This window comes from Hordeum vulgare, chromosome 2H (genome assembly GCF_904849725.1).
Source record: "Hordeum vulgare subsp. vulgare chromosome 2H, MorexV3_pseudomolecules_assembly, whole genome shotgun sequence".
Taxonomy (NCBI): Eukaryota; Viridiplantae; Streptophyta; class Magnoliopsida; order Poales; family Poaceae; genus Hordeum; species Hordeum vulgare.
In genome coordinates, this window is record NC_058519.1 from 213,439,411 (window position 1) to 213,511,499 (window position 72,089).

Consider the following 72,089-nt stretch of genomic DNA (forward strand, 5'->3'; position numbering starts at 1 on the left):
AGATGTAGCACTACACCCTAGCCTTGGTCTATGGCACTTGGAAGGTGGAGACGCGTGCGAGAAGAGAGGAACTAGTGGCAGCAACTCTCGCTGCGTCCGTGACAGTGCGCATGCAGGCAGCCTAGCTCGAGCACATGGCATGCACAGTAGGCTTCGGTATCATGGCGGCACACGTGATCGGTATGACCTAGAGTTTAATTGCCATGCTGGATTGATGTTGCGGTGGTCACAGGATGAGCCGGTTTGAACTGTGAATCGATCGAGGAGGCGACAGACGCTACGTCCCGTGGCGGCTCACCGGAAGGCTGCATCTGTGGCGGGGCGTATCGATGCATGCTGGCAGGCAGGCAGGCGGTTCTTGTCGCGCATGCATAGCAGGCTTATCGTGGCGGCTAGCATGCAGAAATCATGGCGGCTTGCCACTTTAATTGCCACGTCGAATAGATGCGAGTGGATCGGGGAGACAAGCGTGTGACATGAGACGAACCAGCAGTAGTGACCGTCCCTGCGTCCGTGGCGGCTAGCATGCAGAAAGAGGTCGGTCAGCGTACGTGGCGGCTCGTGTGCAGAAAGAGGGGAGGTCAGCGCATCATGGCGGCGGGCATCAGCGCATGGAGGCAGGCTAGCTACGTGCATGCATATCAGGCTCATGTCATTATGGCGCGCGCAGGGCCCATCAGCGACCGTCCCTGCGTCCGTGGCGGCTAGCATGCACAAAGAGGCCGGTCAACGTACGTGGCGGCTCGTGTTCAGAAAGAGGGGAGGTCAGCTCATCGTGGCGGCGGGCATCGGCGCATGGAGGTAGGCTAGCTATGTGCATGCATAGCATACTCATGTCGTTACAGCGTGTGCAGGGCCCAACAATCTAACCACGGCCCAACGAGCGAATAGCGACATCGTTCGATGTGGCCCCACTTGTCAAGTCCAACGGGCGACATAGTCCAGCGTGGCCCCACTAGTAAGAGTTAACGGTCAAAGCATTGACCAACGAAAACGTCCGCTGTGACCAGTTCTGAGGGTTTTGGGCCAAGGAGTGGGGAAAAGTGAGTGGAAGTTAAGAGCGTGGGGATGAATGAGTAGAGCTAACGAACCAGGGGCACATAAATAAAAAACTCAAAGAATTATGCCTTGGATACCTATCAAAATTGTGCTTAGAAATTTTTATCATGGTCTTTTTATATCGTGTAAACACTCTGTCGATATTATAGCTGAAGGAGATTTTTTAGAGTGTGATGAGGCTAGAGCTCTTGATATTATACATGGTCTATCTAAATACCCGGTTTATGGTCGTGGATTTGACACTATTATAGATAGACTTGCTACCATGAAAGAAGAATAGATGCTCTAGACTTAAGAGAAAGAGACAAACCCATGGTTGATAATAAAAAGATTTTGAAAATAGATGATGATTGGGATCCTTTTGTTAGAATTAGCATTTCTTACCAAGACTTCCTTTCTTATTGTGATATTGAATCCATGGTTTCTACAATGCCAAAAGTTGTTTATGATCCTCTAAGCTTTTTAACATGGAATTTTTCTCATCTTATCATGAACATGCTAATGGGGATATTTCTGAAGTCCAGGGAAAGGTAAGAGATGTCGAGTTAACATTCTTTAAAAGGAATGCAGTGGTTTATTTCTTCATAATGAAGCCAAACCAAGGAAACATAGTGCTTGGAAGGGACTCCCTCCGAGCCATGAAAGTATTCATTGATATAGGTAAAGGACACATACGCTTACATGGGAAAGCGAAAGGTACGTACCTATTCCGTTGGAAAAATAAGGATGAACTAGTTGAGGATCCGTTTGAAGGTTTTGATGATTCCAATGACTTTGGAGAATTTTGATCCTTCTTTTTGCATCATGCCTAGCTCAAAGGCATGAAAGAAAGCGCTTGTTGGGAGGCAACCCAATTTGTTTGTACTTTCAGTTTTAGTGGTCTTGATGCTTGTCACTACTGTAGCTACATCATTGTATCTTTATTAGCAAGCTTTGTGCTAAGTTTTAGCCTCCGATTGCAAGAAAGTTCAAAAGTTGTGACATGCTGTCCAGAAACAGATTATGTCTGCTTGACGGAAAAATTCGCCAAAACTCACCAGATCATCTTTTTGGTCTGAAGTTTTTTGAAAGCATCCTCTATATAATTGTGTTTATGGCGTATGATCTGAGTTTTTTATTTGAGTTGCAAAAGTGGCCCGAATAAATTATTTACTACCTGCTGTTTTGTTTTTCACATATTCTGCCACGTTTTGCGTTTTCATCATTTTGCAAATCTTAAGCTTGCTTTTTCTTTGAAAAAACCTTTTGGCAATCTTGAGAAACAGTATCTCTTCGTGAAAATCTTTATTTCCAGTAGATAATAAATTATTTTACTATGGGCACTAACCACTCTAATCAGCTTATGATGAGTTACATATGAAGGGAGTTTTCAAGTATGAGATGGAAGATGATGAAAGAAGATTGAGGAGTGTCAAGCGCTCAAGCGTGGGGATTCCCCCATGCACCCCTAAGAAAAATTCAAGGAGACTCAAGCGTCTAAGCTTGGGGATGCCCCCGTGCATCCCCTTCTCCATCAACAATCATCAGTTCGTCCTTCTCCATGCTATATTTTTACCACTTCATATGTTATGTGCTATGCTTGGAGCATCCCGCTCTTTACTTTTTAGTTTTTTTAGTTTTCCTTCTTGTTCATAACAAGTTGGAACCTAGCCTTCTTTTTTTGGGAGAGAAACACGCTCCACTTCACCCTAGAACACAATATAGGTGTTCATGCTTATCTTTTTGTGTGTTCTTTATCTTTTCATAGCTGTTGTCATGCTTAGCTCTTAGCTTTCATGCTATATCTTTTTAAGAGCTTTTATTTAGGTTTATTTTGGAAATCTCTTGAGTTATCATGCTTATCTAGTTTATAGAGTTGGCTTGTTGCACTGAGTTGTATGTCTTGCATAAGTAGGTAACTGAGGTTGCTGTTTAAATATAGTAGTAACTTATAATAGTTTTGAGGTATTGATTTGAGTAATGTTTGGACTATTGGTATCAAGATCTTGAGCCTATTAGTGATAGGTGTCGTATTTTGGAAAATCCATGTTTTTTTCAAACTAAAAAAATTGTTGAGAACTCTAGCTACTAGATTGATCGCTAACCTCTGGAGGGGTTGGAATATATAGAGTACCCTCACGTTACCATGGGTCGAGGATGCGCAAGGGTAACCAAACCCCCAAACACTCCTCCTCGGGGTACTTGTCTCTTTGTGAATCTCCTAACTAGATAGAGAGTTACCGATAATAAGTGCATGAGTTCTTCGGACTAATGTGAGTATTCGATTGTTAGCACTTCCACCATCCATATTTTGCTAGCCTCTTCGGTACCGTGCATTGCCCTTTGTCATCTTGAGAGTTGGTGCAAACTTCGCCGGTGCATCCAAACCCTTGGCATGACACGCTCTGTCATCATAAGCCTCATTATAACTTTGCTCAAAACAACCACCATACCTACCTATTAAGGCATTTCCATAGCCTTTCCGAGATACATTTCCATGCAACATCCACCATCGCATGACTTGATATTCATGTCATACATGCTTTTGCTTGATAGAGGAGCCGCATGCTAGCTGGGCCTTGACCTTATTATTGCTACATGACGCGCTAGTTTCATTGCATATCCTACTACACTGGCAGAGGAATACATTTGCATACATCATGATAGTTTTCATTTGTCTTTTTGTTGAGTACTTCTTATAAAGTGTGAATATCTTCTTTTTACTCTTGTAAAATATAGAGTGTTGCCCTTAAGTGAGGAAAAGATCCCAAAGAGGACAAATTAAAAGATCCCAAGTAGGACAAATGAGAGATAAATAAAAAGGGCAAAAGAGGACACAAAAAAGAGAAAAGGGGGCAACACTGCTATTCATTTTGAAAGATGCACACTCGTACTCCATTGTTATATTTGTACTCCATAGAGATTATCATTCATGCATAGCTATGTGGCGACCCTTACACTATAGATCTTGGCTTGTAAATTCCAATGATGAGCCTCCTCAAATGAGTTCTAGGTCTTCATGAGCAAGCAAGTTGGATGCACCCCCACTAGTTCCATTGGAGAGCTTACCTTAGCTCATATGTGCATCCGTTGCATGGCAATCCCTACTCCTCACATCATATCTATCATTTGGCTTTTTATCGCCTATGGTTGTCTTCATTTATGTGTGCCTTTCACACCTTTTTGTCTTCCTTCCCCATCATTGTTCTCTGTGCCATCCTAAGTGCCAACATATCTTGCTTGCTCTCATCCATTGCATGAGTGCTCAAAGTCGAAAGGGAGAGTATCATTTTGACTTTTGCTTGACTAGTGGTCTGGGGATGAGTTAAAATAAGATTACGAAGGACACCAAGTGTGAAGTTTTAGTAGATTGAGTTCTCAATTAAACTATAAACTATTTTTATGCTCTAAACCCATCTCCCACTTCTTGCATGCAAACACCATTTGGAGACATTCGAGTCATGGACAGCGAGAGCTCTTGCAGCATTATGTTCTTACTTTGCTATTTTCAATACTAGATATAGACTCTTGCTTGTTATTGTCTTGACTTGAATTGCATATCTTATTTTCTTTACTTTGAAGTTCTTATATGTGTGTTAGCATGTAACCACAGAAATTATTTTTGTTATCATTTACCTACACGAGGACGAGCAGGAATTAACCTTGGGGATGTTGATGCGTCCCAAACGTATCTATAATTTCAGCGTTCCATGATCTTTTGGGTGACATTGTTATATGTTTTGCTACACTTTTATACCTTTTTACACATATTTTGACTAACCTACTAACTCAGTGCATCCAGTGCCAGTTTTTGTCTGATGATGTATTTTTCGCAGGGACTTTTACCCCAAATTAGAGAGTCCCAAGAAATCCCGAGAAAATATATAAAAATCAGCGTGATGGAAGCTTCACGAGGACCAAAGGTGGGCTAGAGGGAACCCAGGGCCTGCCCAGGGGCCTCCCTATGCGCCCCCCTCCTGACCACGCCACCAGGTCGCCTGGGTGGGGCCCACCTCCTCCGGTGCCCTCCTTGTGCCTATATTTACCTCTCCGATAGGAAACCCTTCCGTGATATCCAGAATCCCGAATTTCTCCATCATTCCACCGCTGCAGCGCTTCCAAGATCGGGAGTGGTAGAAGACCTCTTCCCGGCACCCTGTCGGAGGGAGGATTGACCTCCGGGAGCTTCTCCACCACCATAGACGCTTCCCGGACGTGTCGTGAATAGTCCTCCTTGGACCATGAGTCCATGACCAGTAGCTATGTGATGTCTTCTCTCCAATCTTGTGCTTCAATGTTTAGCCCTTGTGAGCTGCCCTACATGATCAAGGCATCTATGTAATTGACCTGCTCTTGCTATGCTTGGTTTGTAGGAATCATATGGATTATGAGGTTATGTTCAGATTGTGATGAGTTATATATTTGATTATCCTTTTATATTATGTTCTTGAGTAATTCATGCATGTTCTCCGTTGCTTTTTATTGCTTTGGCCGAGTAGTAGATTGTAACTCCAAGAGGGAGCGTTATGCATGATTGTGGGTTCATGCCCCCTAATGTCTAGCTTGAGTGACACAAACATGAGACTAGGGGATGTGATGTTGCCACGAGGGAGAAAACAACTGTGCATGTGACCACGGTTGCAAGGATTGTTTATGTGATGCAAAGTTTGTTAATGCAGTTGCCCATTGCTTTGAGTTTACACTTTGGGTGGGGCTCACAACTTAATACCAGCGAGATATTCTGGATAGATATCTCAAGGTGGATGATTAGTTAGTAGATGCTGATGGATAAATGGTCTACTTGTCTTTGCATACTGCCCATTACTTTTGAGCCTCTAACTTTCTAGTAGCATGATTAGCATTGCGGTGCATTTTTAATTCTGCCAATTGCCCAGCTGTAATTTGTTTAACCATGCATAGTTGTTTATCGTCTTTTGGGAGAGAGACATCACTAGTGAACATGATGTGACTCTTGTCCATATTACCACCGTTTTTTACACCTCCATCATTTACTTCTTTTTTTACTTTTCCGCTGCAATCACTATCACTATTCCCGCTTGTGTTTTGATCGTTTGCAAACTACAAGGCCGGAGAGAATGTCAACCTCTGTGTACTCGTTCATAGCAAAGTTATTTGTTGTGTGTGCAGGCCCATGTCTTATGCTAGCGCTAGAGCAGCGGACACCTACTAGTTGATACTCAGAGTCCTCCTGGTTCGATAAACCTTAAAATCCTCGTGTAAGGGAAATCTGCTACTGACTACATCTCCACCTTCCACTTGGGGTAACCAACGAGGGGCGAGAGGTATATCCACCAACTCGTCATCACCCATGATACATCTCCATCGTATCTACTTTTCGAAACTCTTTTGCCCTTATTTTGGACTCTAATTTGCATGATTTGAATGGAACTAACTCGGACTAACGCTGTTTTCAGCAGAATTGCCATGGTGTTGTTTTTTGCGTAGAAATAAAAGTTCTCGGAATGACCTGGAAACTTACAAGGATTTTTTGTGGAATATATAAAAAATACTGGCGCAAGAATCACCTGGAGACACGGAGCAAGGAGCCCACAAGCCCAGTAGGCGCGCCCCCAAGGTCGCGCTTGGCACGCTTGTGAGCCCCTCGTGGCTCCGTAGCCTCCAACTCCAGCTCTATATATTCTCTCTCGCCCAGAAAAAATTAAGACAGAAGAGTTCATCGCGTTTCACGACACGGAGCCGCCGCCACCTGTTCTTCCTCTGGAGGGCAGATCTGGAGTCCGTTCTGGGCTCCGGAGAGGGGAAATCGACGCCGTCGTCATCACCAACCATCCTTCATCGCCAATTCCATGATGCTCTTCATCGTTCCTGAGTAATCTCATCGTAGGCTTGCTGGACGGTGATGGGTTGGATGAGATCTATCATGTAATCGAGTTAGTTTTGATGGGGTTTGATCCCTAGTATCCACTATGGTCTAAGATTAATGTTGCTACTACATTGTTATGCTTAATGCTTGTCACTAGGGCCCGAGTGCCATGATTTCAGATCTGAACCTATTATGTTTTAATCGATATATGTGTGTTCTTGATCCTATCTTGCAAGTTGTAGTCACCTACTATGTGTTATGACCCGGCATCCCCGGAGTGACAATAGCCGGAACCACTCCCGGAGATGACTATTGTATGAGGAGTTCATGTATTCACTTTGTGCTAATGCTTTGTTCCGGTTCTCTATTAAAAGGAGACCTTAATATCACTTAGTTTCCATTAGGACCCCGCTACCACGGGAGGGATGGACAATAGATGACATGCAAGTTCTTTTCCTTAAGCATGTATGACTAAATACGGAATACATGCCTACATTACATTGACGAACTGGAGCTAGTTACATATCACGCTATGTTATAACTATTACATGATGAATGTCATCCGACAAAATTATCCATCACCGATCCAATGCCTACGAGTTTTTCCCTACTGGTCCTTGCTAAGTTACTTTACCGGTACTGCTGTCACAATTGCTATACAAGTCACTACTGCTACTGTTACTGCTGCTATCGTTACTATCACACTACTTTGCTACTGAAACTTTTCTGCAGATACTATGTCTTTCAGGTGTGGTTGAATTGACAACTCAACTGCTAATACTCGAGAATATTCTTTGCCTCCCCTTGTGTCGAACCAACAAATTTGGTTTGAATACTCTACCCTCGAAAACTGTTGCGATCTCCTATACTTGTGGGTTATCAAGACCTTTTTCTGGCGCCGTTGCCGGGGAGGCATAGCTCTATTCTCTGAGTCACTTGGGATTTACGTCTGTTGATCACTATGAGGAATCCGAGAGATCCAAAAACTAAAGTCTTGCCCTCAACTACGAGGACAGGTAAGGAACTGCCATCTAGCTCTGCACTTGATTCACCTTCAGTTATGAGTAAATTTGCGACACCACCACCTACTGGTAATTCTGATATGTCGCCTATGCTTGATGATGCTACTTATTCTATCCACGATGCTTATGATGATGCTTTTCTTGATAATGATTTTCCACTGGGTGCATTTCTTGATGCACAAATTGCTAGAGTTACTGTTGAATGTGATGATACTTCTGAAACTGATGAAATTATTGAAGTAGAACCTACTGTTACACCTGTTAGACCTAGCTCTCCTAGATATGAATTGCCTGATATACCTAAGTGTTATGTTATGGAGGGAGAGGTAGCTGAAGACTTTCTTGCTTGTAAGGATAGCTATGATCTTGAGAATTTATTACGTAAGTGGAAAGAAAAATCTCTGAATGCTAGAATGAAATACGATCCTAAGTTTGCTACTTCACCCATATTTGTTACTGATAAGGATTTTGAAATCTTTGTCGATCCGGAGTTAATCACTTTGGTTGAATCTGATCCTTTTCATGGTTATGAATGTGAAACGGTTGTAGCACATCTTACTAAACTGAAGGATATAGCCACCCTATTCACGAATGAGGAGAAAAAATCGCCATTACTATATCCTTAAGTTGTTTCCTTTGTCACTAAAGGGTGATGCTAATACTTGGTTTACTTCTCTTGCTCCTGGTTGTGTGCGTAGCCCCTAGGATATGATTTACTACTTCTCTGAGAAATATTTCCCTGCCCATAAGAAACGAGCTGCCTTGCAGGATATATATAACTTTGTGCAAGTTGAAGAAGAGAGTCTCCCACCAGCTTGGGGGAGGCTTGTCCAGCTACGTAATTCTTTGCCTGATCACCCTCTTGAGAAGAATGAAATACTTGATATCTTTTATAATGGACTAACCAATGCTTCTAGGGACCACCTAGATAGTTGTGTTGGTTGTGTTTTCAGGGAACGAACTGTGCAACAAGATGAAATTCTATTGAATAATATCTTGAGAAATGATAATGCTTGGACTATTCTCGAACCACCTCTGAAGCCAACTCCAAAGAAAAGAGGTATTCTATTCGTCAGTCCTGAAGATATGCAAGAAGCCAAGAAATCTATGCAAGAGAAAGGTACTAAATATGAAGATGTTAAGAATCTACCACCTATCGAAGAAATACATGGTCTTGATGACCCAACACAGGTAGTAGAGGTAAATTCTCTTCGTTTATTCAATGAGAGTGATATTCCTTATGAAAAACCTGCTAGCTTATGCTTAGATGAATTTGATAACTTTGTTTCCAAACAACAAATTTCAATGATTATGTTAGCAGACAATTGAGACAAAATGCTCGTATGATTAATCATATAAGTGCTTGTGTGGATAGAAATGTCAATGATCTTTAGCTTTTGAGTAAACATGCCTCTATGGTCACTACTCAAGTAGAACAAGTACTTAAGGCTCAAAATGACTTGCTGAATGAGTTGAATGAAAATTCTGTTAGAGTTGTCACTAGAGGTGGTAGAATGACTCAGGAACCTTTGTATCCCGAGGGCCATCCTAAGAGAATTGAACAACATTCTCAAGGAGTTAACACTGATGCACCTAGTTATCCTGGTAATAGGAAGAAAAAGAAAGATGATAGGAACTTGCATGCTAGCAAACCTGTTGCTGTTACACCCGAGAATCCAAATGATGTCTCTGTTTCTGATGCCAAAACACAATCTGGTGATGAACATGAGCCTAGTGATAATATGATAGTGGTACTCATGTTGATGCTCAACCTAGTAATGATAAGGATGTGGAGATTGAACCTGTTGTTGATCTTGATAACCCACAACCTAAGAATAGGAGATATGATAAGAACGACTTTATTGCTAGGAAGCATGGTAAAGTAAGAGAACCATAGGTTCAGAAACCCAAGCCCTTTCCTCCCAAACCATCCAAGAAAAAAGATGATGATGATTTTGAGCGCTTTGTTGAAATGATTAGATCTGTCTTTTTGCAAATGCATTTGACAGATATGCTCAAAATGTCTCCTTATGCTAAGTACATGAAATATATTGTGACTAACAAAAGGAAGATACCTGAGCTTGAGATTTCCACGATGCTCGCTAATTACACCTTCAAGGGTCGGACTCCTAAGAAACTAGGTGATCCCGGAGTGCCCACTATACCTTGCTCCATTAAACGAAATTATGTTAGAACTGCTTTATGCGATCTTCGAGCCGGTGTTAGTGTTATGACTCTCTCTTTATATCGTAGAATCGAATTGGATAAGTTGACACCTACTGAAATGTCTTTGCAAATGGCCGAAAATCAACTGCTTTTCCTATCGGCATTTGCGAGGATGTGCTTGTTGTGGATGCTAACGTTACTATCTTAACGTACTTTGTTATTCTGGATATTCCCGAGTATGATGCCATGGCGGTCATCCTTGGAAGACCCTTTTTAAACACTGCAGGGGCTGTTATTGATTGCAACAAAGGCAATGTCACTTTCCAAGTTAATGGTAATGAGCATACGGTGCACTTTCTGAAGAAACAATATCGAGTTCATTGCATCAATGCTATTGAAAAAACTTCATCAATTATTAATGGAGGCTTTGAATGCCCTATACCCACTGTCAAGATGAAGTATGATTTACTTTTTGGGGATATGCACATCCCCGTTGAGGTAACCTAGTGATTATTCGAAAATTCTCTGGTTTTATGTGATTCGAAAAAAGTTTGTCAAGGAGACTTGATCAACCTCATTGACGGATTTATTTTGATGACCATGAGATGGATGAATCTAGGAGTCACAACCTTCTACTCCCAACTTTTACTTTCTGTTGTTCAGAAGAAAATGATAAATTTAGCTTTATTTTCCTGTTTTCTGCTTTTTCCATCCCTTAGAAAAGTGACCCGAAAATAAAAGTTCTCCAAATGCCTTGAAATTCAAGTATTATTTTTTCTAGAATATTTGAAAATTTCTGAGATAGAGAGTTACTCAGGGGGATGCACGAGTGGGCCACAAGCCCATGAGGTGCGGGCACCCCCCTGGCCGCGCCTGGCAGGCTTGTGGGTCCCACGTGGCCCCCCTCCACTTATTCCAGCTCCCATCTCCTTCTCCTACCTCCATAAAAAATCATTCCATAGCTCAAACCCGTGTTCTTGCTCTTCTCGCTGCATTTTTCGATCTCCTTGTGCAAAGCCCCATTCACCAAACTGTTTTGGGGAATTGTTCCTTGGTATGTGACTCCTCCATTGGTCCAATTAGTTTTTGCTCTAGTGCTTTATTCGTTGCGTATTTTTGCTGCCTTGGTGATCCTATTCTTGAGCTTTGTATGTTAATTTTAGTTGGTCCCAAGTAGTTTTCATGCATGATATGGCCTCTAGGAACATGTAGGAGTAGTTGCTATGAGTTTTGTTGAGCCTTGTTCACTTCTCTTTTGAGTCACTAAAAATTTCAGAATTTTTCAGAGAAAGAAAAAGGAAAAGATGAGGAGGTTCCTAAGAGGCTCTTCAAGCCGTGACCCCAAGGAAGATGAAAATGAGAAGAAGAAACCCAAGTATCCGGTCCCCCGAGTTGCAGAAGTTCGAGCGTGTGAGTGGCCAAGCGATGTGTTCTTACGTGCCGCCGGTCTTTATGAGGATTTTTATTACTTGGTGGAGAACGCAGGCCTTACCGCATTTGTTGAAGATAAGTGTCCACAATACCTCGTCCTCACTAATATTTTCGTGCAAAGCTCTAATTTTTATCCAAGGAAGAGTCCTACTATGGTTGAGTTCAAATTATATGATATCCCCCAGCGCATGTCACTTCAGGATTTCTGCAATGTTTGCAATTTGCCTTATGTTGGGGATATTCATGAACATCGTCCACGAGACTTGGGGTCTTTCATTGATAATATTGTTGTAGGAGAGGAGATAGGAGTATCTTGCGCTAGAGTTGCTAGCGTACATTTTCCCGTGCTTCAGTATCTCTCATTATTCGTTGGAAAATGTTTGATTGGCCGTGGGAAAGCTGGGGCTCTTAGCTCCCCAGATCTTGCGGTTTTGCATGAAGCTATTTATAATGATAAAACTTATAGCTTGGGTGCTATAGTGGCTCAACGGTTGAACACGAACCATACTAAAGGCGTTGTTTATGGAGGTATCTATGCTACCCCTCTTGCTAAAATTTTTGAGATACCTATTAGACTGTACGAGGAAGAAGAGATGCTTCTTCCTGAGAGATATTTAGATTATGATAGCATGGTCCGCCATGACTTCCTTGATAAAGATATTAATAAGAGGATGATTTATAACTTGGTATTTAGCCAGGGTACTCGTGAGACTATTACTTTGCATGCTCCTTCTTTGTTCAATCTTCATCTAGGCAGGTACATTACTATGCCCTCGGACATCTACGCATATTGGGGCATAGCGCCAACGCACGCGACCATGCCCGAGCTACCAGTCGAGTACGAGACGCCAGTTTACCAGTGGGAGCTAGAGGAGCTCACCCAGATGTGGCACCCTGAGTACACTCCGGAGTACCCCGGAGACGGTTACTTCCCTCCTTGGGAGTAGACCAACTTAGGCCAAAAGCCTAAGCTTGGGGGAGTACGTGTTTCTCACCGACTTTACGTTCTTGCTCTCACATTCACTTTGATACTCGGTGTTCACACTTTGCCATAGTATCATCCATGCTAGTTTATTTCTTTTTCTCGATTTCTTCGCGTGTGTTTGTCTAAATTGAGAAAAAAAAATAGTTGTAAGTTTACTTTCCAGCTTGCTTAGTGGTTTTAAAAAAACAAAACCCAAAAAGATTTCCCGTTCTTCTTTTGCTTGTTGAGAGCTTTCCCGTGTAAATAGTTTTCTTTTTCTTTGGGTCTAGGTAGAAGACCAATATTAAAATGTTTAGTGGCTCTCACATGCATTATTGTTTATCCGTGAAAGATCCATATTACTTTGTCTTCTCCTCTGAGTTTGCTTGCAGATTCCATCTTAGTCCAATGCATGAACACTCTCATTATTATTCACATCATTCGGTCGTGCAAGTGAAAGGCAATAATGACGATATATGATGAAGTGACTGAGCCTCGAAAAGCTGGTATAAACTCGACCTGTTTTGTTTTTGTAAATATGACTAGCTCATCGTTCCTAATTTAGCATTGTTATGAGAGAAACATGTTTGCAATGACAACTTAGAGATCATAGTTTCTGATGCCATGCTTAATTAGCTAGGAGCTTATAATGGTTTGTCTTGGATGCCAACATGAATTTCAAGATGATTATGTTGTAGTATGATAGGATGGTATCATCCTTTGAATGATTCAAGTGGCTTGACTTGGCACATGTTCACGCATGTAGTTGAAACAAAATCAACGCAACCTCTATGATATTCATGTTTATGGTGATTTATATCCTACTCATGTTGCACTCGACGTTGGTGAATTTCAATGCTTATTGATGACTGTTGTCGCTTTCTAGTTGGTTGCTTCCCAGTCTTTTGCTAGCCTTCACTTGTTCTAAGAGGGAATATTGCTTGTGCATCCACTTCCATAAACACAAAGATGTTCCATATGAGTCCACCATAGCTACCTATATGCGATATCTACCTGCCGTTCCAAGTAAATTTGCATGTGCCACTCTCTAAATCTTCAGGTAATAATCTATTTTGTATGCCCGAACCGCTCATGTGGTGACAAGGGGCGGTCAGTATCTTCCATGATAGGCGTGTTATCCTCGATACGTGTTTATTCACTATCACTCACGAGAAAGGGGTCGGTAATCGGAATGCCCAGTTCCATAATCAAATCAAAAATATAATTGCAAACAAAACTCCCCCTGGATTGTTGTTGGTATGGACGGCACCCGAGGATTCGGTTAGTCGTGGAGTGTGATTGATCGGTGGTGGGGGAGTCAAAACTTTACTTTTCTATTTGGGAACCGCCTATAATATGTGTAGCATGGAAGATGGTGAAAACTCTTGGTCATCGCGTTGACAATGAAAGCATGTCACCCAAAATTATTTATCTATGTTTTAAAAAGCTTGAGCTCTGGCACCTCTACAAATCAATGCTTCCCACTGCGAAGGGCCTATCTATTTACGTTTCTATTGAGTCATCCTCTTCTTATAATAGCACTAGTTATAGAGCACCTCCATCATTTTTATGCTTTGCTATTAATTGACAATGAGGATGACTGTGACTGGATCTTCTTTGCCATGAATTACAATGTTCAATCAACCCTTGGTCTTTGAAGGTGCTCTACATTTATGTTTTGCGGTCTCAGAAAGGGCTAGCGAGATACCATGTGTTCATATTGTGTTATGATTGTTTTGATTAAAGTGTTGACGTTTGAAACTTATTATTATTGCTCACTAGTTGATTATGCCACTGATATGAGTACATCATGAGACCTAAATGTTATTGCTTATGTGGTTAGCTTATGATCTTGCTGAAAATCTGAATATGAGTTAGACATAATTACAACAACAAGATCAAACAGAGTTCGTAAAAGTTTTTCTTTTGTCTCTTTTAGTTTGTCAACTCAATTGCTTGAGGACAAGCAAGGCTTTAAGCTTGGGGGAGTTGATACGTGTCCATCGTATCTACTTTTCCAAACTCTTTTGCTCTTTTTTTGGACTCTAATTTGCATGATTTGAATGGAACTAACCCGGACTGACACTATTTTCAGCAGAATTGCCATGGTGTTGTTTTTTCGCAGAAATAAAAGTTTTCGAAATGACCTGGAAACTTACGAGGATTTTTTGTGGAATATATAAAAAATACTGGCGCAAGAATCACCTGGAGACACGGAGCCAGGAGCCCACAAGCCCAGGAGGTGCGCCCCCCTAGGTCGCGCCTGGCAGGGTTGTGAGGCCCTCGTGGCTCCGCAGCCTCCAACTCCATCTCTATATATTCTCTCTCGCCTATAGAAAATTAAGAGAGAAGAGTTCATCGCGTTTCACGACACGGAGCCGCCACCACCACTTCTTCTTCCTCTGGAGGGCAGATCTGGAGTCCGTTCCAGGCTCCGGAGAGGGGAAATCGACACCGTCGTCATCACCAACCATCCTTCATTGCCAATTCCATGATGCTCTTCATAGTTCATGAGTAATCTCATCGTAGGCATGCTGGACGGTGATGGGTTGGATGAGATCTATCATGTAATCGAGTTAGTTTTGATGCGGTTTGATACCTAGTATCCACTATGTTCTAAGATTGATGTTGCTACTACTTTACTATGCTTAATGTTTGTCACTAGGGCCTGAGTGCCACGATTTCAGATCTGAACCTATTATGTTTTCATTGATGTATGTGTGTTCTTGATCCTATCTTGCAAGTTATAGTCACCTACTATGAGTTATGACCCGGCAACCCCGGAGTGACAATAGCCGGAACCACTCCCGGAGATGACCATAGTATAAGGAGTTCATGTATTCACTTTGTACTAATGCTTTGTTCCGGTTCTCTATTAAAAGGAGACCTTAATATCCATTAGTTTCCATTAGGACCCCGCTGCCATGGGAGGGATGGACAATATATGTCATGCAAGTTCTTTTCCTTAAGCACGTATGACTAAATACGGAATACATGCCTACATTACATTGACGAACTGGAGCTAGTTACATATCACCCTATGTTATAACTGTTAAATGATGAATGTCATCCGACATAATTATCCATCACCGATCCAATGCCTACGAGTTTTTCCCTACTGGTCCTTGCTAAGTTACTTTACCACTACTGCTGTCACAATTGCTATACAAGTCACTACTGCTACTGTTACTGCTGCTATCGTTACTATCACACTACTTTGCTACTGAAACTTTGCTACAGATACTAAGTCTTTCAGGTGTGGTTGAATTGACAACTCAACTGCTAATACTCGAGAATATTCTTTGCATCCCCTTGTGTCGAACCAACAAATTTGGGTTGAATACTCTACCCTCAAAAACTGTTGCGATCCCCTATAGTTGTGGGTTATCAACCCACCACCGCGGTGAGACGTGCGTCCCAAGCCCAAATAGGAAGCGTGTCCCCGCGACCAACCCGTGAGCCCATGGCCGAGGGACCACCTACGGTGCTCGTAGCCGAGCCTGAGGTGAAGTACGGCTGAGGACGAGAGCGTCCATCAGGAGGGGGCTAATGTGAATCTTCCATGGCACGAACGGCCATGACACCACTGAGTTCCACGAGTTCCGACTGGTCCGTGCCGAGCATTTTAGCATGCGCCCTGGACGGGGAGAGAGAAGGCGGAGGCCGCGGCGGAGGACGCTGGGACATTCGAGAGTCGCTCTAGGGGTGGCGCGAGCAACCTCATGAAGACAGTTGGCGTGGTCAGCCTCAGGAGGACCACTGGGGCGACAAGGCTCAGGAGGACCGCTGGCGCGACGACCCTCAAGAGGGGCAACGACGCGGTCAACCTCGTGATGTCCTCCCTCATGAGGGTAGACTGCCTCCTTTGCCTCCGCTACCCAGGAGAAGGGATGGAGACAGGCAGGGCTATGGCGCTGGGGGCTTCCACGAGATCAGGGTGGTAGACTCCATCTTGGGCGGCGCCCAGACCCCAACCTCCAACCACGCCTTCAAGAAGTTTGTGCGGGAGGTAAATGCCGCTCTCCCGGTGCCTGAAGCGATGTGCCCCCTCAATTGGTCCTAGACCACCATCGCCTTTGACCCAAGTGATCAGCTCAGGTGCTAGTTCATGGCCGGCAAGCTCCCCATGATGTGCACCCCGACAATCAGCAACGTCCTCGTCACCAAAACCCTTATCGACAGTGGAGCGGGGCTCAATTTTCTCTCGGTCAAGACCTTCAAGAAACTCAAGCTGCCGTAGGCACAGCTCCTACCGACCAAGCCCTTCTCAAGAGTCACGAAGTGGTCCACCGTGCCCATCGGGCAGGTGCATCTGCTAGTTAACTTCGGCGAGCACAAGAACTACCACACTGAGGTCATCGTCTTTGACGTCGCGCACATCCACCTGCCGTACAATGCGATCCTTCGGTACCCTGCACTCGCCAAGGTCATGGCAGTGACCCACCATGGCTACAACATCCTCAAGATTCCAGGGAGCGGTGGCATCATCACCATCGCCTGCGATGAGAAGGATGCCGTTTGCACCCTCGAGAGCGCCTACCGGGGAGCGATAGCCGAATACTCGAACGACGAAGGAGTTGAGGCACCTCGCAAGGACCCACACAAGAAGAAGAAGCAGTTCCTCCTCGTAGAGCGCCCTGAGACTTCAGGCCCTGAGCCCGGGGACGGGGCCATGCCTCCAATCACAAAGGAAGGCGCGCTCGGCACCCCCCTCGGGTCAGGCCTGGGGGCTCCTGTTGGGGAACGTTGCATGGGAAACAAAAAATTTCCTACGCACACACAAACCTATCATGATGATGTCCATCTACGAGTGGAGATTTGGATATACGTACCCATGTAGATCGCACAACAGGAAGCGTTAAGAAACACGGATGATGTAGTGGAATGTCTTCACGTCCCTCGAACCGTCCCACGAACCGTCTTGCGATCCGTCCCACGATCCATTCCGATCTAGTGCCGAACGAACGGCACCTCCGTGTTCAGCACACCTACAACTCGACGATGATCTCGGCCTTCTTGATCCAGAAAGCAAGACAGAGAAGTAGATGAGTTCTCCAGCAGCGTGACGGCGCTCCGGTGGTCGTGATGATCTACTCCTGCAGGGCTCCACCCGAGCTCCGCAGAAATCCGATCTAGAGGTGAAACCGTGTGGTTTAGGCTAGAGTTTCATGTGGCAAAGTTGTGTCTTGCAACGTCGACAGAAACCTTCAGTCGTCTCTTGAGCTTGCGTTGGGTTTCCCTTGAAGAGGAAAGGGTGATGCAACACAAGAGCAGTAAGTATTTTGCTCAGCTTGAGAATCGAGGTATCAATCGAGTAGGAGAATCTCGTCAAGTCCAGAGTACCTTTACAAACACAAAGAGCATGCACCCAACGCTATAAAGGGGTTATCAATCCCTTCAAGATTGATTGCAAAGTGAGATCTGAAGGCGGCAAGTGCAACGAAGAAAAAGTGTAAGGCTGAAAATATGGTGTGGAGTAGACCCGGGGGTCATAGTGTTCAATAGAGGCCTCTCTCAAAATAGCAAATATTATGGTGGGTGAACAGATTACTGCCGAGCAATTGATAGAACCGCGCAAGGTCATGACGATATCTAAGTCAATGATCATACATATAGGCATAATGTCCGAGACAAGTAGACCGATACTTTCTGCATCTACTACTATTACTCCACACATTGACCGCTATCCAGCATGCATCTAGTGTATTGAGTTCATGACGAACAGAGTAACGTCTTAAGCAAGATGACATGATGTAGAGGGATAAACTCAAACCAATGATGAAAACCCCATCTTTTTACCCTTGATGGCAACAACACGATGCGTGCCTCGCTACCCCTTCTGTGACTGGGTGAGGTCACCGCACGGTATGAACCCAAAACCAAGCACTTCTCCCATTGCAAGAACCATAGATCTAGTTGGCCAAACAAAACCCACAACTCGAAGAGAATTACAAGGATATGAAATCATGCATAAGAGAGATCAATAGAAACTCAAATAAGATTCATAGATAATTTGATCATAAATCCACAATTCATCGGATCTCGACAAACACACCGCAAAAGAAAATTACATCGGATAGATCTGCATGAAGATCATGGAGAACTTTGTATTGAAGATCCAAGAGGGAGAAGAAGCCATCTAGCTACTAGCTATGGACCCGTAGGTCTATGGTGAACTACTCATGCATCATCGGAGAGGTCATGGTGTTGATGAAGAAGCCCTCCGTATTCAAATCCCCCTCTGGCAAGGCACCAGAACAGGCCCCAGATGGGATCTTGCGGAGACAGAAGCTTGCGGCGGTGGAAAAGTAGTTTCGATGATCTCCTGATTTTTTCTGCGACTTTAGGGAATTTATAGGCGAAAGATCTAGGGCAGAGATGGCCCAAGGAGCCCACAAGCCTGGGACGCGCAGCCCCCCTCACCGAGGCTAGGGGTCTTGTGGGGTCCCTGGTGCCCCCTGCCCTGATGCTCAGGCTTCCCGATCTTTTTCTGTTTCGGAAAAAATCTTTTTGGCAGTTTCGTTTCGTTTGGACTCCGTTTAAAATCCTCCTCTCAAAGGGGTCAAAAACATGTAAAAAACATGAACTAGCACTTGGCACTGAGTTAATAAGCTAGTCCCAAAAAAATATAAAAGGCATACAAAACATCCAAAGTTCGACAAGATAATAACATGAAACCATCAAAAATTATAGATATGTTGGAGACGTATCAATCATCCCCAAGCTTAACTCCTGCTCGTCCTCGGCTAGGGAAGTGATAAAGAATGAATTTTTGATGTGGAATGCTACCTAGCATTGTTGTCCTTTGGAACTTCTTTCGTGTGACATGAATGTTCATATCCGTAAGATTCAAAACATTAGTTTGCTATTGACATGAAAACAATAATACTTCAAGCAAACTAGCAAGGTAATCATGAACTTTCAAAATAACAAGGCCAAGGAAAGTTATCCATACAAAATCATATAGTCACGCTATGCTCCATCATCCTCACACAACTAATGTAAATCATGCACAACCCCGGTATTGGCCAAGTAATTGTTTTCACACTCTTACTTTCTCAAACTTTTTATAACTATCACGCAATACATGAGCGTGAGCCATGGATATAGCACTATAGGTGGAATAGAGTGTGGTGGTGGTTGTGAGACAAAAAGGAGGAGATGGTCACATTGACTCGACATATCAAAGTGCTATGGAGATGCCCATTAATAGATATCAATGTCAATGTGTAGGGATTGCCATACAAAGGATTTATAAGTATGTGAAAGCCCAAAAAGGAGAACTAGTGGGTGTGCATCCAACTTGCTTGCTCACCAAAACCTAGGGCAATTTGAGGAAGCCCATCATTGGAATATACAAGCCAAGTTATATAATGAAGATTCCCACTAGCATATGGTAGTGACGAAACGAGAGGCTCTCAAACATGAAGAACATGGTGCTATTACGAAGCACAAGTGTGGAAAAAGATAGTAGCATTGTCCCTTCTCTCTTTTTCTCTCTTTTTTTATTTGGGCTCTTAGGCCTCTTTTTTTTATTTGGGCTCTTTGGCCTCTCTTTTTTTATTTCCTCACATGGGACAATGCTCTAATAATGATGATCATCACACTTTTATTTACTCACAACTCAAAGCTTAGAAATGATTCTATAGGAAATGCCTCCGGCAGTGTACCGGGATGTGCAAAGATCTAGCTTGGTGTATGACGTTGAAACATCTCGCTAGCTATCTTACGATCATGCAATGGCAATTTGAGAGTGATGGCTCAAGTCATGAGATGGAACAGTGGGAGTTGCATGGCAATATATCTCGGAATGGGTATGAAAATGCCATAGTAGGTAGGTATGGTGGCTGTTTTGAGGAAGGCATATGGTGGGTTTATGTACCGGCTAAAATTGTGCGGCACTAGAGAGGTTAGCAATGGTGGAAGGTGAAAGTGCATCTATACCAAGGACTCACATTAGTCATGAAGAACTCGCATACTTGTTGCGAAAGTTTTTATTAGTAATCAAAATAAAGTGCTAAACGCATACTCTTAGGGGAAGGGTTGGTAGGTGTTAACCATCGCGCGATCCCAACCGCAACACAAAGGATGACAATCAATAGATCAATTATGCTCCGACTTCCTAACATAATGGTTCACCATACGTGCATGCTACGGGAATGACTAACTTCAACACAAGTATTTCTAGATTGACAACACCCTACTAACATAGCTCTTAATATTACCAAATCCACGTCTCAAAACTAATTGAGAGGAATCAAGACGTCTCTTTCTACTCAATGCACATGAAGATGGAGGTTTTTGTATCCTCTTTGGGTACCTATCACCTTTGGGACTACTTTAATAGCCTAAGCGAACTACCAAGTCAGGCACCGCCGTGCTCTAAAAGATCTAAGAGAAGCACAAAGAGAAAAATTATCTAGCTCAAAAGATATAAGTGAAGCACTATGAGCATTCTAGCAAAATCATGATGAGTGCATGTCTCTCTCTAAAGGTGTGCGGCAAGGATGATTGTGACCCAACAAAAAGAAAATACACCTAAGATACTAAACGCTCCAAGCAAAACACATATCATGCGGTGAATAAAAATATAGCTCCAAGTAACGTTACCGATGGATTGAAGACGAAAGAGGGGATGCCTTCCCGGGGCATCCCCAAGCTTAGGATTTTTGGTGTCCTTGAATTTGGCTTGGGATGCCTTGGGAATACCAAAGCTTGAGCTCTTTACACTACTTATCTCTTTGTCCATGAGAACATCACCCAAAACTTGAAAACTTCACAACACAAAACTTAAACAGAAACTCGTGATAACATTAGCACAAGAAAACAAACTACCACCACTTTAGGTACTGTAGCAATCTTGATTTCTATTTATATTGGTGTTGGGCTACTGTATTCTCACTTTTCCATGGCAAGTACCCCCGATACTATCCATAGTTTCATCAAAACAAGCAACCAACTCAACAAAAACAGAATCTGTCAAAAACAGACCAGTGTGTAGAAATCTGTATACTTCGTATACTTATGATACCTCAAAAATTCTGCAAAATTACGAATACCTGGCCAAAAGGCATATAAACAACACCAAAAAGAATCAACTCAAAAGATCTTTTTGAATAAAAATGAAAAATCATCTTGTGAGCGAAACGTTTCTGTCTTTTTCCAGCAGGATCAAAGAACCATTACCAAGACTAGTCATAAAGGTTTTGCTTGTCTCAAACACAAAAATAAACACAAAAAACACAATCATAAAATAATTACGATGGTGTGGACGCAACAAAACAGAAATAAAAAGAAATAAATTCATTGGGTTGCCTCCCAACAAGCGCTATTGTTTAACGCCCTTAGCTAGGCATAAGGCGATAGAATCACGTATCGCCGTCTTTGGTGCTCAAACCATAAGTGGCCCTCATCATGGATTCATAAGGCAATCTTATTTTCTTTCTAGGGAAGTGCTCCATTCCCGTATTTAAAGGAAATTGAAATCTAATATTCCCTTCCTTCATCTCGATGATAGCACCGATAGTCCTTAGGAAAGGTCTACCAAGAATAATAGGGCATGTAGGATTGCAATCAATGTCAAGCACAATGAAATCCATGGGTACATAGTTCCTATTTGCAATAATAAGAACATCATTAATCCTTCCCATGGGTTTCTTGACAGTAGAATCCACAAGATGCAAATTAAGAGAACACTCTTCAATCTCATTAAAACCCATAACATCACATAAAGACTTTGGAATTGCGGAAACACTAGCACCCAAATCACAGAAAGCATTGCATTCACAGTTTTTGATTTTGATAGTAGGTTCCCACTCATCATGAAGCTTTCTAGGGATAGAGACTTCCAATTCAAGTTTCTCTTCAAGATATTTTATCGTGGCTTCGACGATATGATCGGTAAAGGCCTTGTTTTGGCTATAAGCGTGTGGAGAGTTTAGCATGGATTGCGTCAACGAAATGCATTCAATCAATGAGCAACTATCATAATTAAATTCCTTGAAATCCAAGGTAGTAATTTCATTACTACTCAAAGTTTTAGTATCTTCTACTCCACTTTCAATGCTTTTAGCATCAAGATAGATGGACTCCGAATCATTGGGGCGTTTTTCAACCAAACTGGATTCATATCCAGCCCCATCATCTTTGGGTTTGACACAAGAAAACAAAGATTCAATGGGAGTCACACCAAGCACTTTAAGATCTTCATGATTCTCATCACGAGTTTCAGGTTTAGCAGCCATTTTATTGACTAAGGTAGCCTGCTTATCAGAAATCTGGCCTACCAACTTTTCAAGATGAGCAAACTGGGAATTTAGTGCAAGGAATTCTTTGGCCATATCATCAACTTCTCTACTCATAAAAGCCAGAAAAGAATTTTGCTCCTTCAGTTCTCTACGAAAGTAACTGTTGTATTCAAACTGTGTAGACATGAAGCCTTTAACACTAGTTTCAATCTCTTCCAACCTTGCATAGTGAGCATCAAAATCCCTTGGTTGGGCCATACGAGTTTTAGCAGGCAGACAAGCGGGCAAAGAGCAAGCGAGAAAAAGGGCGAACGCATAGGCGAACGAAAAAGGCAAATATTTTTTTGTAATTTTTTTTCACAAGTGGGGGAGAGGAAAACGAGACGCAAAAAAGTTAATGCAAGAGATGAGTTTACGACACTTACTTGGATGAGTTCGTGACTTGATCCTCCCCGGCAACGGCGTGAGAAATCCTTCTGCTACGTCGACAGAAACCTTTTGTCGTCTCTTGAGCTTGCGTTGGTTTTCCCTTGAAGAGGAAAGGGTGATGCACCACAGGAGCAGTAAGTATTTCCCTCAGTTTGAGAACCAAGGTATCAATCCAGTAGGAGAATCTCGTCAAGTCCAGAGTACCTTCACAAACACAAAGAGCTTGCACCCAACGCAATAAAGGGTTGTTAATCCCTTCAAGATTGGTTGCAAAGTGAGATCTGAAGGCGGAAAGTGCAACAAAGAAAAAGTTTAAGGCTGAAAATATGGTGTGTAGTAGACCCGGGGCCATAGTGTTCACTAGAGGCTTCTCTCAAAATAGCAAATATTACGATGGGTGAACTAATTACTGTCGAGCAATTGATAGAACCGCGCAAAGTCATGACGATATCTAAGGCAATGATGATACATATAGGCATCACGTCCGAGACAAGTAGACTGATACTTTCTGCATCTACTACTATTACTCCACTCCACACATCGACCGCTATCCAGCATGCATCTAGTGTATTGAGTTCATGACGAACAGAGTAACGCCTTAAGCAAGATGACATGTTGTAGAGGGATAAACTCAAACCAATGATGAAAACCCCATATTTTACCCTTGATGGCAACAACACGATGCGTGCCTCGCTACCCCTTCTGTCATTAGGTGAGGTCACCGCACGGTATGAACCCAAAACCAAGCACTTCTCCCATTGCAAGAATCATAGATCTAGTTGGCCAAACAAAACCCACAACTCGAAGAGAATTACAAGGATATGAAATCATGCATAAGAGAGATCAGAAGAAACTCAAATAAGATTCATAGATAATCTGATTATAAAAACACAATTCATCGGATCTCGACAAACACACCGCAAAAGAAGATTACATCGGATAGATCTCCATGAAGATCATGGAGAACATTGTATTGATGATCCAAGAGATAGAAGAAGCCATCTAGCTACTAGCTATGGACCCGTAGGTCTATGGTGAACTACTCACGCATCATCGGAGAGGTCATGGTGTTGATGAAGAAGCCCTTAATATCCAAACCCCCCCTCCGGCAGGGCACCAGAATGTGCCCCAGATGGGATCTTGCGGAGACAAAAGCTTGCGGCGATAGAAAAGTACTTTCGATGATCTCCTGATTTTTTCTGGGATTTTAGGGAATTTATAGGCAAAAGACCTAGGGCAGAGGTGGCCCAGGGAGCCCACAAGCCTGGGAGGCGCGGGCCCCCCTAGCCGCGGCTAGGGGGCTTGTGGGGTCCCTGGTGGACTCCTTCCCTGATTCTCAGGCTTCCCGATCTTTTTCTGTTTCGGAAAAAAAATCTTTTTGGCAGTTTCGTTCCGTTTGGACTCTGTTTAAAATCCTCCTCTGAAAGGGGTAAAATACATGGAAAAAACAGGAACTGGCACTTGGCAGTGAGTTAATAAGTTAGTCCCAAAAAAATATAAAAGGCATACAAAACATCCAAAGTTTGACAAGATAATAGCATGAAACCATAAAAAATTATAGATTCGTTGGAGACGTATCATGTCTCAAAAAGCCCTAAACCACCATTATATATAGGAGGGAGGGGGAGGGTCTAGCCTTGAGGCACAAGTTCTCAAGGGTGCGCCGGCGCTAGTGAGGAGGAGGACTCCTCCTCCAATTCGGTTTGGGAAGGAGGAGTCCTCCTCTTCCTTGCCACCTCCCTCTTTCCCTTTTCTTTTTCTTTTCTTTTTGGTATTTTCTTATGTGGCGCCAAGGGCTCCTTGGGATGACTCCACCAGCCCTCTAAGGACTTGTGGCGCCACCCTAGGGCCTTGGGATCACTCCCGGGTGGGTGGGAAACCCATTCGTCACTCCTGGTACACTGCCGAAATTGCCCAAAACTTTCCGGTGACCAAATGAAACCATCCTATATATCAATCTTCATTTCCGGACCATTCTGAAAACCCGGTGATGTCCGTGATCTCCTAACAACATTCGGTAACCACACATATAACTCAACTATATTAAACATCATCGAACCTTAAGTGTGCAGACCCTACGGGTTCGAGAACTATGTAGACATGACCCGAGGCACTCCTCGGTCAATATCAAATAGCGGGACCTGGATGCCCATATTGGATCCTACATATTTTCCGAAGATCTTATCTGTTGAACCTTAGTGTCAAGGATTCATACAATCCCGTATGTCATTCCCTTTGTCCTTCGTATGTTACTTTCCCGAGATTCGATCGTCGGTATCCGCATACCTATTTCAATCTCGTTACCGGCAAGTATCTTTACTCGTTCCGTAATACAAGATCCCGTGACTTACACTTAGTCAAATTGCTTGCAAGGCTTGTGTGTGATGTTCTATTACCGAGTGGGCCCCGAGATACCTCTCCGTCACACGGAGTGAAAAATCCCAGTCTCTATCCATACTAACTCAACGGACACCTTCGGAGATACCTGTAGAGCACCTTTATAGTCATCCAGTTACGTTGCGACGTTTGATGGACGCAAGGTATTCCTCCGGTGCCAGTGAGTTATATGATCTCATGGTCATAGGAACAAATACTTGACACGCAGAAAACAATAGCAATAAAACAACACGATCAATATGCTACGTTCATAGTTTGGGTCTAATCCATCACATGATTCTCCTAATGATGTGATCCAGTTATCAAGTGACAACACTTGTATATAGTCAGAAAACCTTGACTATCATTGATCAACTAGCTAGCCAACTAGAGGCTTGCTAGGGACATTGTTTTGTCTATGTATCCGCACATGTATCTATGTTTTCATTCAATACAATTATAGCATGGATAATAAATGATTATGTTTAAACAGGAAATATAATAATAACTATTTATCATTGCCTCTAGGGCATATTTCCAATAGCTCCCACCAGGGAGATCCTTGGCCTGATCAGTGAGGCAAGCGGGGCCCTCGAGCGCAACTTGAGGGCAAGCTCCAGCGTGCGCTTGCTAAGCTCTCGTGAGTCCGTCATCAGAGCAATCCGAGAACTTCGAGAGGCCCAAGCCGTGCGAGGTGGGGGCTGCCCCGCAGCGCCAATCGCAGCCGTCGTCGGTGGCACTGTCGACCGTCCTCGCATCTGCATCAACGCGTTCACAATCGACAGAGCCGTGGTCCAAGGCCCTTTATGGCCCGCGCCAACTGAGCACTGGTGGATGTACCCACGGCCCGGTGCCCACATGCCCTTCGGGATGGGGAACGTGGCTGCCACCAATCAGCGGGTCCAGCGGGACATACTCATGCCCGACCTGCTGGTGCGTGGAGAGGAAGAGGATGAGATTGTCGGGCCGAGCGAAGGCCCTGAGCCTTGGGAGACGGCGGACCCATAAGGGACGTGACCACGGAGGCAGGAGAGTTCAGGTGCATTTTTGTTAGCTGTTGCCAGGTAACTTTTTGGCTCACCTTGTCCGAGGGCACTCCCAGACGTTACTTTCGTTTAAGCATTTCTAAGTTGTTTCTACTTCACCCGTTTCGGACCCTAATGTTCTACCTTGCTTGCGTTTTTGGGTGGTCGACCCCCGCTTGAGGGCTCCGGTCGAAGCTTATCCTTGTAGGCCGCCTGAGACGGCAAACACCCAATCTCACTCCCAAAGACAAAGAAGTCAACAGGGTTTACCAATGACCCAAAAGAAGCTCAGTCCACAAATGACTCAGGGGTAGGGACACTCGCGAGGCCAAGGCATCCTCGTGACCTCCCATAGACACCCCCGCCATGACACTCTCACATAATAACGAGTCGAGGCTGTATACGCCCAGCGCCCCCAAGGACACGGAGGGGTCCATCCCACGACTAGTGGCAGCCCTATGCTCCGCGCTGGGGAGAAGCTCAGTCCACCAATGACTCGGGGGTAGGGACATTCGCGAGGCAAAAACGTCCTCACGACCTCCCATATACATCCCCACCGTGACACTCTCACGTAATAATGAGCCGAGCCTGTATACGCCCAAGGCCCCCCGAGGACGCGGAGGGGTCCACCCAACCCCACGCCTATGTTGTGCGCTGGGTACAGATGGAGGCAATCAACATAGTCCGCCAATGATTATGCCCGCATCTGGCACCAACACAGTCCACCAATGACTATGCCCACAGCTGGCACCAACACAACGCGCCAATGGCTAAGCTCGCAGTTGGCAAGGAAATCAACACAGTCCACCCGCGGCTACGCCCATGCCTAGTGCGTGGGACAAATAACTCGAGGTACGGGGCCGATCCTACGTCAAGGGGGACCCCTGAGCATCGCGACTCAGAGGCCTAACTACGCTCGCAGCCCCTTCTCCCTTTGGCCGTCCTTGGTTTCCGGTCAGTTCAATCGCGGGGAGGGCCCTGCCGACGCAGAGCCTAGTGCGCTCAACAAGCCACCTCAGATCTCCTAGGGAGAATGCTGGAGTCACTCGTATGTCAAGGGGGACTCGTGAGCATCACGGCTCAGGAGCCTGAACTGCGCCCGTAGCTCCTTCCCCCTTTGGGCCGTCCTTGGTTTCCGATCGGACCAATGACGGGGAGGTACACGTGGGGTGGGCCCTGCAGACGTAGAGTGCTGAAGGTGTTCTGAAGTTTTGCAATCCTTGTCGCGTTCTCCTCATGAGGGCAGCTCGGGCGTCAAGGGGGACCCGTGAGCATCGCGACCCAGGGGCCTAACTGCGCTCGTAGCACCTTCCCCCTTTGGGTCGTCCTTGGTTTCTGGTCAGTCCAATCGCGGTGAGGTATGCGCGGGGCGGGCCCTGCCGACGGAGAGTAACACAAAAAACATGGCAGGAACGAGGCGAAGAAAACATTCAAGCATTTAGTTATTACAAGCCTTGACAAGTTCACGAAAATGCAAATAAGTTTAACTCCTCCATGAGGCACGATGTGCATTATAGGAAAAAGACAGGGACAAGAAATCAGGAGGAGCCGCTGCTGGTCGGCACCTCCGTGGGGGGCTGGTGGTCGACGTCAGAAGCGTCGTCTTCCCTGTCGTCGGCTTCAGCGGCACCTGGAGACGAAGGAGCTGCGACGTGGGCGAACCTCCTCACCAAAGCCTCCATGGGGCCCTTCACCGCCTCCGCGGTGCGGTCGCGGGCCTCTACAGGGACCGGCAGGATCACGGAGCCGAGATCAAATCCCGGCTCGCAAATATGAAGGTGGCTGTAGACGCGAGTCGCAACCGCGAAGAAGAGGTCGCGACACTCGCTGTCCAAGATCTTGTCCACCTGCACAGCAGCGCCCTCCAGTGCCATGACGAGCTCCTTCGCGAGTGCGGCAAAGCCATCCTCCAGGGTAGCCAGAGGCTCGTCGAATCCGTCGCAGCAGAGTGGGTGGAGAGCCATGCGAAGCTTGAGCCCAACGTCAGGGAACCAGGCGAGCTCTCCAACCTTCTTCTCCTCGTCCGCGCCGAGGGCTTTCTCCTGGGCATCAAGGAGGGCCTTCCTCGAGGCAGCCTCCTTCTCCCACTCTTCCAAGCGCGCCTGCTTCTCACCCAAGCGACTCGCCTCCTGGTATAGCTCTCCCTCCCGGGTCGCGAGCTTGGCCTCGCGGGCCTTAAGCTCCTCCTCCTGCACGCGACGTTGTTCCGCTAGCTTGGCCTGCTCCCCTCGAAGGGCCTGCAGGAGGGCATCCACCTTTTCGCAGCGTTTGGCAGTCGCCTTGGCTTCCTGCAGCGCCTCCTCACGCACAGTGCGGGCAGCTTTGGCCTCCCTCTTGGCCTTCCCCATCTCGACTGCGACATTGCCCACGGTGGTGAAGGCCGCGTTCAGGACACCCTGGATGAATACCGAAGTCCTCCCGACCTATTCCTGAAGAGAGTCAAATATTGTCGCGGGCGGTTCCGTCATGGAGGCAGCGTCACAAGGAATAGGGGGCTCCGAAGGCTGCCTGGAGGTTGCAGGAGTTGGTGCATCGGCCGGCCGAGGGCCCTGCAGAGCATGCCCCTCGGGAAACGGCATCACCACGGCCGGCATAGGGCGCTTTGGGGGCTCGGGGGGCGCGATGATAAAGGACTGGGAGGTTGCCTTGCGAGCTTCCTCCTCTCCATCGGCAGGCGACGACATGTTGAAGAGAACTGGCGTTGCGTCAGGAGTCGCCTTCGGCTTGTAGCCAGACTTCTTCCTCCTCGCCTTCGGTGAGACAACGTCCCTGGGCATCAGACAAAACAAGGAATCAGCCAAGCGCGGACTTCAAACGCACACGACGTGCCAAGACAAGTGACTTACTCCTCGGGGTCAATCCACCTATTCCTCTTCGCCGCCCCCGAGCCGGCGGGAGCAACAGGACTCCCCACGGAGGCGGGCGAGCCCCGGCGCCTCAGGTTTTCCACCGGCGGAGGCGGGATGCGCCAAGGATGACCCAGCCTCGCGCTTCTGGGGGGTGGGCACGCACGTAGATCGCGTAGCGCGCGGGGTCGATACGGGTCCCCTGGAGGTCCGAATCGGGTGCGAGGGAACCCCCACGGAGACCTCACTAACGGCATAATCATCAACAAGCTCGGGCAGAAGGACAACCTGTGACGGGAGGGGCGCGCTCGCCAGGCAACCATCGACGTTCTTCTCTGAATCCCCCGCACTGGAGGTATCACGGGATGACACCTCTACCAGACCGGAGCCCGCGACTGGGAGGAGCCCACGCTCGTCGAAGACAAGCAGCCCGGCGATCAAGTCGGCCCGGTCATCAATACGATACAGCTGACCCAGAGCCTCAGGCAGGTCACGAGGGTCGTCGCCCAGCAAGATCGCCACGACCTTGCTCAGCTCATCAGTAGGGTGGTGATACGTCTCCAACGTATCTATAGTTTTTGATGGTTTCATGCTATTATCTTGTCAAACTTTGGATGTTTTGTATGCCTTTTATAAAATTTTTGGGACTAACTTATTAACTCAGTGCCAAGTGCCAGTTCCTATTTTTCCATGTTTTTGACCCCTTTCAGAGGAGGATTTTGAACGGAGTCCAAACGGAATGAAACTGCCAAAAATATTTTTTCCGAAACAGAAAAAGATCGGGAACCCGGAGAATCAGGGCGGGGGGCGTGCAGGGACCCCACAAGCCCTCATGGCGCGGCCAGGGGGCCTGCTCCTTCCTGGCTTGTGGGCTCCCTGGGCCACCTATGCCCTAGGTTTTGCGCCTATATATTCCCTAAAATCCTAGAAAAAATCAGGAGATCATCGAAAGTACTTTTCCGCCGCCGCAAGCTTCTGTCTCCGCAAGATCCCATCTGGGGCACGTTCTGGTGCCCTGTCGAAGGGGGGATTCGGATACGGAGGGCTTCTTCATCAACACCATGACCTCTCCGATGCTGCGTGAGTAGTTCACCATAGACCTACGGGTCCATAGCTAGTAGCTAGATGGCTTCTTCTCTCTCTTGGAATTTCAATACAAAGTTCTCCATGATCTTCATGGATATCTATCCGATGTAATCTTCTTTTGCGGTGTGTTTGTCGAGATCCAATGAATTGTGGATTTATGATTAGATTATCTATGAATATTATTTGAGTTTCTTCTGATCTCTCTTATGCATGAGTTCATATCCTTGTAATTCTCTTCCAGTTGTGGGTTTTGTTTGGCCAACTAGATCTATGATTCTTGCAATGGGAGAAGTGCTTTGTTTTGGATTTATACCGTGCGGTAACCTCACCCAATGACAGAAGGGGTAGCGAGGCACACATCGTGTTGTTGCCATCAAGGGTAAAAAGATGGGGGTTTCATCTTTGGTTTGAGTTTATCCCTCTACATCATGTCATCTTGCTTAAGGCGTTACTCTGTTCCTTATGAACTCAATACACTAGATGCATGCTAGATAGCGGTCGATGTGTGGAGTAATAGTAGTAGATGCATAAAGTATCGGTCTACTTGTGTCGGACATGATGCCTATATGTATGATCATTGCCTTAGATTTTGTCATGACTTTGCGCGGTTCTGTCAATTGCTCGACAGTAATTTGTTCACCCACCGTGATATTTGCTATTTTGAGAGAAGCCTCTAGTGAACACTATGGCCCCCGGGTCTACTCCACACCATATTTTCAGCCTTACACTTTTACTTCATTGCACTTTTCGCCTTGAGATCTCACTTTGCAATAAATCTTGAAGGGATTGACAACCCCTTTAAGGCGTTGGGTGCAAGCTCTTTTGTGTTTGCGCAGGTGCTCTGGACTTGACGAGATTCTCCTACTGGATTGATACCTTGGTTCTCAAAATGAGGGAAATACTTACTGCTCATGTGCTGCATCACCCTTTCCTCTTCAAGGGAAAAACCAACGCAAGCCCAGTCTCCGTCAACGTGTCAATCTCTGGTACTGTTGTCTGTTGCCGTAGTAGGAGGTCCTGGGACTAGAGCATGAGCTCATCGTCACCAGCGCAGTAGTCCCACAGGTGCCTGGAGCGGTCCTCAAGGTGCGCCAGGCGCTGCGCCAAGAACTCCTTCACTATCATCCCATGAGTCAGCCTCTTGGCGCTGATGTCGCGGCAGAAGTGCTCCTGGACGGGCGCGGCCCGAGGGTGGGAAAGCTTCGCCGAGCTCCACACAGAGGTCTACTCCGGCAACCCCGTCGGCTCCTCCAGCCGAGGGTTGGCGTCCTTGAGGCCCATAAGAACCCAACATTGCCTAAAGTTATCCACCTTCCTCCCGGCCTTCAGGAGCAGGTTGCCACTCTGGGCTGCCACGAAGGAGACACATGCCGAAAAATGGGCACCGTCATGCAGACGCAGGTTGAAGAAGTGGCGGAAGAGGGCCACCAAAGGCTGCACTCCTACGAATGCCTCACAGTAGAAAGCGAAGACGAACAGGAGCAAGACAGAGTTGGGTTGTAGACGAAGAGTCTGGATCCCGTAGTGGTTCAAGATGGCGGTGAAGAACGAGAAGAAAGGTGGCACCAGCCCGGCGAAGACGCTGTGGAGGAAGAAGGGGTACACCGCCTTCAATGTGGGCCTCTCCTCTATGGCGTGAGGCCAGATCGGGGTCCGCCCGTACTCGTTGGACTTAGCTGCAGTACATGGAATTACGGGGGCGAGATCCACATCCTTGGAAAGGACGCACTCCAAGAGCGGAGAAGCAGGGGCCGGGCCTTGCATCTCTGGCTTCTGCTTGCCGGCGGGCACCATCACTGGACCGGCAAAGGAGCAGCGTGACGCTATATCTGGGGATGCCAACTGGAGTTGGAGAACAAGGAGGAAGAGCGAGTGTGGGACAAGGAAAGCAATAGTGCACCGACGCAACAATCAACGCTCCTAATAACTCGGGCAGAGACAGAAGACAAGGAAGGCTGAACGCTAGCCGCGTAACGCGCACCGGACTGGCTCACGGGCATTTAGAGCCCGCAACATCTTAGGTCACCCCCGAGGCTTTGCCTAGAAGCCAACCGGAGCGCGTCGTGCGCCCGGGGGCTACTATCGGTGTTGTGGGAATGGGGATACCCAGACCTGCCTGGATGTGGACCAGGGCCAGCCCACTTCATCAAGCAACCGATAGGCTCGGCACCGCTCAAGGAAAGACCCTCGTGAGGGTCCAAGCCTCATGAGGAGGAACGACATCAAGACCCGCGAGGGGCCTCCTCAGGACCCCTCCGGAGCGGCGGATATTTCGACGCTAGGCCCAGCCTCAGGAGTCAAGGATGATGCAAGGGAAGGACATGTGAGCAGCAGACATCAGAGCGGAGCAGTTTCCCCTTTAGTACAAAGGGGGGCAAGGACGTACCAGGGCACCAAAGGCATCTTCCAAAGGTTTCCCTTCTGGTGCAACAAGGTCGTCGCTGCCCGCCAGACGGACATACGTCATCCCTGGGCCCGTCCCCGTAGCGCGGGTAGCAACTTTGCAGACGAAGACCACCTTGGGCAGGAGAGCATGTTCCCCTGTTCCACTTCAAAATTGGCCGTTGTGGGATCCCTTCCCGCTGAAACGAGAAGGGAAGAGGACCGGCGCCGCCACTATAAATAAAGGATAGGTTGCTTCATAGAGGGGATGCGATTTCCGAACCATTCATTCACCCACTAGTATCCCGCAAGGTCACCCAACCTCTGGAGGCACCCAAGCACTATACTAGTTCATCCTCCAACCTCCATGAGAGGCAATCCACAAAAGAAGGAGTAGGGTTTTACGCTTCACAGCGGCCCGAACCTGGGTAAACTGTTGTGTTCTGTGTCTCCCTCGCCATCGTGTGAGTTTCCTGCCATCCGAAGAGAGTAGCGAGCTAGGGGAGGCAAACCAGTGAGAGATCTTCATGCACGCCCCTGAGTTCGAATCTTTAGGGTTTTCTAGAGCCCGAAATCCGGCAGCCTCACCCACCTTAGATTGGTCTAGGGTGATCTGCCCTCCTCCTCCTCTTCCTCCTATAAATACCCAAGGGTTGAAGGTTGCAACACACACCAATTTCTTCCTCCCTTGGCGCAGCCCTGTTCTTCCTCCTCCTCCTCCTCCTCCTTCGTAGTGCTTGGCGAAGCCCTGCCGGAGTACCACACAGATCCACCATCACCACGCCGTCGTGCTACCGGAGCTCTCCCTCAACTTATTCTCTATCCTTGCTGGATCGAGGCGAAGGAGACGTCACCGGTCTGCACATGTGTTGAACGCGGAGGCACCGTTGTTTGGCGCTTAGATCGGAATCTTCCGTGATCTAAATCACTGCGATTATGACTCCACCAACCGTGTTCATAGTAACGCTTTCACTTAGCGATCTTCAAAGAAATGAAGATGCTCTACCCCTTGCTCGTTGCTAGCATCTCCTAGATTGATCTTGGTATGACGTAGGAATTTTTTTTGAAGTATTACTATGATCCCCAACAACCTCATGTGTGGACCCCATGCTATTATGGTATTTCGACCCTTCATGGGACTACCCGTTTTGTGTATCCCCAACAGTAGCCCCTGAGACTGACTAATTGTTTGTAGTCGGTTGGAGTGTGTAGAGTCTATTGAACTTGAATGTTGTTGCTGGACCTGACCAAGAAGAATGTATCTTTTTTGTATTTCTCTTCTAGTGGGGGCACGCTCAGTGCACCCAATGGGTGTAGTCCCCGAGCCTCTGTCGGACTAGATGAGTCTGGCAGAGGGTTTAAGTCTTCTAGTGCTCGTCATGCTGAATGTTTCTTGAGTGTGCCTTATATGATTTATGGATCAAGGTCGATTTCCCAAGTCTATTTTTTAACTTAGGCAATACAGGGTTGTAGCTAAGCCCCCGAGTATTGATGATGTCTGTACTCGGAGTTGTTTTTGACTTAGGCGAAGTGAGGTACACAGCTAAGCTCCCGTGTGTGGATAATGTCCGCACTCTGAGTAGTTTTTAACTTAGGCGAAGTCGGGTTTGCGGTGAAGTCCCCGAGTGTGGAGCATGTCCGTACTCGTAGTTGTTTTTGGCTTAGGCGATACAGAGTCACAACTAAGTTCCCGAGTGTGGAGCACGTATGTACTCGGAGTTGTTTTTAACTTAGGCGGTACGGAGTCGTAGCTAAGTTCCCGAGTGTGGAGCGTGTCCGTACTCGGAGTAGTTTTTTTAATTAGGCAAAGTCAGGTTCACACCTAAGTTCCCAAGTGTGGAGCGTGTCCGTACTCGGTATAGATTTTAACTTAGGAGATATGGAGTCGCATCTAAGTTCCCGAGTGTGGAGTGTGTGTGTACTCGGAGTAGATTTTAACTTAGGCGAATTCGGGTTCGGAACTAAGTCCCCGAGTGTGGAGCGTGTCCATACTCGGAGTAGTTGTTTACTTAGGTGAAGTCAGGTTCGTAGCGAAGCCCTCGAGTGTGGAGCATGTAAGCACTCGGAGTTGTTTTTAACTTAGACGATATAGAGTCGCAGCTAAGTTCCCAAGTGTGGAGCGTGTCCGTACTTGGAGTAGTTTTTAACTTAGGCGATACGGAGTCTCAGCTACATACCCAAGTGTAGAGCGTGTCCGTACTCAGAGTTGTTTTAACTTAGGCGATACGGAGTCGCAGCTAAGTTCCCGAGTGTGGAGCGTGTCCGTACCCAGAGTAGTTTGTTACTAAGGCGAAGTCAGGTTCGCAGCTAAGCCCCCGAGTGTGGAGCATGTCCGCACTCGGAGTCGTTTTTAACTTAGGCGATACGGAATCGCAGCTAAGTTCCCGAGTGTGGAGCATGTCCGTACTCGGGGTAGCTTTTAACTCAGGCGATACGGAGTCACAGCTAAGTTCCCGAGTGTGGAGCGTGTCCGTACTCGGAGTAGTTTTTAACTTAGGCGGTACGGAGTCGTAGGTAAGTTCGCGAGTATGGAGCGTGCTCATACTTGGAATAGTTTTTAACTTAGGCGATACAGAGTCACAGCTAAGTTCTCGAGTGTGGAGCTTGTCCGCACTTGGAATTGTTTTAACTTAGGCGATACGGAGTTGCAGCTAAGTTCCCGAGTGTGGAGCATGTCTGTACTCGGAGTGGTTTTTTACTTAGGCGAAGTCACGTTCGCAGTTATGCCCCCGAGTGTTGAGCATGTCCGCACTCGGTGTAGTTTTTAACTTAGGCGATATGGAGTCAGAACTAAGTTCCCGAGTCTGGAGCGTGTCCGTACTCGGAGTAGTTTTTAACTTAGGCGATATGGAGTCGCAATTAAGTTCCCAAGTGTGGAGCCTGTCCGCACTCGATGTAGTTTTTAACTTAGGTGATACTGAGTCGCGGCTAAGTTCCCGAGTGTGGAGCGTGTCCATACTCGGAGTAGTTTTTAACTTAGGGATACGGAGTCACAACTAAGTTCCCAAGTGTGGAGCATGTTCGTACTCAGAGTATTTTGTTAACTTAGGCGAAGTCATGTTCGCAACTAAGCTGGTCACCCATTGGGGGTTGTGGTGTATATGTGTTCAGCTGAGCTATGGCGCATGGGCCAGATGAGTGATGAAGACGTGTCGCATGGAGTGGCGATGTGCGAGGCATCTGAGTGATGAAAACACATCCAGTTTAGTGGCGATGAACGGGGGCGGCCATGTGATGAAGATGCGCTCAGTGGAGTGACGTCGCGCGAGGCAGCCGAGTGATGGAGACGCGTCCAGCCGAGTGGCGACATGCTAGGCGCCCAAGTGATGAAGGTGCGTTCACCGGCGTGATGGCGCGCGGCGCAGCCGAGTGACGGAGAAGTGTCCAACCGAGTGGTGATGTGCTGGGCGGCCAAGTGATGTAGGCGTGTCCAACAGAGTGATGGCGCGCGACGCAGCCGAGTGATGGAGACGCGTCCAGTCGGAAGGTGACGCGCTTGGCGGTGAAGTGATGTATGTGCATTTGGTGGAGTGACGACACGCGTGGTGGCCAAGTGACGAAGGCGCGTCTACAGGAGTGACAGCGCGGGGCGCAGCCATGTGATGAAAATGTGCTTGGTAGAGTGACGGCGCGCGACGACCGAGTGATGGAGACACATCCAGCCTTGTGGCGACGCGCTAGACGGCCAAATGATGTAGGCACATCCAGCAGAGTGGTGACGTGTGGCGCGGACATGTGATGAAGATGTGCTCGGCGGAGTGACGGCACGCGAGAGGACTGAGTGATGGAGACATGTCCAGCCTAGTGGCAACGCGCTAGGCGGCCAAATGATGTGGGCGTGTTCGGTGGAGTGGCGACACGCGGGGCAACCAAGTGGCGAAGGCGCGTCCACCGGAGTGATGGCGCGCGGTGTAACCGAGTGAGGAAGAAGTGCCTGGCGGAGTGACGGCGTGTGGGGCAGCCGAGTGATGTAGGCGCATTCGGTGGAGTTGCGACGCGCGGGGCGGCCAAGTTACGAAGGCGTGTCCACTGGAGTGATGGCGCGCGGTGGAGCCGAGTGACGACGCGCTGGGCGGCTATGTGATGTAGGCGCTTCCAGCTGGATGACGACGAGCGGGGCGTCTGAGCGACTGTGTAACCTGTGTACGAAAATAGCACAAGCTAACGTAAAAAATTCTCAAAGTAATATGAGTTTGCTAAAGTCATTTGTGTAAATAACACCCATCTGCACCCGGTGGGTGTGCCAGATGATTGCTCGTTCAGAACCAGCAAGAGTTTAAAAGAGTGAAGGATCCGACTAAACTCGTTTGAGTTCTGGACCCAAATGAAACAGAAGTGAATTGCTTCGACATGAAAATAAACATCCAAGCGCAGAGGTACACTCGGTGGTGTGGCCTCCGAGTGAACATCGTGTGTGATTTACTTAACACTCGGTAATGCAGAAATGACTATTTCATTGAATGAAGTGTGTGAACAATGACTTAGCTGTATGTTGGCGCACAAGCGGTCGAGCGATGACGACGCATCCGACAGAGGGTCGGCGCGTGGGGCGGTCGACTGATGCCGACGCGTCCGACTGAGTGATGTCGCGCAGGGTGGTCGAGTGATGACGATGCGTCCGAATAAGGGACTGCGCGCGGGGCGGCCGAGTGCTGACGACGCGTCCGATTGAGCGACAACACACAGGGCGGTCAGCATGCGGGGCAGCCAAGTGATGCTCAAGGTGTGTCTCACCGAGTGGAAACGCACGGAGCGACCGAGTAATGAAAACAAGTGAGGTTGAGTGATGACGCATGGGGCAGCCGAATGATGAAGACAAGTCTGGTTGAGCGATGGCGCACGGGGCGGCCGAATGATGAAGACACGTCCGGTTGAGCGACGGCGCACGAGGCGGCTGACTCATGAAAATGTGTCCGGTTGAGCAACAGCGCACAGGGCAGCCGAATGATGAAGACGCGTCTGGTTGAGCGATGGCGCACTTGGCTGCCGAATGATGAAGAAGCGTCTGGTTGAGCGATGGTGCACGGGGCGGTCGAATAATGAAGACGCGCCCGTTTGAGAGACGGCGCATGGGGCGGCCGACTGATGAAGACGTATCTGGTTGAGCGATGGCACACAGGGCGGTCGATTGATGTGGAAGTGGCCAGTTGAGCGACTGCGCATGGGGCAACCGAGTGATGAATACGTATTTCACCAAGTGGCAACGCACAGGGCAGCCGAGTGATGAAGACACGTCCGGTTGAGTGACGGCGTGCGGAGAGGTCAATTGATGGAGACGCATCCTGTAGAGTGGCGGTGTGCGGGCCCGCGACTAGTGTACACGCGTTATGCGGAGTGGCGACGCGGGGGGCGGCCGACTAATGAAGACGTGTTCAGCGGAGTGGCGGCGCGCTGGGCAGACGACTGATGTAGATGCATCCTCCGGAGTGACGGGTGCGGGACGGCCGAATGATGAAGACGCGTCCGGTTGAGCGACGGCTCACGGGGCGGCCGTCTGATGTAGACGCATCCTGTGGAGTGACAGCGCGTGGGGCGGCCGACTGATGTAGACGTGTTCTATGGAGTGGCAACGCGTGGGGCGGCCGACTGATGCAGACGTATCCAGTGGAGTGGCGACGCGTGGGGCGATCGACTAACTGCATGTCGGTCGTGTGTACGCGAACTTTATTTGCGTGCCCTCGTGTTAGCGGCTCAAATGAATGTTCGCCCAAGTAACTGTTGTCGAAAGATGATAACGGACGAGTGATCCTGCAAGTTAGCAGCAAGCGTATCTACGCATATTTTTAGGTGAACTATGTGTCAAGTGCAGATGTTAAATTGCAAGGAATAAAGACCATGGATGGTTATACTTGCATGCATGCAATATTAACCATTTGTGAGAACAATGTGGCGGAAGTTTTGCATGCAGCAATTAAGAAACTACTACGATCATATCTCACCTTATGAGCCATTTAATGAGGCCATTACCTTAAGAGGGTGCTTGGATCCAAGAGACTAAAACTAGTCTGACTAAAACTAGTCTCTTTAAGAGGCTAAAGTTCAAAGCACCCCTGGATAAAGAGAGGCTAAAACTAGTCTTGAGGCTAAAATCTTTTAGTCAGGGGTACCCCTACAAAAATGTGCATTAGTCCTCTCTCTCTTCATTTAAGTGCTCGCACAAGTTCTGGATTGGAGGGTTTGGAGGATAATAAATGCTCATTAACTTGATTTTAGTCTCTTTAGTATTTGGATCCAAGAATGGATGAGGCTAGCAAGTTTTAGTCTCATTACTTTTAGTCATGAGACTAAAAGGTATCCAAGCATCCTCTAAGAGAACGGCCAGACCATCCCACGAAGGATAATGAAGGCCACATTGTTCCTTTACCATTTTTCCTGCATGCGGTTAATTAATCAAGGAAAAGACCCACGTAATGCATGCACATTGAACGGCCACCCGTTACGAGTCGAGGCTGATTCGTAGGTAATCACCGCAGTGCGCCTCGAACGAGGAGACCCTTGTCGGCGACCGGCGCTGGAGGAGCGAGCACTACGCGCCTGCGCAGCGCCAGGCCCACACATCCACTGCGGAGGTTACTACCAAGCGGCCGAGAACACGAGTTTGGAGGTGACAATGAGGAAAACGACGTCGGCGGCCGTGCATGGGGCTCAAGTGCTGTACGACGTGGTTGGAGACGATGTTGAGGGGGAAGACGCCGATGGACGTGCTTGATGACGATGAGGCGGGCGATGACAGTAGCTGCACTTGGACGCTTAACAGAGAAGGCGAAGACGAGGCACAGTGGGTTGTGCCTTGGTCGATGACGACGACGGGCGACGAAGGTGGCCTGACGGGGATGAAGGGGTGACGACATCGATGTCCGTGCGTTGAGGCTTGACGGCGGCGTCGTAGACAAAGCCGATGACGGCGACGGGGTAACATTGGTAACCCTCCGTGAAGGCGCATCCGGCTTCCTCGTTCCATGCTCCGCTGGGTTTTGGCTAGCCGTCCCTGCATTCGTCGTTAATGATGACCAATTGTACTAATGGTGAACTGGCCAGTACACCACAGACCCAGATTTCCAGCGATAATTGTTGATCTTTGGGTGATCATCCAAAAGAGCTTGGGTTGCCGGAGATGGAAGAAAAAAACCATGTGCATTATGGATCGATAGTCGCCATGCCCCATGGTGGGCGCCAACCGTCGGGTAACGATTCCGACAACAGAAAGGGGTAGAATAAAGGAACATGATCTATCGAGATGCTAATGGGTGACACTGTGATTTTAGCGAGTTCGGGCCTATCACGGTGGAGATAACAACCCTACGTATTGTGATCCGGAGAGACTTTGCTTATTGTCATGAACACGGAGTTACATGGTGTATTTGTGGGAGAGAGGGAAGAACAGATCTTCATGCCTGAGCTAGGTGCTGAGACTAATGGCGCGGAAGCCAAGGGGGAAGAATGAACCCGCACTTTACTATGTGGAGGGGGTGGCTTATATAGAGTGCGCCACCCCCTCGCCCCTTATGTTACAAGATGGGGCATTGATGCCATACTGTCAACCCACTACAGAACCTCCTCTATGCTTCGACTGCCTTGCCGGTTGTTGGTCTTAGCATACCCGAGTGAGTCATACGACCGAGTTGTTGGCTGTTATCCGAGTCGTTGGAATGTACTTGTCTGAGTGGATAGTGTGTATGCATTTATCTAGACCCACCTCATGTGTGGACCCCATTCTATTATGGTATTTTGACACTTTCATGGGCCTACTCGTTTTGTGTATCCCCAACAGTGAGTAAGAGTGATAGATTGTTTTATAGCAAGATAATTCGTAATAAGTGACAAGTGAAAATAGTAGCAAAGGTGGAGCAAGGTAGCCCAATCCTTTTTGTATCAAAGGACATGCCTAAAAGTACTCTTGTATTAAGAAAGTGCTCTCGAGGACACATGGGAGTTTCTGTCTAGTCATGTTCATCATGTTGAGTTGATTCACGTTCTCTACTTTGATCATTTGATATGTGGGTGGATCGGTGCTAAGGTGTTGTTCTTGCTGGAACAAACAACCACCTTATGATTACCCTCTCTCGCAAACATCCGCAACTACGAAAGATGAATTAAGATAAATCTAACCATGACATTAAACGTGTGGATCCAAATCAGACCCTTATGAAGCAACACATAAACTGGGGTTTAAGTTTCTGTCACTGTCGCAACCCATCATCTACTTGTTACTCCACAATGACTTACCTTAGGCCCATAACATGGTGAAGTGTCTGATACTCATGATTTGTGTTGGGTTTTCCGTGAAGAAGAATGGGTTATTGCAACACAAAGTGGGTAAGTATTTCCCTCACTTATGAAACAAAGGTTTATCAAACCAATAGGAATATCAACCACAACCGTCTTCAGCGGCAGCACATAAAAGAACAAGCAACTTGCACCCAACGCGAACAAGAGGGTTGTCAATCTCCTTTGTCTCATTATTTGCAAGCGAATGAGGTGTGTAGCTAACGATCAACTGAAAAATAAAATAAAATAAATGGCAGCATGGTATTGGAGGTTTTAGCAATATGTGGTGAACAGACATAGGGCCCATACTTTTCCCCAATGGCATCTCTCATAAAAATAGCACACTATGGGTATAGAAATTACTGTTGGGCAATTGATAGAAGAGCGGATAGTTATGCGATTTTCATGGCAATGATCATGTAAATATAGGCATCACGTCCATAAACAAATAGGTCGACTCCTTCCTACACTTATTACTATTACTTCACTTCAAGAGCGCTTCTATGCTTAGCTCTCTATGTATTAAGTTCACGGTGAATGAAGTAATGCTTGGAGTAAGATGACATGATGTAGACAAAGTAAACTTAACCAATATGAATAAACCTCATCATTTTACCCTTAGTAGCAGCAAGACAAATAGGCAACTTGTCCCCTTCTGTCACTGGAATATAGAAACTCGCCAGGTTGAACCTACTGCAATGCACCTCTCTCACCAAATAAATATAAATCTAGTTGGCCAAACTATTTCAATCAATCGGAGAAAATTACAAAGCTATCATAATCATGCACATAAGAATCACATTATATTTCAGAGGCGACTCAAATATTTATCATGAATAATCTGAACATAAATGCACAATTCATCGGATCCCAACAAAGGCATTTCTCAAAAGAGTTACATCATATGGATCGAAGCAAAGATGTGAGGATCATTGTATTGAAGATGAAAGAGAGAGATTGTCATCTAGGTACTGGCTATAGACCTGTAGGTCTATGGTTAAATACTCACACATCATCATGACGGAAGCAAGGTTGATGCAGAAGCCCTCCATGATCGACCCCCCTCCAACAGAGTACCCAAACAGAGCTCTAGATGGCCTCCCATTGGAACAGAGACTTGCAGCGGTGTAAAAAGTGTTTTGGGACCTCCCCCGATATTTTTAGGGTAGATAAGAATTTATAGGCCACCCAACAGAGTCGGGAGAGCCACTAGGTGGCCAAAAGCCATCAGGGTGCCCCCAAGCCACGCCATGTTGGCTTGTGTGGGCCTCGTGCACCCTCCTGCCTCCTTGCAATGATCAACGGTCTTGTTTTGGCCCCAAAAAAATTCATAAAAAGTTTCACGTCATTTGGGCTTCGTTTGGTACTGGAACTTGAAAAGTGGAAAAACACGCAGAAAACAACAACTTACACTAGGCACTGGGTCAATAGGTTAGTGCTCAAAAATAATATAAATTGGTAGATAAGTACATAAAATGTATTCTAAAATTATAACATAATAGCATGGAACAATGAAATATTACACATACGTTGGAGATATATCAAGCATCCCCAAGCTTAATTCATGCTCGTCGTGGAGTAGCTAAATGATAAAAACAAATTTTTTGATGTGACCTCCTATCCATAATGTATTCTTATGCATGTATTCTCATTGAGATATGATGAATTAACAAATATTAACACAACAATATTTATAAGTATAAGCAGCAAAAGAATTAATTTTTCAAAGTGTACGATCTTCCAAGATTGTTTCACCCCTATGAATCTTTATTATATTAGCAAGGCATGGCTCCATCTTCACCATAAACAACAACTGTCAAGCACTACGGTGCCCTAGTGAGTCAATTGGATTGTACCTTTTCAATATGCATCAACTTTTTATTCTTCATGCGATACATGAGCGTGAACCATTGGACATAACATATAGGTGGAATACAATAAGATGGTAGGTTTCAAAGGGGTTGGAATGTGAAGAAGATAGTCTCCTATCAACTAGGTGTACCAACAGGCTATGGAGATGCCCATCGAGAAATATTGACCCAAGAAGTAGGGATTGCCATGGAAATGATGCATAAGAGCTATAAGTGTATGAAAGCTCCACTGAAGCTAAGTGGGGTGTGGATCCAACTTTCTTGCTAATGAAGACCTCGGTCATTTTAGGAAGCCCGTCATTGGAATATACAAGCCAAGTTTATAATTTTTTTTGATTCCCACTAGCATATGAATGATGTAACATGATACTTTCTACATGATAAACATGGTGCCACTTTGAGGCACAAGTGTGGTAAAGGATAGTAGCAAAGTCCCTTCTCTCTTTTTATCTCATTCATTTTTCATATGGTGGGCTCATTTGGCCTCCCTTGTCTTTATTTCCTCACTCGTACAATGCTCTAATAATGATGATCATCACACTTTTATTTACTTACAACTCATGGTTAACTCGATATGATGAACTATGAAGCAACATGACTCAAATATAATGCCTCTGGAGTGTACCAGGATGTGCAATGGTCTTAGAGTGACATGTATTTATCATATGATAATTGGTGTCTTTACCAGAAATTCTATTATGAACTATGGCCTTGCCACAAATACTATGTCATCTCTATATGATCATGCAAAGCAATATGGTGATGAACGAACAAGTCATGTGAAGTGACGATGGAATTTGCATGGCAATATATCTCAGAATGGCTATGGAAATGCCATAAGGGGTAGGTATGGTGGATGTTTTGAGGATGATATAATAAAGCTTATGTTCAACAGAGTGTATCATGTTACGGGGTATGGATGCAACGGCGAAAGTTGCACCAATCCTCGAGGTGAGAATGGGCTATGTGCGGTACTCGAGAGGCTAGCAAATATGAGGAGGTAAGATTGCGTATGTCCATGGTTTCACATTATTCGTAAAGAACTCATATAATTATTGCAAAGTTTTATTAGGCTTATCACAAATTAAAGTACTACTCACATGCCGCAAGGGAGATGGTTTGTAAGAATTAACCATCGCGCGACTCTGACTCAAAACAACACTAGATTCTCAACGAGGAATAAAAATGCTCACATATCATCACAATGCCCTTTTAATTTTTCAGATATTCAAGAAGTTTTGACATTTCTTAATATGGACACCTCTTTGAAATAATGATTATGCACTCATACCCTTTCATATCCCCACATCAATGTCATTAAACACAATGTTTCTATATGTGCTACATGATGGTTTTAATTATCACTTATTGAACACTCATTATTTTTTATATAGTCTTACGGCCCGTGCAAATTACCATCATATTTAATTTATTAAATATCAAACAAATATAAGTGAGGAACTTGATTGTATTATTTCTATAAAATCTACACGCCACCGTGCTCAAAAAGATATAAGTGAAGTACTTCAGCAACTGCTAAGCTCAAAAGATATACGTGAAGCACATAGAGTACTCTAACAAATTCGGTTGATGGTGTCTCTCTATCAAATAGGTGTGTCAAGCAAGAAATTATTGTTGCAAACTGAAAGTAAAATTAAACAAAAGCAAATGATGCTTGAAGCAAAACTCATATCTTGTGATGAATAAAAATGTAGCTCCAAGTAACATACCGATGGATTTAGACGAAAGAGGGGATGCCTTCCCGGGGCATCCACAAGCTTAGATGCTTGAGTCTTCCTATAATATTACCTTCAAGTTTCTTGGGCATTCCGAAGCTTAAGCTCTTTCTACTTCTCATTCACTTGTCCATCGAGATAATACCCAAAACTTGAAAACTTCAATCACACAAAACTCAACAAAACTTCATGAGATCCGTTAGTATAGGCAACATAATAAAAACTTTTAGGTACTGTAATAAATTGATTACTATTTTATGCTATCATAAGGTACTGTATTCTAACTTCTCCATGGCTTATACCCCCTCATATAATCTATAGCATAATCAAAACAAGCAAACTATTCATGCAAAAGTAGAATTTGTTTAAAATAGAATAATATGTAGTAATATATTTAATTTTTGTACTTATGTAACTAAAATAATTCTTAAAAATTAGGACAACCTGAGTAATTTTTGTAATAGTACTGTGTAAAAAAATCAGATTAAAGAAGACGTTTCTGTAGATCAGCGAAATTCTGCACTCGCATCAAAATTTGTGTTTTTGCACAGTATCGATTCTACTCATCATGCAAATCATCCCAAAGGATTTACTTGGCATTAATACCAATTAAAGCATAAAAACACAATCATTACAGAATCAAAAAGTATTTCATCACACACTAACACAAAGTAAATGAAAAATTAAAGATATCTATTCGGTTGCCTCCCAACAAGCGCTATTGTTTTACGCCCCTAGCTAGGCATATTGCATAGTTTTAATTGTTGTCATCCTTGACATTTGATCCATCTGTGGCCGTCAGGATAGATTCATAAGGTGGTTTGATTCTCTTTCTAGGGAAGTGTTCCATCCCTTTCTTTAATGGGAGTTGGAACCTTATGTTGCGCTCTTTCATATCAATGATTGCACCTATAGTTCATTGGAAAGGTCTTCCAAGTATAATGGGACAAGTAGGATTGCAATCAATATCAAGCAAAATAAAATATATATGCACATAATTTTTGTTTGCAATGATAATCACATCATTAATTCTACCTAAGGGTTACTTAATGGTAGTATCCGCAAGATGCAAGTTAAGGGAACATTCTTCAATATTAGTGAGACCAAGCACATCACATAAAGATTTAGGTATAGTTGAAACTCTAGCACCAAGGTCACACAAAGCATGGAGTTCATATTTATTTACCTTAAATTTAATGGTAGGTTCCCACTCATCATGCAACTTTCTAGGAATAGAAACTTCAAGCTCAAGTTTCTCATCATAAGCTTTTACCATAGCTTCTGCTATATGTTGAGTAAAAGCTTTATTTTGTTCATAACCATTTCGTGAGCTAATAATTGATTTCAGAAAGAAAGTACATTCTACTAAAGAGCAATTATCATAATTAAGGTCCTTGTAATCCAAGATAGTGGGCACATCACTAGTTAAAGTTTTGACCTCAACAAACCCACTTTTTTCAAGTTTATCATTAGAATCATCACCCTCCAAGCGAACGGGCGCTCCTTAACCAAAATTGACTCATAACAAGTCCCTTCATCATTAGTATTTAGATAAGTAAACAAATATTCAATAGGAGAAGTACCAAATATTTTAAGGTCTTCATCATGATTACGGTAAAAACCGAGTGGGAGAGCCTTTTCTACGAATTCTCGCTTAGCTCTCAATTTAGCGGTCCTCTACTTACTATCATTAATAGTACTCGGATAGATTTAATAGCTCAATAATATCATTCTTAGGAGGCAAAGCGTTTTTAAGAGTTTCTACATCAAGAGCAATCATATCCATATATTTAGCCAAAGTATCAACAACATGCAATTTTTCTTCTACATAGTATTGAATTTTTTGAGAATTAATGAATTCCTTTATTGTGTTCTCTAGATGAGAGGGTATCCTATTAGAATTTAGAGGAATTTCACTTAGAATTACCATAAGAACTGCCATAAGCATTAGGATTTTTACCGGGATACGACCTAACATTAAAATTACCTCTATAATCATTGTTGTTGAAATTATTTTGCGAGACAAAGTTCACATCACTAGCATCATTATTTTTTCGATAAAGGTACATAAGGAAATATCATTGGGACCAACATGAGTATTTTTATTAGCAACCAAGTTCATAAGAGCATCCAACTTTTTCACTCAAAGTAGCGATTTCCTCGTCAGAATTTACCTTCTTAGCAATTGGACTTTGTTAGGTATGCCATTGAGAATAGTTGACCATGATGTTGTCCAGAAGTTTGTTGAACTCTCCTAGGGTCACCTCCATGAAGGTACTACATGTGGTAGAGTCTAGAAGATTTCTGGATGAAAAGTTGAGTCCCGCATAAATTTTTCGAATAATCATTCATAAGTTTAAACCATGAGTTGGACAATTTCTTATCATCAATTTAATTCTCTCCCAAGCTTGAGCAACATGTTCATGTTCTTATTGTTTAAAATTCATTATTTGATTTCTTAAGGAGATGACCTTAGTAGGAGGAAAATACTTGGCAATGAAAGCATTTATACACTTATCCCATGTTCCAATACTATTACGTGGCAAAGATGAAAACCAAGCTTTTGCTTTATCTCTAAGAGAAAAAGGAAATAATTTTAATTTCACAATATCATTATCCAGGATCCTTGTTAGGACTTCTCAAAAATTAATATTTCATGACAATATTTAGCAATGAAGCATTAATATCAAAAGAATCAACACTAGTGATACGTGGTATAGGAGACTAATAAAATAATAATTATTAGTATTTGAAAAGTCACACAACTTAGTAGTACATTGAGATATGGTGACTAAGCTAGCAAAGTGACAAGTGTAACAAGCAAACTAGAGAGAAAGATGCAATTTAGTGACAAGCTAAGGAAGCAAAGATAAATATTTTTGTATTTTCATTTTTTATGAGAAAAAGTAAATATACCAAAAAATAAAAAGAGGAACAAGTGAATGAAATTTTGTGAGGAGTTACTTGATAGTTGGTGATGATATTCCCCAGAACGGCGCCATAAATCCTTCTTTGTACTCGTGATCTGCGTTGAGTTTTCCGTGAAGAGGAGTGGGTTATCGTGACACAAAGTGGATAAGTATTTCCCTCGGTTATGAAACTAAGGAATCGCAACCGTCTTCAACGGCTGCACAGAAAAGAACAAACAACTTGCACCAAACGCGGGCAAGAGGGTTGTCAATCCCCTTGGTCTCGTTATTTGCAAGCGAATGAGGTGTGTAGATAATTGTAGATAATTTTAAAATGCAATATAAAATAAAATAAAATAAATGGCAGAAAGGTAATCGTGGTTTTAGCAATATGTTGTAAAAAGACCCGGGGCCATAGTTTTTCCTAATGGCATCTCTCATATTAATAGCACACGGTGGGTAAACAAATTACTGTTGGGTAATTGATAGAAGAGAGTATACTTATGCGATTTTCATGGTAATGATCATGTAAATATAGGCATCACATCCATAAACAAATATGTCGACTCCTACCTACACCTATTACTAATACTTCACTTCAAGAGCGCTTCTGTGATTGCCTCTCTACGTATTAAGTTCATGAAGAACGAACTAATGCTTGGAGTAAGATGACATGATATAGACAAAGTAAACTCAAAAAATATGAATGAACCCCATAGTTTTACCCTTAGTAGCAGCAACACAAAGACGAAACTTGTCCCCTTCTATCACTGGGATATAGAAACTTGCCAGGTTGAACATACTACAATGCACCTCTCTCACCTAAGAAATATCAATCTAGTTGGCCAAACTATTTCAATAGATCAGAGAAAATTATGAAGCTATCATAATCATGCAAATAAGAATAATATTGCATATCAAAGGAGACTTAAATACGTAACATGAATAATCTGGACATAAACCCACAATTCATCGGATCCCAACAAACGTACCGTACAAAAAAGTTACATCATATGTGGATCAAAGTGAAGATGTGATGATCAATGTATTGAAGATCCAAGAGAGAGATTGCCATCTAGGTACTGGCTATGGCCCCTTGGTCTATGGTGAACTACTCACACATCATCATGAGGGTAGCAATGTTGATGAGCAAGCCCTCCGTGATAGATCCCCCCTCCGGCAGAGTGCCAGAATGGAGCTCTAGATGGCCACCCATCGGAACGGAGACTTGCAGCGGCGTAAAAAGTATTTTGGGACATCCCTTGGTGTTTTTAGGGTAGGTAAGAATTTGTATGACATAGAATGGAGTTGGGAGAGCCACGAGGTGGCCACTAGCCATTAGGGTGCCCCCAAGTCGTTCCCTCTTAGCTTGTTTGGGGCTCACGCACCCTCCCGCCTCCTTCCGATGCTCCACGGTCTTATTTTGGCCGGAAAAATTTACAAAAAGTTTGTGGTCAATTGGGATTCATTTGGTACTAAAACCCAAAAAGTGGAAAAATATCTAGAAAACAACAACTCGCACTAGGCACTAGGTCATAAGGTTAGTGCTCAAAAATAATAAAAATTGGTAGATGAGTACGTAAAAAGTGTTCTAAAATTATAACATAATATCATGGAACAATCAAAATATATAGATACGTTGGAGACATATCACTGTCATGTAGTCAATATTCACATGACACCACTGAGAGAAGTAACAACATATATATCATCAAAATATCAAAGAGATACCAACTTCACATGATTACTTATAACAAGACTTCTCCAATGTCCTCGGGAATAATGGTAACTAGTCACACCTCATCAAATTGTTCAAGATCAGGGGTATAATAATAATGATTAAGGATGTGAACATAATATCTTCCACCAAGTAATCCAACAAGCATCAACTACAAGATGTAATCAACGCAACTAGTAAACACAAGTACCAAGCTGAGGTTTTAAGACAAAGATTGAATACAAGAGATGAACTAGGGTTGGAGATGGGATGGTGTTGGTGAAGATGTTGATGAAGTTTGATCCTCCCATGAAGGAGGAGGCATTGGTGATGACGATGGCTTCGATCTTCGCCTCTCAGAGAGGAATTCCCTCGCCAGAATCTAACTCCCAGAGTGCAAAAGGGCCTCTGCCCAGGTTTCCGCCATGAGACGACGGCGCTCCATCCCGAAATGTTTCTTATGATTTTTTTTCTAGGTGTAGAACACACTATATAGGAGAAGAAAGGGGTCGGGAGACATGCTGGGGCCCCACACGCCATCAGGGTGTGCCCAGGGGGGTAGGTGCGCCCTGTTGTCTTGTGATGAGTGGTGTCTCCCCTTTGATATACTTTTGCTCCAATAATTCTTAAATATTCCATAAAAATTCTTCATGAAGTTTCACATCATTTGGAGTCTTTATGATGTACCTTTTCTGGCTTTTTTTTGGTTTCCTAGTCCAAAATTCCAGTTTCCAGATATTTTCCTCTTTATGATGTACCTTGCATATTCAAAGAGAAAGGACATAAGAATTGTATGATAATTGGGAATAATGGACAAGAATAACACAAATATGAATAACAAGTCATGATGAAAAATGGACGTATCACTCTTCACTAGTCCTTGGAGCTAGGATGTTTTCCCCTCATCTATTGGGGCTTCGGCAAACTACCTGTGCAGTGGTTTTTCATAAATTAGGCACATAAACCTTAGCTAGTAAAAAACATAAACGATGGAATAATTACCTGTTCGGGAGTTGAGCGTCAAGCTCTGCTTTCATTGTTTCCCCTTGTTGAGGGGCACCCTGTGTGGTGATTGGTGGGCCCCTTTGAGGGATCGTACTGTTGCACGAACGCTATGGGTGTTGACCCTTAGGGATAGGACTCAGGGAGCTCGTTGTTCCTCAAGAAGGTTTCCTTTTTTGATAATGAATGGGAAGAGGGTTTACTAATGAAGTGGGTCTTGTCCCAAGCAGGCCCAGAATGATAGCCACATGTGAGCCATCAAGGCTCTCCTCATAGAAGGTCCCCTCCTCGTATATTGTGTGTGATACGTCTCCAATGTATCTATAATTTTGATTGTTCAATGCGATTACATTATCAAACATGGTTGCTTTATATGCCTTTAGATGTTATTTCATATCATTTTTGGGAACTAACCTATTAACCCAATGCCAAGTGCTAGTTATTTTCAAACATGGATGCTTTATATGCCTTTAGATGCTTTATATGCCTTTAGATGCTAGTACCAAACAAAGTCCAAACACTATGAAAAATTTTGGCAATTTTTTCTGGACAAAGGAGGACATAGAAGCTTCAAAAATTGTCGAGAAGCTACACGAGGAGGTGTCAATGCAGCAAGGTGTGCCCTAGAGGGTAGGCGCACCATGCTACCTTGGTACTACCTCGTGGCTCCGCCAGACCTAATTCCACCCCTATAAATTCTGAAATATCAGGATACATCATAGAGCCTCTAGAAACATTTTTCCTCTAGCGCAAGTCTCTATCCCCACAAGATGCCATCTCGAGACCTTTTCGCGTGCCCTACCGGAGGGGGAACCGATCAAACATGTCATCTACATCAACCTTGCTACCTCCATGATGATTTGTGAATAGTCCACCATATACCTATGGGTCCATATCTAGTACCTAGATGTCTTCTTCTCTCTCCATGATGTTCAATACAAAATTCATCGCAATTCACGCGGTGATCTATTTAATGTAATCTTCTTCGCGGTGTGTTTGTTGGAATTAGATGAATTGTGGGTTTATGATCAGATTATTCATGAATATTAAATGATCCTTCTCTGAATTCTCTTATGCATGATTATTATAGCTTTGTATTTCTCTCTGATATATCAGTTTGGTTTGGCCAATTAGATCGATTTATATTTAATGGGAGTGGTGCATTGTGATGGCCTCAATATTGCAGTGCTCAATCCTAGTGAGAGAAAGGGGCATGAGACGTATTTCTATTGCTTCCATTAAGGATAAAATGATGGGGTTTATTCATATTGCTTCAGTTTAATTTGTCTACATCATGTCATCTTGCCCCAAGCATTACTCTCTTTCATACTTAATATTCTAGACGCATGCTGGATAGCGGTCGATGAGTGGATTAATTGTAGTAGATGCAGGCTGGAGTTGGTCTACTAGCTTACAAACATAACGCCTATATAAATGATCATTGCCTTGAATAAGATGTCATAACTATGCGTGATTCTATCAGTTTTGCAACAGTAATTTGTCTAGCCATCGTATGCTATCTTCAAGAGAGAAGCCTCCAGCGAAAACTATGGCCCCCCGAGTCTACTAAAATTATATTACAACAACTACAAACATATTGCTTCCACTTTTTTCCTATTATTTATATTTATATTTATATTATCTAACCATCACTATTTAATCCTTGTAACTAACGAGTTCAAGGGGCTTGACAAACCTCTTGCCCGTTGGCTGTAAGTGTTTGGTTTTGTGTGTGCAGGTGCTGATGGCGAGGGTTCACTTAATACTCATATTTGTTTGATAAACTTGGTTATCATTGAGGAAAATATTTATCTCCACTATGCTGCATCTCCCCTCCTATTCGAGGAAAACCCAGCGTAGTTTACAAGTAGGACTGGGTATCTCTTGATCCTCGTAAAACACGGGGTCGTTACCCCGATGATATGTCCCCTGTTCGGGCGTGGGGTACTTCAGTGTTTCAATCTAGCGCCTCCATCTCTGGCAAAGCATGGTGATTGTTTAGAGGGAACCAAATGTACTACACTAATGGGCAAGAAAGTTTGAGAACTTACTATGTCATCAGGAGTGAAGGATGACAATCTTCCTATGAATTTTTTCTTTGCAAAATCTATTGCTTCTCCCTTGTACGTGCATGTTGGGACCATGCGAAAGACAACGCCACTTTTCAAATCTTCCTGGACTGACTAGATGGCATCGGAAATCCCGTTGTACATGCACAATAGATTCCGACGCTTCTGAATAGGTTCGACCTTCGGATGATGGTTGTTGCCATCACATCTATCATGGTGAGGCATGTATTTATCAAACGCCTCAACTTAGCTGCAAGACGGTCAACGTCGGAGTCGTCCATCTCAGCACTACTTCGTGGCCTCCAACTAAAGCGTTTCTATGAAGGATTTGAACAGAAAGAGGGGAGTCCAGGCCAAACTGGGTGATGCAGTGGAACATTGGCTACATATAATAACTCGGGCGCCCACCATTCATCTTCCCAAGGGGAGCCTATGGGGTAGTCCATCCCGGCTATTCTACATATTCCGGCTGCTCCCACCGCTTGGAACTTCCTGTCTCGGGAACAAGGCATTTTGCATAAATATTTCCTCCACATCCCAAAAGGTGCTTCACAATCGAGGTACATTTCACAAAGGGATACGAACCTAGCAATGTGCGAAATTGAATTGGGGGTCTAGTGGTGAAGTTGGATTCCATAGAACTCAAGTAGGCCACGCAGGAAAGGATGAATGGGAAATCACAGACCGTGGAGGAGGAGGGGGACAAAGCGTACCCTATCATCCCCAATAGGGATGGGATGGCTATTGGCATGCGTCGACCAATCCACAAATATCAAGCCTCAGCGGGGAGCAGCCAAATCTAGATCCGACAAGTAGCCCTACCTGCACAATTGTCCCAGCTGGAGGTGTGTGAGGGCACAGCTTCCCCAGTCACCTTGGAAGGGGCCATGGTATTACTCCTAAGAGCATGCGTCGTTGGCCAATGAAGGAGGAGGATGGCGCTGAGTGGTGGTAGGGTAATACTAAGATGAACTTGACTAAGGCTTTAGGCTAGGCCCTGGTTAAATAAAGCAAGGAGGGGTGATGCTTCAGTACCTTGCTATAAAAGCGGTTCAGTTCCCTATTCTTCTCAGTGCTCACGTGGTGGGAGCAGGGCCGAAACTCGTGTGTCCAAACTAAAGGCTCCAAACTGGAATGAGAACTCGTGTGTCGATCCGAATATAGCTAGCTTAAGTCATATATCCATAGAAGACTACCATCCTTAGCATCGAAGACAAATTCGGGGCCACTAACGGTGTCCTGAGTTAGGGGGCCCGTGCCTGCTCGATCTAGTCCATGGGCCGGACTAATGGTCAATTAGTGAAGGAAATACTTCGGAGGCCTCTAACCTATGGTGTAAGAACATCGTACTTCTACGAATACCTAGCATGCACTCAAAGAATGCTTAAGAGATTCAGCAAGTATTTCCTATATGGTAACCAACCATGTGTAAAGCTAGATACACCCGGTGACTATATAAGCTAGAGGGTTTAGCCTGTAGAGGGACAAATCGATTCGGTCGTCATCATCCTTAAGGTTTAGAGCACAACTTATGATCTCGAGGTAGATCAACTCTCTACTTTGATACACCCATAATATAAAAAAGAGGAGGACATAGGGTTTCACCTCCCTCAAGAGAATCTGAACCTCGATAAAAACATCATGTCCGTTGTCTCATATTACCCATCGATCCGATCTAGCAGCTAGGGCCCCCCTACCTGAGATTTGCTGGTTTTTACACCAACACCTCTTGCCCGCATTGGTTGCACGTATATTCTCTTTTATTTGTAGGTGCTACTAACGGTTGTTTGCTTGGTTCTCCTATTAGTTCGATAAAACTTGTTACTTAACTAAGGGAAATACTTTTTGCTACTTTACTACATCACCCTTCCTCTTCGGGAAATCCCAACGCCATCACAAGTAGCATAGACATAGGTGAATTTGTATTTGTGTTGTAGAGCATTCAAGTATGGTAGGGTATTGGTACTTGATACGTCTCAAATCAATCTAATTTTCCAAACACTTTGCTCTGGTTTTTCCCCCTAATTTGCATGACTTGAATGGAACTAACCCAGATTGACGTTATTTTCAGCACAACTACCATGATGATATTTTTGTGGAGAAATAAAAGTTCTCGGAATCCGATGAAACTCTTTGAGAACTATTTCTTCAATATATGAGGAATTTTGGAGCGAAGAAGTACCGGAGGGGGATGCTTGTGGGCCAGCACACATTAGTGTGCGCCTTGATAGCTTGTCGATACCATGTGGCTCCTTCGACCCTAATTCCAGTCCTATGAATTCATGTCTTTTGAGAAAAAATACGTTAGAAAATTTCTTCGTGTTTTATGAGATGGAGCCATCGCCACCTCTTGTTCTTCCTCCGAAGGGCTGATCTGGACTCTGTTTTGGGCTATGGAGTGGGGGATTGATCGCCGTTGTCATCACCAACCCTTATCCATCAACACTTCCATGATCACAATCAGGAGCGAGTAATTCCTTTGTAGGATCTCTAGATGGTGATGCGGTTTTGATGAGATTGATCATGTAACCGAGTTAAGTTGATAGGGCTTGATCCCTAATATCCATTATTCTCTGAGATTGATGTTCCGATGATTTTGCTATGCTTAATGCTTGTCACTATGACATGAGTGCCATGATTTCATACCTAAACTTAATATGTTCTCTCTGAATATCAAAGTGTTTAGATACTATCTTGCAAGTTGTATGCTTCCCCAAGGTGACAATAATTGGGATTCTTTCTCGTGATTGTCATAGATTGAGGAGTTCATGTATTCACTATGTGTTAATGCTTTGTTCCAGTTCTCTTTTAAAAGGAGCCATTACTTTCCCTCGGTTCCATTAAGACCCCACTGCCACGGGAGGGTAGTACAAAATATTCCATGCAAGTTCTTATTGCTACCATGTATGACTATATGCCGAATACATGCCTACATTATATTGTTGAACTGGAGCTCGTTCTGTGTCGCTCTAGTGTGTAACTGTTACATGATGAATGGCATCCATATCTATCCATTGTTAACCCATGTGCCTACACTTTACATATACTAAATCTTGCTAAATTACTCCTACTGCTGCGACTATCACAACTGATACAAAAGTACTATTGTTACTGCTGCTACAAAATTACTACTATCACTGTTATTGTTACTAATATTACTTGCTATGCTACTAAAATCTTCGTTGCACAGAGATATCCCATGAGTGGTTTAATTGAGAACTCAACTTCTAAGGCCGATAAATATCCTTTGTCTCCCCTTATGCCAAATCAATAAATCAGGGTGAAATACTATCCGCGAAGAATGTCATGACCCCGTACACTTGTGGGTTATCAAGACCTTTTTCTGGCTCCATTGCCGAGGAGCATAGCTATATTTATTGTGTTAACCTGAGGATATCCAATTGCTACTATGAAGAATCTGAAAGATACTCTAAAAAGATTGTCCCCTCTCGTAGGAGAGGAGGTAAGGAACTGCCATCTAGCTCTGCTTTTGATTCACCTACTGTTTTGAGTCAGCTAATTACACCACCACCTGTTGCTTGTTCTAATATATCGCTTGAACTAGATGATGCTGCTTCTGAAATTAATGATGATACTACTGCTATATTTGATGAAACTTAAACTATACCGTTGAGTGAATTACTAGATGCTCATATTGATAAAGCTACGCAACTTGAGAATGCTGAAAAATATGAAAATTTCGAATCATGTGTTATACCACGCTCGCCTAATAGATACTAATTACATTACGTACCCGAGGGATATGTTATTGATGGGGAAGTAGCTAGGGATTTTCTTGTGAAAATAGAGATGACTTTAAGAAACTACTATGCAAACTGAAAGAAAAATCTATGTTGGAGAAAATGAAATATGATCGAAAATTTGCTACCTCCTATATTTGTTACTGATAACGATTATCAATTATTTGTAGAACCCAAGTTAATACCAATAGTAGAATCTGATCCTTCCATGGTTATGAAACTGAAATTTTTGTTGGACATCTCAGTAAATTGAACGATAAAGCTACTTTGTTTACTCATGAGGAAAAGATGTGTTACTATTATATCCTTAAACTTTTTCCTTTCTCACTCAAAGGTGAGGCTAAAGAATGGTTCCTTTCTGTTTCTCCTAGTTGTATATGTAGTCCCTAGGATATGCTTTATCACTTCTCTGAAAAATATTCCCCTCTCATAAGAAACAAGTTGCCTTATAGGAAATATTTGACTTTGTGCAAACTAAAGAAGAGAATCTCCCTCAAGCTTGGGGTAGGCTTCTTCAACTACTAAGAGCTTTTCTTGATAATCCTTCAAAAAAATATAAAATACTTGATATATTTTATAATGGACTAACCGATGCTTCTAGGGATTACATATAGTTCTACTGGTTGTTTTTTCAGGGAAAGAATGGTTGAACAAGCTGAAGAATTATTGAACAGTATTTCACAAAATGTTGATAATTGGACACTTCCTGAGCCACCACTGGAACCTATTAAAATAAGAGAGGTGTTTTCTTCCTCGGTCCTGAAGATATGCAAGAAGCCAAAAGATCTATTAAAGAAAAAGGTATTAACGCTAAAGATGTGAAAAATGCATGGACTTGACATCTCGACACAGGTGGGAGAGGTAAATTATCTCCATACCTTCAATGAAAGTGATATACCTTATACTAAGATTCCTAGTGAGTGCATGGATGAATTTGATAATTACATTATTAAGCAAGAACATTTCAATGCTATGATGATATACCGCTTGGGTGACTTGATGTTTAGAATTGCTAATGATGTTAAGGGTCTAGGTAAACATGCTTCCATGGTTCATACTCAACAAGATCAAGTTGTTAAATCACAAAATGATTTTCTTGCTGAAATTAACGAGAAGATGAATGATCATCCTCTCAGAGTACTGACTATAGGGGGGAGAATGACTCAGGAACCCCTTTACCCCGAAGGTCACCCTAAAAGATTTGGTCAGGATTCCCACAGAACTAATGATAGTGCACCTAGTCCATCTGAGAATAAAAATAAAAAGAAAAATGATAGGACTTGGCATGCCTCTAGTGAACCTTTTATAGAAAAAATTGCTGAGAATCATAATGATGTTTCTATTTCTAATGCCGAGAGACAATCTAGAAGTGAACATTCACATAGTGATAATAAAAACAATAATGATAATGATGACGTTCATGTAGATGCTCAACTAGATACTAATAAAGAAAATGATAATGATGTGGAAATATAATCTGCTAAAGATCTTGATAACCCACATCCAAAAAATAAACGATACAAGAAGAAAGACTTTGTTGCTACAAAACATGCTAAGGAAAGGCATCCATGGGTCCAAAAACCCATGACATTCCCTCGCAAGCCTTCTATAAGTAAGGATGAGGTAGATTTTGAATGCTTTGCTGAAATGATTAGACCTATCTTTTTGCGCACTCCTTTGACAGATATTTTGAAAATGCCTCCATATGCTAAGTATATGAAGGATATTATTACCAACAAAAGGAAGATACTTGACAATGAAATTTCCACTATGCTTGCTAATTATTCTTTTGATGGTGAAGTGCCTAAAAAGTTGGGAGATCCGGGTATACCCACAATACCTTGCTCCATTAAAAGAAATTATGTTAAAACTGCTTTATGTGATTTAGGAGTTGGTGTTAGTGTTATGCCTTTCTCTCTATATAAAAGACTTGATTTGAGTAAGCTTACACCTACTGAGATATCATTTCAAATGACTAATAAATCCACTTCTTTATCTATTGGAATTTGGGAGGATGTGCCTAAAGTGGTTGACAATGTTAGTGTCTTAACAAACTTTGTTATTCTTGATATGCCTATGGACGACAACATGTCGATCATCCTTGGTAGACCCTTTTTGAACACTATAGGGGTTGTTACTGATTGCGACAAAAGAAAAGTCACTTTTCATGTCAATGGCAAACAACATATCATGCATTTTCAGAAGAAGAAAACTTTGGTAAATAATATTAATATCATTGAGCAAATTGCCATAGTCACCATAGGAGGTTTTAAAATCCCTCTTCGTACTGCCAAGAAGAAGTATTATACCCTTATTATCGGGGATATGCATATCCCAGGTAACTTACTGTTTTATGAAAATTCTTTGGTTTCATGTCAATCGAAAATGGTTATTAATAAGGATGGATCAATCCTATTAATGGATCCTTTTCTGAAAGACGTGTGGTTGATGAATTTAGTATGCACAACTTACTCTATTATTATCCTTCTTCCTATCTTTCTTAGTTAGATAAAATAAAATTCCACGATGATCCTGTAATCTGAGTTTCCCGTGCAATAAAAATGACCCAAAAATAAAATGTGTGAGACTGTCACAAAATTTGAACATGATTTTTTCTTGAATATTTAAGAATTTTTTGTGCTAAAAACTTATTAGGGGGAAGCTCCTACGACCCATAAGCCAACAGGGCGTGCCCACCCCCTCGGCGCGTTGTGATAGCTTGTGGGTCCCATAGGGGCCCCTGCCTTATACCTTCAGCCCATTTCATCTCCTACCTTCAGAAAAAATTCATACACCCTCTCTCTATCGTGTTCTTGCTCCCAAGGCTGAATTTTCGACCTCTTTGCTCGAAACTCCATTTTTGGAACAATTTTGAGGAATTGCTCCTCTGTATGTAACTCTCCCATTCCTCCAATTAGAGTTTACTCTAGTATATATTTTGCATATTTTCATGCACTTGATGCTATAGAAAATGAGCTTGCCTGTTGAATTATTTAAGTTCAAAGTAGTATGAATGATTGATATGACACATATATGAGTAGCTAGTGTCAATCTTGCAAAGTTTTACTAATATAATTTTGTGGTCCAAAAATTTCAGAAATTTGTGTGTAGGAAAATGAAATTCTTTACAAGGAGATCTTAAAGGAGGCCTTCTTCAGGTGAGTCATCGAGCAAGGGCTCGTTACGACAAGCTTATGTTCAACCGAGAACAGGCCTCACAGTCATGACCGATGCTAAATCATGCCGCTGGCCATGCATGAGTTTATCAAAGATGTGGTTATTAAAGAGGAGTTCGATCGGTACATTTTCAACCGGCCTCACTGACTTCCTTGCAGATAAGTGTGTCCAACACTATAACCTTACCCGTTAATTCACGCATGGATTTCAAAGTCATCCTCATACTTCTAAAGTGTTGTTTAATGCCTATGATAAGTCTTATAGCTTACTTCTAGAAGAATTTTGTGATGCATGCAAACTCCAATATTGGGGATCGCTAGAAAAACCGCAGAAATCTGATTATAAATGTTCCTTGAAATTCTTTGTGTTGGAGAAGATAGAGGGGTGATGAAAGAATAGAACAAAAAGTATTCACTTTCCCTCTATTCACTACTTCGTATTGTGTAATGGAAAATGTGTAGTGGGTAAGAAAGATTGTAGCATATTGTGCACTCCTAATCCGAGTCTTATTCCCACTTCGGTGACTCGGGAAAGACATTATCACCTGAGTGCAATTGTTGCCCAGAGGCTGCATTCTAACGCGGGTAGTGGCGACTTATATGGATGCATTTATGTCGACCGTGTAGCTGCAAAACTAAAAATTTCACCTCAACCTAATGACCATATGCCGCGTGAGAGATATTTTGACTTTAAAACCATGCGCATTCATGACATCATTATGGATAGTGCGAGAGAGTATGAGTATAACTTAACATTTAAGAAATATAATCCCGTTTGTGTCACCTTGCATGCGCCTGCTCCATTTGATTTTCAGAATAAACGGAGATACTATGTTCTTGAGAGTGGGCTGCAAGAATAAAACGATGTAGTGGAGGCAGGTCGGTTGGCACACGAGGTGGCACAAAACGTCTCCCCGAGGTACCACTTCAACTATTATCCAAACCAGCGATGGTGATCACCAATCTAGGAAAAAGCCTAAGGTTGGGGCAATACATATTTCCCACCAACATTACATTAATGTTCACACGCTACATATAAATTGTCGGTGTTCATCCTTTTTCATTATATATCCTTGTTAGCTTCGTTTTCGTCTTTCTTCTTGTGTGTTTTAAAAACTTCGAAAATTCCAAAATTATTTCTAGTTTATTTTTGTTTTATTTCTTGTTTAATTAGTTGTAGTATTAAAAATAACCAGAAATATTTCCTTTGCTTGTTGGGAGCTTTCTCGTGTAAATAGTTTTTCTCGTTTTTTTTGTTTTTCCCTTGCTTGATTGCTTTCTTCCAAAGAACAAAAACTTCAAGAAATATTTCAGTGTGTTACTCTGAATTTCTTTTCTTTTCTTTGAGACGTTGAAAGGAGAAGACCATGATGAAAATGTTGAGTGGATCTCATATGCATTATTGTTGAGCTAAAAAAAGAGTCAATATTACCTTGTCTTCTCCTTTGTATAAATTGTTTCGCAGATTCCATCTTAGTCCATGGCACACTTGCACTATTATAATTTTCACATCATTAGGTCGTGCAAGTGAAAGGCAATAATGACGATATTTGATGAAGTGATCTTCATAAAGGAAGCTGGCATCAACTCTCCTTGTTTTCCGTTTTTGTAAATATATTTAGCTCGTTTGATTTTGATTTAGTATATCTTGAGTGAACATGTTTATGATGAAAATTAGAGATTACAGCTTCTCATGGCATGTTTAAATAGCAAGGAGTGGATAATTATTTATCTTATGTATCAACATGCATTAAAATGGTTATGATGTGATATACTAGTATGGTATTTCCCTCTGAGTAATTGAAGCGGTTTGAGTTGGCCCATGTGCAAACATGTAGTTGATTTGAAACCAATGCGGCCTTCATGATGTTTAAATTGAGAGTGTTTATATCTTACTCATGCTAACCTTCAATGTTAATTATTCACTGTGCATGATCATGAATGGTTTCGCTCTCTAGTTGGTGGCTTCTCACACTATTTCTAGTCTTCACCTGTACTAAGTAGGAATGCTGCTTGTGCATCCAAACTCCATAACCCAAATTATGCCAAATGAGTCTACCATACCTACCTATATGCGGTATTCCAAGTAAATTTCCATGTGCCAACTCTAAATATTCAAGTAAACATATGTTTTGTGCGCTCATACAACCCATGGAGCGATGGGGCGACTGGTATCTTCCATGCTAAGTGAGTTATTCTCAAGATAAGCGTTTATTCGCCCGTCATTGCACGAGAGAGGCTAGTAAAAAGTATGCCTAGTCCTGCACAATCAAAATTAAATTAAAAAAACTCCTGGGACAGTTGATATGTTGGCACGCACCCGTGGATTTGGTTAGCCATGGTTTTTGTATGGATGGTGGAAAATGTGTAAACTTTATATTTCCGTTTGGGAACTGCCAATAATGTGTTTAGCATGGAAGATATTGAAAACTGAAAACTCTATTGTAACATTGACAGGAAAAGCACACCACCCAAAATTACAATTCATCTTTGTTTTAGAAAAACTATGAGTTGTGGCACCTCTGCAAATCACTGCTTCCCTCAGCGAAGGGCATGTCTATTAACTTCAAATCTTATGGTTGAGTCATCACCTTTTACTGAAGCACCCGATCCGAGAGCATTATTGTCATTCTTATGCATTGAGTCTAGTTAATGTTGGAGGTCAGTATGACTGGATCTCTTCTACCTTGAATTATAATGTTTAGTCACTACTTGAAATTCAGAGGTGCTCTGCATTTATGTTTCGAGGTCTCAGAAAGGGCTAGTGAAATACCATGTCATCATATTATATCATGATTGTTTTGACAAACTATTGGCATGTGAGATACATTATTATTGTTTGCTAGTTGGTTAAGTATTGCCATTACTAAATATGATGTTTGATTGTTATCATAGATATGGTTATTGGTGATTTATGATTTATGCCATTAGTATAACAATGAGAACACAAGTGTTTGTAAAAGTTATCTTTTATAACTTTCAGTTTATCAACTGAACTGCTTGAGGACAAGCAATGATTTAAGCTTGGGCGGTTGATACATCTCAAACATATCTACTTTTCTAAACACTTTTGCTCTACTTTTGTCCTCTAATTTGCATGATTTGATGGCAGTAACCCAAACTGATGGTGTTTTCGGCAGAACTACCCTGGTGTTATTTTTCTGCAGAAATGAAAGTTCTCAGAATCGAACGAAACTTTTCGTGAATCATTTCTGGAATATATGAGGAATTTTGGAGAGAATAAGTACCTGAGGGGGCTGCTTGTAGGCGAGCACATATCAAGGCGCGCCCACCCACGTTGGCGCACGTCATAGCTTGTGGGGACCACGTGGCTCCTCTGATCCTAACTCCAATCCTATAAATTCACATCTTCGAAGAAAAATAGGAGAGAAGATTTCATCTCATTTTACGAGACGTAGCCGCCGCCACCTTGTTTTCTTCCTCCTAAGGGCTGATATGGTGTCTTTTGGGGGCTTCGAAGAGGGGGGTTCATCGTCATCGTCATCACCAACCCTTCTCCATCAATAATTCGATGATGCTCACCACCTGGAGTAAGTAATTCCTTTGTAGGATCGCTGGATGGTGATGGGGTTTGTATGAGATTGATCATGTAATTTAGTTAAGTTAATAGGGCTTGATACCTAGTATCCATTATGTTCTGAGATTGATGTTTGAAAGCACATATGCTCCCTTGGTGGTTTTGATAATTCATGACAACATAAATTGCCTCTTGGACTAACACTTTTACCAGGTATATTTCAGGTTTAGTCCACAGAGAGCTTTGGCTATATTATTGTGAGGAGAAACCCGTTGATGGATGAAGGAATAAGATTGGCTAAAGCTTCAAGCAAGAAGACTCTACATTTTACATTTGTGAGAAATAAATTTGAGTACATAGGAAAGCCAATACTATTAAAAGGGGATGAGGTATTATAATGAATTGTTGCTCAAGTGCTCAGAGATAGACACCAAAAATACTCAGCCATTCTTCCTCATAACACTTCTGTCTGAAGCCTAATAACCAAAATCCGTGCCACCATGTTCTCATATTCGGCCCTACCGATTATCAACCCAGACAGAACCCTAGCCAAACCTACTATTTCGGTACAACCGATTCTACATTGGTGCTATCGAGTTTAGGTGACCAACCTTCTGTTGCCTTGATACACAAAATCAGAGTTTCCTAGTTTGAGTATTGGTGTCACCGAGTTGGGTCATCTAACCGTTAGCCACCTTGTTGGTTCTATCGAGTTGTGTATATCGGTTTCACCGAGATTCAAAAGTTGCCCCTTTTCAGCAAGTCGGTACCACCGAGTTTGTAACTTCGGTGTCATCGAGTTGGTCACGTTAGGTGTAACAGTTGGATTTTAGGTGCTGCCTAAATATACCCCTCCACCTACCTCTCATTCATAGAGGAAGCACTCATAACACACTTACACTTGACAAATCCATTTTTCTCAGAGAGACCCACCTACTCATGTGTCGAGATCAAGAGATTCCATTCCTATCATTTGATCCTCGATTTCTAGCCTCCCCGAGTTGCTTCCCACAAGATCAATCTCTCCTAGCCCTGCCAAATCAGAGAGAGTGATTGAGTGTTGAGGAGACTATCTTTAGAAGCACAGGAGCAAGGAGTTCATCATTCTACCACATCTATTACCTTTTGCAAGGTGGTGCCTCCTAGATTGGTTAGGTGTCGCTGGGAGCCTCCTACATCGTGTTGTGGAGTTGAACCAACATTTTTGTAAGGGCAAGGTGATCACCTACTTCGTGAAGATCTACCGTGAGTGAGGCTAGTCATGTGTGGACGGAAGCCCTGATGGAATAGACAAGGCCGCATCTTCATGGACCCTTGTGGGTGGAGCCCTCCATGGACTCCCGCAGTCGTTACCCTCCATGGGATGAAGTCTCCACTAACATAGACGTCCGTTAGCTCCACCTATCGAAACCATGCCGAAACTCACCGTGTCAACTTCTTCGCATTTGATCTTCCTAAACTCTACTCCTTACTACATGTGCAAAATCTTTATTTTCCGCTCCCATACTTGTTGACTAGCATGTGTAGGGTGCACTAGACCTGTTAGAATCGCTAAAATCTGCAAACCATTAAATTGGGAAAAGGCTAGGATTTTAAATATGCAAACAGTCTGTTCAGCCCACCCCTCTAGACACCTCTTCTATCGTTCTCTCAACTGATATCATAGCAAGGTCTCAAAAACCTTGGTTTAAACAACATTGAAGGAAGATGGATGTGACTAGTTTGGGGAATATTAGTTGTAGAGTGTCTATTCATTATGGGGAATAGTTTAGACAATGGAAATATGAAATGTTTGATATATTTGATAAATTCCATTTGCACAAATATGTTGAATATCCCTATGAGCCTCCCTTCATTTCCATCCTTCTCATTTTAAAGAACTTGATATCTTTGGCAATCTCAAAACTGTAAATCTAATCATTAGAGGACTGCCAATAAATGAGCTTAATCAATTGCAGAATTTTGAGTGTGCCCACATGTTATGGAAAAACTTAGAGAAAAGATAGACGACTATTCACTAAAAAAATCTTGAGATCATTTTCCATAAATGCATTGCCATTGACAAAATGAAGCCAACCGTTCCTAATTCTGATAAATGCCTTTTGAGCTTCTCACCTCATGCATGCTAAAGGAGATGTCATTACCATTAATAAATATGAACATTGTCATAGTAAAAATTCTGATGAACCTCTTGTTTCTTATGACGAGGATATTTCGTCGGACGACGAAAATGTGGAGCATGGCTACTACAATGAAGATGAAGAATTTGACATTGAGTATGAGAAGACCATGAGGAACCGTAGTCTTATGGCGAACCTTAGAGACTACATGGTCGGTCAAAAGGAATGGGTTCTCGACAGTGGATGCACTGATCACATGACTGGAGATAAAGACATGTTCCATGAGATCACATCAAACCATGGACCTTGAAGGTATGTGACTTTTGGAGACATCTCCAAGTGAAAGGTACTTGGTTTTGATAAGGTGGCCATATCTCATGATAGTTCCATTCAAATGTCATGCTTGTTGAATCCCTTAGCTACAATCTTCTTTCCATATCTAGACTAGCAGACTTTGGCTTCAATGTGCTATTTACGAAAGTTGACTCCCATGTGTTCCGTAGTGACAATTATAACATGGTCTTTGTTGGTTTCCGTAGAGGTGATCTATACATTGTCAATTTCACTAAAAATATAAACCTCGTACATGTATTTTTGCGAAATCTTCTAAAGGTTGTGTTGGCGTTCTGGGAACGGGGGTACCCAGACCTGCTTGCCTGCGGCCCAGGGCTGGCCCACTTCATCAACACAAGATCGGTAAGGAACAACACCAACCTGAGCAAGGCCCTCGTGAGGGGCCAAGGCTCACGATGAGGAGGAGTGTCAGGACCCGCGGGGTGGCCTCCTCAGGACCCCTCCGGAGCGGCGGATATTCCGAGGTAAGGCTGGGCCTCAGGAGTCAAGGGTGATGCCAAAAAAGGGGCGGCGATCAGAAGGTGGCAGAGCAGGACATCTTCCCCTTTTGGTGCAAAGAAGGCGGGAGCGAATCAAGATCCCAAAGGTATTTTATAAAGGTTTCCCTTCCAGTGCAACAAGACCCTGGACGCCCGCCGGCAGGACGAACGTCATCCCTGCACTCACCTCTGCGGTGCTAGCAGCGGCTTTACAGGTGAAGACCAGTTTGACACGGAAGACATGTTCCCTTGTCCCCCACCGAAACTGGCCGTTGTGGGATCCCTTCCCGTCTACGATAAGGGAAGAGGACCCTGGCCTCCACTATAGAAATAGAGGTTAGGATATTTAAGAAAGGGGGAATCAGAACCCTAGAACAACACACTTAGTCGCTCAACCTCCGGAGGGAGAAATCACTGTACTATCTCGTCCATCAACCTCCGTGAGAGGCAATCCACCAAAGCACGAGCAGTGTTTTACGCTTCGAAGCGGCCCGAAGCTGGGTAAACTGTTGTGTTCTGAGTTCTCCTCACCTTGGAGTGAGCTTCTTGTCGTTCCCGTCGAGTAGAGGCTAGGATAGGTGAAGCAGGGAGATACCTACGCACACGCCCCCGTGTTCGAATCCTTAGGGTTTTGTGGAGCCCGAAATCCGACATTTAGCGCGCCAGGTAGGGGTGTGTAAAGGCTTTCTTCCAGCTTCCTCTGTCCCAGACTGCTGCATTGATGGCGCGACCTACTGGCTCTTCCGAGCCTTGTCGAGTTGATCTCCGACCACCATGTTTGAGCGGCTGGAGGCTCGCATACCAGCGTCGCGGAACCAGGCGACTCGTTCCAGGCCGTTAACACCGTCTCCACCGTTACAACCACCCGTGCCACCCATGTGTATGGGGGCTGGGCGGCAGCCCGGGCACCCGCAGTGCGCCGCATCGACTTGGAGGACCTCAGCGCACATGATGCATTGTGGATGTCAAGAGAGATGCTCCGCCAACGACCGACACCCGGGGGCTTCGACGCTTGGGCGGACCACATCATGGAGCTAGTTGCCATCTCCCAGAAGATCATCTAACCTCGTACATCTTTGAGGCCACAGGCGCCGGGGGCCGGGGGCTCGCACCGCATACCGGCCCCCGAACTTGCAAGCCTCGAGACCCTACCCGAGAGACGCGTGCTCCGCGCTGCCCTCCACCTCCTCCAGACCGCTGCGACCGGCCCTGAAGTGCACCACACCGACAACCACCAGGGGCGCAAAGCCAACAACGGGACGACCGACGCGCACGCTGGCACGCATCACCGAGACCAGGTCGGCCCTCGACAACCATGGGCGGCTCGACATGAGCGCTCCATCCGGTGCAGCCAGTAAACGGCAGAGGCGATGGCTCGGATTAACTACGACAGTGGAGACACGACACGACACAGGACGGCGTCGGGACCAGCCGACGGCGGCAACAGGAACAAGCGACTTCTCGCAGAGGCCTACCACGGGAAGATCTTGGAGTAGCACGACCGGGGAGATCCCCCCCCCCTGCCGCCAAGAGGGACAGCCAGCATTGCACTGATGGCCGGACGCGGGGGACGGCGAACGCGTACGAGGAGCCGTATATGCCAGAGTATGCGGCGCTACCTGACCCTGCGTACGAGGAAGAGTTCCAGGCGTCCCCCCGGGGCTCCTACCTTCCTCGGGAGTAAGGAGCGTTTGGGGGCTCCTCCCTGAGCTAGGCCCAAGGGGCCCGGGCAGGGGGGCGCCTTCAAACCCCGGGGCGTAACACCAGCTACCTCTCCCCGCGGAGGGACTACACGAGGCCAACCTCACGGTCCTCAGGAGGACGAGTCGAATGCAGTAACGAGACGCTAGCGACATGGATCACCCCTTACGGCTAAGGCATAGGAGTGGGCGTCGGGGGCCAGGCCACGCGCGGCATTCCTGAAGCACAAGGGGGCTTCGACTATTCGGCGAGGTAATTTTTTGGGTTTACTGCCTTAAGGAGTGTCTGCTTCCCGCAGGGACTCCAACTACCTAGAGCGTACTCCTGCGAGGTGCTCTCTTTACAATTTCAGTCACAGCCACTTGGCTACCTGACCCGCTGCTTTGCTTGCTCCGCGGTGACTGCTCGGCCACAACGCACCGCCCCATCGCTAGAACTGGGGAGCCTCGCGGCCCCACAGGATCACAGTCAACAAGATAAAATCAGAGTCGCTTGAGCGTCCAAGGGGGCTCCAGAGCATGGCGCTCCAGGATCCTTACCCGTCATAAGGCCACCTGCCGCCCTTGATATCGTGCTCGGTGATCCGATCGTTATCAGGGGAGGCAGGGCCTGACCCCGTGGCCAAGATCGTCTATTCGGTCCTTGATACGTCCATTTTGCATCATGCTTTCATGTTGATATTTATCACTTTATGGACTGTGATTATACTCTGTGGAACCATACTTATGCCTTTTCTCTCTTATTTTGCAAGGTTTATTTGAAGAGGGAGAATACCGGTAGCTGGAATTCTGGACTGGAAAAGGAGCAAGTCTGAGTCCTCTATTCTGCACAACTCCAAATGCCCTGAAAATCAACGTGGATTTTTTTGGGAATACATAAAAAATACTGGGCGAAAGAAGCGTCAGAGGGGAGCAACCAGGGGTCCACAAGCCTGGTTGTCGCGGCCTACCCCCCTGGCCGCGGCAACAGGGCTTGTGGGCACCCTGGTGGCCCACTGGCCCCCCTCTTTTGCTATATGAAGGGTTTCATCCGGAAAAAATCAAGGTGGAGCTTTTTCGTGGATTCTACGCCGCCACGAGGCGGAACTTGAGCAGAACCAATCTAGCGCTCCGGCAGGACGATCCTGCCGGGGAAACTTCCCTCCTAGAGGGGGAAATCGTCGCCTTCGTCATCACCAACACTCCTCTCGTCGGAGGGGAGTCATCTGCATCAACATCGTCATCAGCACCATCTCCTCTCCAAACCCTAGTTCATCTCTTGTAACCAATCTCCGTCTCGCGACTCCGATTGGTACTTGTAAGGTTGCTAGTAGTGTTGATTACTCTTTGTAGTTGATGCTAGTTGGATTACGTGGTGGAAGAGTTTATGTTCAGATCCTTGATTCTACTCGTTACACCTCTGATCATGATTATGATTATGCTTTGTGAGTAGTTACTTTCGTTCCTGAGGACATGGGATAAGTCAAGCTAATAATTGTCATGTGAATTTGGTATTCGTTCGGTATATTGATATGCTGTATGTTGTTTTTCCTCTAGTGGTGTTATGTGAACGTCGACTACATAACACTTCACCATATTTGGGCCTAGAGGAAGGCATTGGGGAGTAGTAAGTAGATGATGGGTTGCTAGAGTGACAGAAGCTTAAACCCCAGTCTATGCATTGCTTCGTAAGGGGCTGATTTGGATCCACTAGTTTAATGCTATGGTTAGACGTTGTCTTAATTCTTCTTTCGTAGTTGCGGATGCTTGCGAGAGGGGTTAATCATAAGTGGGATGCTTGTCCAAGTAAGGGCAGTACCCAAGCGCCGGTCCACCCACATATAAAACTATCAAAGTAACGAACGCGAATCATATGAACATGATGAAACTAGCATGACAGAAATTCCCGTGTGTCCTCGGGAGCGTTTTTCTTCTTATAAGACTTTGTTCAGGATTGTCCCTTGCCACAAAAGGGATTGGGCCACTTTGCTGCACCATTGCTACTACTCGTTACTTATTACTTTTTGCTTGTTACGTTTCACCTCACTACACCATCACTTGTTACTGCTACTTTCAGTGCTTGCAGTTACTACCTTGTTGAAAATCGTTGGGTTCGACACTCTTACTTATCGAAAGGACTAAGATTGATCCCCTATACTTGTGGGTCATCAAGACTCTTTTCTGGCACCGTTGCCGGGGAGTGAAGGGCCTTTGGTAAGTGGAATTTGGTAAGGAAACATTTATATACTGTGCTGAAATTTATTGTCACTTGTCACTATGGAAACTGTTCCTTTGAGGAGTTTATTCGGGGTATCTTCACCACACACGGAATCACGAGGAGTTGTTCCTCAACCTGAGGTACCTACTGAAAATATCTTTTATGAAATGCCTTCGGGTATGCTTGAGAAACTACTGGCTAATCCTTTTACAGGAGATGGATCATCACATCCAGACTTGCATCTGATCTATGTAGATGAAGTTTGTGGTTTATTTAAGCTTGCAGGTTTGCCCGAGGATGAGGTAAAGAAGAAAGTCTTTCCTTTATCTTTGAAGGATAAGGCGTTGACATGGTATAGGCTATGTGATGATACTGGATCATGGGACTACAATCGGTTGAAATTGGAATTTCATCAAAAGTTTTATCCTATGCATTTAGTACATCGTGATCGGAATTATATTTATAACTTTTGGCCTCGTGACAGGGAAAGCATAGCTCAATATTGGGGGAGGCTTAAATAAATGCTATATTCATGCCCCAATCATGAGCTCTCGAGAGAAATTATCACTCAAAACTTTTATGCTCGACTTTCTCATGAAGATCGTACCATGCTTGACACTTCTTGTACCCGTTCTTTTATGAAGAAGAATATTGACCACAAGTGGAATTTATTGGAAATAATCAAACGTAACTCTCAATATTGGGAGCTTGAAGAAGGTAAGGAGTCAGGTATGAATTTCCAGTTTGATTGCGTTAAATCTTTTGTTGAAACAAGCACTTCTAGAGATTTTAGTGCTAAGTATGGACTTGACTCTAAGATAGTAGCTTCTCTATGTGAATCTTTTGCTTCTCATGTTGATCTTCCCAAAGAGAAGTGGTTTAAGTATCATCCGCCTGTAGAAGTCAACATAGTTAAACCCAATCTAGTTGAAGAGAAAGTCATTGCCTTTAGTGATCCTATTGTTCCTTGTGCCTACACTGAGAAACCACCGTACTCGGCTAGCCAAAGACATCGACGGGCATGTTATCAAATTCTGTGAGGACTCCGCTAGAATTGCTAAACCTCACGCGAAAGACAAATACGGACCTGTAGTTGGCCTGCCCGTTGTTTCTGTCAAGATAGGAGATCACTGTTATCATGGTTTATGTGATATGGGTGCTAGTGTTAGTGTAATACCCCGGTCCCTATATGATGAAATCAAAGATGCGATTGCACCTGTTGAGTTAGAACCCATTGATGTGACTATTACGCTAGCTAATAGAGACACTATCTGCCCTCTGGGAATTGTGACAGACGTAGAAGTCCTTTGTGGTAAGACGAAGTATCCTACTGATTTCCTCGTCCTTGCTACTGCACAAGATAGCTTTTGTCCCATCATATTTGGTAGACCCTTTCTCAACACACTCAATGCTCACATTGATTGCATTAAACAAACCGTCACTGTTAGTTTCGAGGGTGTGTCTCTTGAATTTAACTTCTCCAAGTTTGGAAGACAACCCCATGAAAAAGTGTCGTCTGGTAGGGATGAAATCATTGCTCTTGCCTCTATTGCCGTCCCTCCTACGGATCCTTTAGAGCAATATCTGCTTGAGCATGAAAATGATATGCCTATGGATGAAAGAGATGAGATAGATAAAATTGTCTTAGAACAATATCCTATTCTCAAGAATAATCTCCCTGTTGAACTGCTTGGGTATCCTCCCCCACCAAAGGGTGATCCTGTGTTCGAGCTAAAACAGTTACCAGATACTCTTAAATATGCCTATCTTGATGAGAAGGAGATATATCTTGTTATTATTAGTGCTCACCTCTCGAATCACGAAGAGAAGAAGTTATTAAAAACTTTGAGGAAGCACCGTGCTGCTATTGGATATACTCTTGATGATCTAAAGGGTATTAGTCCCACTTTATGTCAGCACAAGATTAAAACCGATCCTGATTCTAAGCCAGTTGTTGATCATCAACGGAGACTAAATTCGAGGATGAAAGAGGTCGTGAGGAAAAAAATATTAAAGATTCTAGATGCAGGAATCATTTATCCTGTTGCTCATAGTGATTGGGTAAGCCCAGTACATTGCGTACCTAAGACGGGAGGTATCACCATTGTTCCTAATGATAAGAATGAACTAATCCCACAGAGGATTATTACTGGCTATAGGAAGGTGATAGACTTCCGAAAACTGAACAAGGCAACCAGGAAAGACCATTATCCTTTGTCCTTTCTCGACCAAATGCTAGAAAGGCTATCTAAGCACACACACACTTCTGCTTTCTAGACGGTTATTTAGGTTTCTCGCAAATACCTGTTGCACAATCTGATCAGGAGAAAACCAC